Here is a 72,089-nt window from a genome sequence, read left to right on the forward strand (position 1 = left end):
ATGTGTTGTTTCATGAAGAATATTTCTTGTAACTTGTTAAATCCATTGGTGAGAGAGAAAAGGAGAGACGAACAGACGTGACTCGCTGCTGCTTTAAGCAAGCGACCAAGCGTCCAGACGCAGACGGTGTGGTAAGCACTGGTTGCCATGTTTGCTAATTATAAGCGACTATGGTCTTGATTTCCGTAAAGTTGCTTGTATGTATTGATCGTTTCTGGCTGCTTTTTATTTGTTGTGATCTTTTAGATCGGTAATTGTCAAGTAGCTGATGTGGCGATGCTTATAGTTTTAAATTGCTTTTGTGGCCTAGATAATATCACTTTTTGGGGCTTATTTTCGTACACCTGGTTGCTTATTTCTCTCGCAAAGTCTGGCAACACGGATTTTCATTCCGTGACGGTTTAGTAGTGAAAACGATGTATTTTATGGCGATGCCAGCATTTTTGCTCATGTGAAAACACCCAAAAAACAAAACTCCCGGCAAGTTGAAAATGATTATGCTAATTATTTTGCAGGAAAAATTCCGGAACTGTAGTGAAAACATGCCTCTAGACATTCAATCGTTTGAGATTTACACTATTGTGTACTCTTACGTTTAAATAATAATTAATGGTGAATTTTGTTTTAATCTTTAGATAGTTGTCTTGCATGTTAAATTAAAAGGAGTTTACATGGAAGGCAAAAATGTACCCCTTGCACTTTTGCATCTCCACACACACGTGACGTGGTGCATTGGCACGTGTGCTAGACGCCTGATTATGGATCCCACTGGAGAAGATGGATGGAAACGGTAGTAGACCTGTTCGTTTTGGTAACAGGTAATCTCGCCGAAATGAAGGTCGCCGGAAAACGTGGAAGAGTCGCCGAGGAAGGCTCACCAATTTCGGTGGAATTCTCGCCTGCCTGATTTGGAATTGTCGCCGACAGCTTTTACATGTCGCCGACAGTGTCGCCGACGTTTTTGGAATAGTCGCCTATTTTTATACCATTATAGACAACAAGGTATAAAGGGAGTGAGTGAGTGAGTGAGTGAGTGAGTGAGGGGTATTCAAGTGAGTGTAGCCTACTTAGTCGCCTATATTTATACCATTATAGACAACAAGGTATAAAGGAAGGGAGTGAGTGAGTGAGTGAGTGAGTGAGTGAGTGAGTGAGTGAGTGAGTGAGGGGTATTCAAGTGAGTGTAGCCTACTTAGCATTTAAAACTCTGATGCCCAGTATTCAAGTGAGTGTTCATATGTCACCCATTCACACGTTACATAAGCTTATAACTGTAGCTGTAGGCCTACCTGTCTTCTGTTAAACATCCTGGCCCCTCAACTGTTGCTTTAAACACATGAGCTAAATTGCGGTTATGTTGGGATAGAGGAAATCAGAGACGCAGCAGCAGCCAGCCAGTGGTGTTGCCAGATTGTCATTTGCGAGAGAAACAAACGTATTGGATCTGCAGATTTAATAGCAGCACGTCTGACTGCACAGATCGCTTCGTTGGGATTAAAACCGCTCGTAGTCCTACCACAGTGGTGTGGTGGTAGGACGTGGCTTTGGAAATAAACGTCATGACACTTTACCTTTTTCTATGCAAACTATAAAGTCTTCAATCAATCCATTTCATCCTCCATGACACAAACGATGCCACTATGTGCTGAGTCGCGGCTCGCAACGACGTGGCTTTGGAAATAAACGTCATGACACTTTACCTTTTTCTATGCAAACTATAAAGTCTTCAATCAATCCATTTCATCCTCCATGACACAAACGATGCCACTATGTGCTGAGTCGCGGCTCGCAACGACGTGGCTTTGGAAATAAACGTCATGACACTTTACCTTTTTCTATGCAAACTATAAAGTCTTCAATCAATCCATTTCATCCTCCATGACACAAACGATGCCACTATGTGCTGAGTCGCGGCTCGCAACATGATGCCTGTCAGACAGTAAAATAAAACTGTGTAGATATAGGTCTAGTTTGATATAATTAGGCCTACATTTCTGTTGATGTTTCAACCAAGGGACGAGTTTGTGATTCCCCCATATCCATATAAAACACTCATGATAGCTGATACAACAGAAGTAAATTACATTTCACAGAAGATCTTTTTAATTTGCAAAAGATTTTAAGACAAGGGGTGTTATATTATAGCAATTGATGCAACAATGATGTGTGGAACACTAATGGAGAGACATGGCACTACGCGTCGTGCGTAATGCCATCCAGCCCATTTAATTGCGTTTTGCCATTGCCATATGGACAGAGAGATTTCTCTATACGGGGCCATGTAGAAGTAATCAAAGTCACTAGAGAGAGAGAGAGAGAGAGAGAGAGAGAGAGAGAGAGAGAGAGAGAGAGACAATGGGCACACATAAAAAATACTGTGCTTTTAGATCACTAATAGATGACATTAACAAACATACATAATCAATCCACTTAATAAGTCCTAGTTTATTTGAAAATAGCCGATCTACAAGCTGCCAACCAAAGCTCAGAGCTTTGAGAATCAGGAAATGTCAGTTTTGGGACAGGAGTCTGTAGAGCTGGTAGATCAGCCAACGTTTAAATATTTAGATTTAATAGGAACACTAGGCTACTATATATAGGCTACAGTCATTGGTCATGGAAGTGGGGCTTTCCAATGAATGAGGTGACGTTTTATTTTTTTAAATCGCTTCATAATTGACGAGCCATGTTCGAATGAAACTGGTGTCTTACTCTTACTTTGCTTCCTAAGCGCATATGGACAAAGCAGCAAAGTGGCATTTGACATCATATTGAAATGTGCACAGTCAAGTATCTGTTTCACCAAACAGAAAGATTAATAGCCCACTTTGAAATTCAAAGTAGGCCTAAATACAAAGTGCATTTTGTATGGACATTCAACAATCATAGGCCTATTAAGAAAACAATCCCAGGCCAGTATGAAATAGTATTAAATGAGAATAGGCGCATCACACTAATTGTAATATTAGGCCTACATCCCAGCCAATTATTGTAGGCTATTACAATAGGCCTATAATAGGCAATTTGTGTCGGAGATAAATCGCTGTCTGATATGACGGTAAAAAACAATTGAAACTCAGCCTGCAGCCCTGCACAGGACCTGCCAAACTAAACGGACGTGGGTACCCTTTTAATTGATTGACTGATCATTTACAGGCTACAGCTGATGGCTTTGATTACTTCTACATGGCCCCGTGTGAGAAATCTCTCTGTCCATATGGCAATGGCAAAACGCAATTAAATGGGCTGGATGGCATTACGCACGACGCGTAATGCGTGCCATGTCTCTCCATTAGTGTTCCACACATCATTGTTGCATCAATTGCTATAATATAACATTCCAATTCATAACTAAAATGTATAAGCTAGTCATATCTGTCAAATATTGTTTTAGTTCACTAATAAAAAGCTAGTATGAAAGCAACTTCGTTATATAAGGTTATGCGGACACACCCGTTGTCTTAAAATCTTTTGCAAGAAATATAGCCTAACCCCGACTGCAATAACATTCCATTATGGTCAGTATGCAGGCTGTTGTCTGTCAAATTATCTTTTATTTCAAGACAAAAGCTAGGCTATAGCTAGGCCTATAGTACAATGGGTCCAGTGTGTAGGCTATATGCCTCCTCTGTGCATCAGTTCACCGATCGACCGCTTGATTATGTAGGCCTATTATTATTTTCAGTCAAGCAAACACATCACAAGAAATTCCATAAATAAAAAAATATAATTATGAAGTAGTGAAAATATCCGACCATTTTAATTAAAAAGATCTTCTGTGAAATGTCATTTACTTCTGTTGTATCAGCTATCATGAGTGTTTTGGGGGAATCACAAATAAAATAAACTCGTCCCTTGGTTGAAACATCAACAGAAATGTAGGCCTAATTATATCAAACTATATCCACAAAGTTTTATTTTACTGTCTGACAGCATCATGTTGCGAGCCGCGACTCAGCACATAGTGGCACGTGCACACATTAGACATCAAAGGGGCTTGAGCCCCTGCCCTTTTATCCACTGGTAAAAAGTGCCCTCCGGCCGCACATTGGCACTCGCCATTACTGCTCTCCAGTCTAGACCATGAATGCGTTTTTTTTACTATGGTGAAAGAAATGCAAACGCCCTTTTCCGTGCCATATACCTGAATGCAGCTCCTGAACTTGAATGCAAGTATGTTGAAAGAATTGACCTCTTTTAGAAGTGTCAGCCCCTGCCTCTCTAACATTCTCTGCACGTCCCTGGCACACACTGACAGCTGCACGGAGTGCATGCACACTGTTTTCCTCGTGTCGTCTTGGTCGGAGGCGCGAGCATAGGCTCGGTTAAAGTAGTTTGTGTCATGGAGGATGAAATGGATTGATTGAAGACTTTATTAGAAGTTTGCATAGAAAAAGGTAAAGTTTCATGACGTTTATTTCCAAAGCCACGTACCACCGCACCACTATGGTAGGACTACGAGCGGTTTTAATCCCAACGAAGCGATCTGTGCATCCAATACGTTGTAGTCGTTGGTCAGAGACAAAGTTGCCAGCAGCCAGCTTGTACAGTTATAAAGCTTAGACCCTATAGTTTCTCTAAATAGCACAGGTACAAAACATGTAGTAGTATACTACTGTAACGTGTGAATGGGTGACATATGGGTAGGGTAGCCTACACTCGCTCCCTTTGTTGTCTATTTTGGGCATCAGAGTTTTAAATGCTAAGTAGGCTATAATGGTTTATAAATATATACCCCACTCACTCACTCACTCACTCCCTTTATACCTTTGTTGTCTATAATGGTTTATAAATATAGGCGACTATTCCAAACACGTCGGCGACCATTCTCGATGAGATTTCTCACTGCCTGGATGAGTTTTCTATAACGCCAGGCGACTATTCCAAACACGTCGGCGACACTTGTCGGCGACCATTCCGGGCGACCTTCATTTCGGCGACTCTACTGGTATTCGTTCGTTTTCACCAACGTCGGCAGGTTAGCTACTCACCAGCGTCGGCAGGTTAGCATTTCACCATCATCACCATGTTAGCATTCACCAGCGTTAGTTTTACTGAGGTTAAGGTTAGAGTTAGGGTTAGGGTTAGGGTTAGGGTTAGTATATTCAAAATATATAAAACAGTCAGATCTATGTGATACATTGATTTGTAGATCGGCCATTAAAGAGACTCTCTCGCTCTCTCTCTTATCAATTCAATTCAAAGGAGCTTTATTGGCATGAGAAAACACGTTTACTTTGCCAAAACAAGTGTCACAAATAAAAATAAAAACAGTTGAAAATGGGGAACATAATACAGTTTACAGTTTAGGCATTTAGCAGACGTTTTTAATCCAAACAACTTACAATAAGCAGGTAATATCACTATAATAAACAAGATAACATCTCAGAACATCAACAACAATATAACAAATGCATATGAATATCAATCTAAAAAACAATACAGCATTGTGTAAACAGAGCTATGTCGCATTGTGACATTTTATATATATTGGAACAAATAGCAGCATATTATATCACTGGCTTTCATATCATTATTATTACTATTATTATTATACTGTACTAACTGTAAACTGTATTTAACCGGTTATTACTACCATTAGGTGGCGGTATTTTCCCCATGTTTTTAAAACAGGAAGTTTTAGTAGAACAACCTCCACGTCGACATCATCACATCCGCCGGTAGCAAAGAGGGAGAGGTCCAGAACAGAACAACTTCTGCTGTGAGTGTTTACATTTATATATGTTTATATTTAAGTCATTATTTTGCTCTCTGTTGTATACGAAACAACCCGAGGCGACACTGTGCTTGGATAGGCTATAACTGAAACAACTAAAACAAATATACGCATAAATAATGTCTAGTGCCACTGAGAGAGTATCAGTGATGCAGTTTATGCTGACGTTCAACCTGAACCAACCATTGATGGGTGTTTTATTACTGCGATATAGACTACTATCATGTCATGTGTGTATAGAGTTTAGTTATATCCACACTGTTATGAGTTAGTTACTGTAATGTTATAAGAAGTGTGTGTACTGTCTTGAGCTGATGTGGCAGTGACCAAACCCAGTGGTGAGACTGGTGACCAACATTTTCCATTGCTATTTTCTACTGCCTGTAATTAACAGTATGCACGTCATTTTCTTAAGAAAGGGCCAATGGGTGTTGTCTAATGTTACACTAATACTACTAAGTTATATAATGATATAACTGTGTAATACACGTAATAGGCCTACTACTAAGTTATATAAATGATATAACTGTGTAATACACGTATCTTTAACATGAAACTGATGTAAAAAAAAAAAAAAAATGTATTTTTGTGGCGTCTACCGCAACCTATCAAACTGGAATTACAAGAATTGCCACTGTCAGAGTGTCAGTGTCTTGACCAAAAAGTAAGCTAATGGCTGCCTACTGCTCCTAATGGTTAGAGACTTAAACTCTTTGATCCTAGTCTTAATTGACTGGTGGTATCTATCTATATAATATATAGCCTATACAGTATACTGTATAGGTCTGCAGTCTTCTTCTTTTTTTTTTGCCTAGACACCAAAATCTATTAGCCGATATAACCAATCTACAACTTCATAACTTGAAGTTGTGCGACTAAATTCTTAGACTCATATTTGTTGGGGCTACGTACAAACATTCTCCATGTCATGTCTACAGGTGTTTAAATCTGCTAATTTAGCTGAATATTCACACCAGAGTAGGGATGCTAGGGATCAAGCAGAGGACACGTGTAAATTACTTACTAGCCATAAATATACTCAATATATTTGACCACCAACATTGGTGGCCTCATTAATATATATATTGTATAATACTTATCCATATATTGCTCTGTTTTTCTGTACTCCATATTGCACGGCACAGAGCAGCACATAATAGGCTACTGTAGATGACTTCTGGAGTTCCGAAAGGAGAGAACTGCCTTGTAGACATGGGCAGCAAGGCCGGAGACCTGTTCACCGCTGATGAGGCTAATCCTACTGGTGTAGGGGGAGCAGGAGTACTGGCAAAGTAAGCCTCCATTTTGTTTTGTTTCTCTCTGTCTATTGCACGTAAGAGTGGTTTGTTTTTACTAGTGGTATTGAGATGATAATGGTGTAGGTCTGTGTAGCTCACTGGTGCTGCTTAACTTGTAAGTTAACCTATTATAATAATAATTGGATCAGAGATTGAATTACCATTTCATTAGTTAGAGTATGGTTGTTGATCAAAAACACATCAGAGTGGTTTCTTGACCAATATGTTTGAGTCACGGGATCTTTGTGTGATGACAACATTTTGCTCATATATACACATGATATAAACAGTATGTACATTATTGTAAATGATGTTGACTAACATAACATTACACAATTGAATGGTGGATAACAATGAATTTACCATGTTTGCCCTGGCTTAGTTTCTGTGTGTCACCTCACAGGCTCCTTCCTAAAGGCTTCACAGCAGCCATGGCCAAGGAGTGGCTGGACAGACGGCGGAAGTCCATCCGTCCCTGGGCCAGCTTTGTGGACCAGCGCAAGTTCTCCAAACCCCGCAACTTTGGAGAGCTCTGCCAGAGGGTGGTGAGGAATGTGGACACCTTCAACAGCAACTATACCTTCATCTTCCTGGGTCTCATCCTCTATTGCATGTAAGGGCGACATGGAGCTGAATATTGGTTGAATACTGGTGAAAGATGGTGGAAGATAGATAAACCAGTGCCGACTCCGAGTTGAATGCATGTTGTGTACTTGTGTACAGTTTAGGCAGGAGAAATGCACTTGTGATGATGATGATGTGTAGGGCAGCAGGAAAAACATTTGTTTAATCATTTAAAAAGTACAAACCTTCCCACCTAGCCCTGGATGCAAGTTATTATCTGACTAATCTTGAGTTCCTAGAAGTTCCCTCCTGACCAATTTTAAAAATAAGAAAACAATTGTAAACAGCCACAATGTTCTCAGCAAAAAGAAAGGTGTAAACGACATCAAATAGCAGTACAACTAGAATGCAATAATGCATCACCATTAAAAATGTTAAAAGACTAATGCTAAAAGACAGATTATTGCAGTTGATTGAAGTTTGCTTACTCTCATCATATATTTGGTTTCCTTTTCCCCTCCTCAGTTCTTAGAGATAGAAAAGAATAGAATGCCTTTATTTGTCATTGTACACTGTACAATGAAACTTTGTGCAACTCCGCAGTGGTAAATACAATATAGACAAAACACACTGGCACTACACATAGACAAAATCTGAAAACTGTTTTTCATACAATTAACAAATAAACCACAAATGTGGCACAAAAAAGACGGATACATTTTTGCTTACTAGAACTAAACAAAAACTACTGAAATAATTCAGAAAGACTTTGAACTTTTTTGCCATATTAAAGATTGAACTGAACCTTGTCCATTGTCTCCCTCAGCATCAGCTCTCCAATGCTGCTCATTGCCTTGGCTGTGTATGTTGGTGCCTTCTACATTATCCACCTCAAGTCCTTGGAGTCCAAGCTGGTTGTTCTTGGTGAGTGAAGCTGCCATGGATGACGAATAACATTATAAACCTTTTGTTGAGATTGTGTATATTGTCGAAAAGTTCAGGCGTTCGAAGGAGCATGTACTGGGCTTAGGACAGACTGAGTCTACTTACATCTATATAACTTTGGCACTTGGGTGGTGGAGGATAGTACTGGTTGGTCTGTTCAGTGAAGAGGTGAACTGGGAGGAATAGCATGTACCTCTGCATGCCTTATGTCCCTCCGGGGAAACTCCTCACTGTCAGGTGAAAAGTAGTGGACTGGTGGTGTCACATGAGTCACCTGCTCTACCAGTAAGGGTCATTAATGAAAAGGGACCACAGTACAAGGGGACATGTGAATAAACAGAATGACTAAATTGTGATCAGCGCCATGTATATGAAACCACCAGCCAAACAGCTTGAATAACTCATTGGAGATTACAAACCTGCATGTGTCATATTACAGTATTGCACTACTTCAGACCATTACAAAAAGCTTAAACTGAACGGTCTTCATCACAGGATTATTCTCCATGACTAGATGCTGTGCAACATTCTCAGTGATATGTTTTATGTGTGTATCAGGTAAGGAGCTGACTGTGCCTCATCAAATGAGTTTGGCGGGGGGTATTTCTCTGCCTGTCTTCTGGTTGGCTGGAGCTGGAGCTGCACTCTTTTGGATTCTAGGTAAGAGGTTAGATGTACATCTGTTAATCGACCTTATGCATTCAATTGACTATTATCTTTAAATAAAATAATCGATTTTCAAAAATAGCAGATCTGCAAGCTCACAACTTGTTGCATTCCTACATAATGTGAGCGTGTAGATTATTTATTTTCGCTATTTATGTGGGACACTATACATCAAATAGGGCTTAAGTGGTTTTTCAGACTAATCAGTTTAGGTGCTTATAAAAGAAATCTATTTGAAATTCTTGGCGTTGAGATAGATTGCAGCCCTATAAGAGTAAGTATTCTTTAGGTTATTGCATGTATTTGTTTCTACTGTTATCAGGGTACTGTGGCTCTGAGTCTAGTCATTCAATCAGATCTGTTCCTTCCTCAGGAGCGACGTTGTTTGTGATTGGTTCTCATGCTGCGTTCCGTGAGCTGGAGAACACCTCAGACCTGGACGAGCTTCTGATGGAGCCTGTGTAGAAAATACCGGCTGAACTCTGACCCCGCAGGAGGATGACCTCGTAAGCACTGGTCTAAGATCAGGTCTTAAGTCAGACCCTACGATATACTAGTTCTAATACTGATGGGAGTAGGAGGGAACTGGTCAACGTGTACCCCATGTAGGGATGGGACCATATGAAGATTTAATTTCACGATTATTGTGACCAAAGAAATCGCGATTTACGATATTATCACCATAATCAAAATATCCCCAACATACGTTATCCTGGGGCGGAACATTTGCCAAAAAATAGTAGATCTACAAGCTCACAATGCATTACGAGCTTGTAGATCAGCTAATTTTTGGCAAAGAGATTTGGTAGAGAGTGAAAAAAAGACTGTATCAAGTACGTATATTATAAGTATGTTTTACCAATAGAGGGTTTAAATGGTATGCAGCTCGGCAAATAAAAGGTGAATTGATCCCAGTGCATGACGGAGGACGATTTCACGATAAATTAAATCTCCACCATACGATTATCGTGAGTGGTTTTTTATCACAATAAACGATAATATCGCTTATCGTCCCATCCCTAAACCCATGTGTTCCTCCTACCATAACTTATGATGCACCTGGCTGTCTTTATGATAGGTACTGTATGTCTATATTACATTACATTATATTAGATTAAATTGCGCCTTAATTAACCTTTTAGGGGGGGATTCAGTCATCATACCTAGACTGCATCCTGGTATTGTTTCTGAAATAGTTGTTACAGACTGCTTAGCCCATTTAGACTTTACTCTGGATGTTCATTATATTGTAATGCCAGTACCAACGCACAAATAATGTACCACATATTTACATAAGTACAATACAGCTTATGCCTTCTTCTTGTAAATGTCTCACCTTGGATCCCTCTCATTATTTGTGTCAAAAACGTGCACATGTTACCTGTGGTACCTTTTGGGCTGTTTATTATTATTATTATTTTTGCATTCAGTTCATGTATAAAAATAATGGTGAATAATATGCACACTGATCCTAATTGAAGACAGATCTAAAGAAAATCCCCTCACCTAATTTGTACATGTTTTTGCAATGACTAGTGCGCAAATAATGTATGAGAAATTCTGCAAGGTATATTTGAGTATGTTGCTGACTTTGCATATTAATCTGATAATCTTTTACCTTTTACATCTCATTGGCTTTATATTTTGCAATCTTACTATTATTATTTGTTTTCTTCTACTTTACAGTGAAACGTTTTGTATGTTAATAAAAAATGGGGAAGTGCAATAAACTCCTGACATCACATTATTTTGTCACTGCAGTACCTCGGCCACTGTGTTTGACCTCCAAGAGGTAGTTTGTGTTTTGTGGACTAAAACGATGCTTTTACTTTTGTTTGTGCAAGCGAGGCAGGCTACAGAGTGAACTCATGGGCCCTTAGCGTTTCTTTTTTTCCTCATTCTTCTGCCATAGTCTTGGAATAGGTCAGTTCCAACCCCTGGTGGCTCCTTCTCTTCTCCCTGTCTCCATCACACCAAACAGCGCAGTGCTCCACCGTCCCCCTCTTGTCCCCCTCTGGTCCCCCCCTCTCTTCACGTGACCCCCCGTGACCTCTGCTCTGTGACAGCACAGCTTGAGGACCCCATGCTCAGGTTGCCGTGGAGATGACCTTGTGAAAGGGGCCCCCTTCACGTACAATCACGCACACACAAACACTCACACATGCGGACACACTCGCGTACACACTGCGGCAAAGGCTAGCGATCGATATTCTATTATACGGAGGGTGGCGGAGTGGGAGAGAGAGAGAGAGAGAGGAGCACTGCAGTGAGCTCACTGTAGAGACACAGGGGAAATTAGAGAGAGGGTGTGTGTGTGTGTGTGTGTATGTGTGTGTGTGTGTGTGTGTGTGTGTGTGTGTCAGTATGACTGACAAAGACGGAGTCGGTGCACATGTATATGAAACTGTGTGTGCCTAGAAGACTAACAAACTGTGTGTGTGTGTGTGTGTGTGAGAGGGGAGGGAGAGTGCATTCATTTTAAGATTTTACAGTTATGACTATCAAAAAGTTGATCTTAAAGGGACATGCATGAATCTTTCACAGGTCACTGCAAGGTGAACCCCCCCTCACACACTCAGCCGTTATCGCTTGCATTATAGAATAGCATACAGCACTCCATATGGTGTCTTTCATCTGCTTGCTGTATTTATACTGTGCCGAAAATAGCCGATGCGTAAGCTCACAACGCATCGTGGACGGCACGAGTTGTGACCAGCTATTTCTGGCACGCAACACCGTCGTACGACAGATCATATATGTTAAGCCCTAGAGTTTCATTTAAAATAGATGACCCTTGAGGGACAGTGAAGCGGTGCAATTCATTGTAGTCCCATGAGATGAAAAGATATGAGGGGTTGCCTTGTCTGCCTTGGAATTGTAGGATTTCCTATTTTTGGATACATGATCTCTATTCATTTCCAAATGGTGTGTGATGTTTTAGATGTTTTCAGTCATTAACTTTATTTCAAATTTTCCCTATTAGGTGATTTATATTCGTGTACAGGAGTGTTCTGCATAAATTATAGAACCGTAATCTATACATTCATACATTATTTTGACCATATTGCATAAAGCCTGGTTTCATATGGATGCTTCTATCTATCTGTCTGTCTGTCTGTCTGTCTGTCTGTCTGTCTGTCGGTCCTTCCTACAGATTGGCCCTAGTGAGGTTTTCATAATCTCCCAGCCTTAGCTTTGCAGAAAAAATAATAGAACATTACCAAATTCTCTGCACTTACTATATAGTCCTTTCCTAGATTCTTGAGAGACTGTCCTGGCTTGTGTTGCATGTGTCCCCTTGCTAAAGGTTTGTCTGTCTTAATGTCAGAGGAGGCTGACACCTTTTTTTACTCAGCTGTTTTGGTGCATTATGCTGGGCTGTTGCCAACTCTTTCTCCACACTTTGTACACTGCTGCATCTGCTGCAGTGGACCCTCATATTTCTTCATGAACACTAGGTGGCGTCAGTCCTCAGATTTGGTGTCGTTTTGTGCAATCTCTGTTTTTCATTAAAGTTTGGTTCATAAGACAGTTTATAGATATTATGTTGTTTATATAGTCACCCAAAAGTGTAATGTAATCACATTGTGATGCCATTAAACAATTTATTTTAATAAATGTGTACGTGTATGAAAATGAAGTTGGCATTTTGTGGTAACCTATACTGATTACATTATGAACTTTGACGCTCATAATGTGATTTAACAGTTCATAAAGTATGGCTCAGATTGTTGAGAAACATTTTTCTATTTCATCTCTGCCAACTAAGGTGAAAAGCCGTGCGGAGGCGGAGATTATATTTTTTCCAGTCCGTCTTTCTGTCTGTCTGTCTGTGTCTGTATACAGAAAATCTCGGTCACAACTGCACCGATAAGCATGAAACTTTACACTCAGGCAAAGGAAAACTCTTTCTAGGGCTTTCTGTTGGAGGGCGGTGCAGTCCGTCCCATACCGGGAGGTAAAGGTAATACAACCTGACAGGATGCTCTCCATGGTATTGTAGAACAGTGGTTCTCAACCTGTGGGTCGGGACCCCCAGTGGGGTCCCCAAATTATTTTGGGGGGTCCCCAGATGTTTAGCTAAATGTTAACATTGTTTTCTCACTCAACAGTAAACAGACCAACATACAGTATATGTGTATACATGGTATCTGCAAGTGACAATTTAAGGAATTTAAAGACTTTTTCAGTTTTAGTACCTCTGGTCCAACATATTGGTCAAATTGCCAAATATTAGAGTCAGAAATTGTGAAAATAGCAGATCTAACATGCTCACAACGCCTCGCGTTGCGACATATTGGTCAAATTGCCAAATATTAGAGTCAGAAATTGTGAAAATAGCAGATCTACATGCTCACAACGCCTCGCAAAATGGAACAGATCAAGTCAAACTAAATGTAATGCCAACTCCTACAATTCCAAGTGTTTGTGAAGGGTGGGGGTCCCCAGTTCAAATATGACTATTTTGGGGGTCACAGCCTGAAAAGGTTGAGGACCACTGTTGTAGAACAACCTGAGGATTACTTCTGGCGTCGTAGGCCAGGCCACTAATAAGGCCTCAGAGCAGATCATTTTGAGAGGCACAAAAAGGCCTTGCTCAGGGGCCATGAAATAACTGCCCTGTGTCATGCGATGCTTTTCGCTTGAAAATCTGTTATTCTCTGCAGGGGACACCTTCATGCAACCTAAGAGTAAATGAGGCAGTAGTCATACTGTACGAAGACAGATAGAAGCAGACAGAGAGAGAGAGAGATGGAAACAGGAATAAATAGAGGCATTGCGTACAGCAAGGTTCCCCAATAGGCGGCCCGCGGGCCATTTGCGGCCCGCGGGGGGCTACTGTCTGGCCCACACCAACCCCCAGTAATAATGGTGGTATAAGAGCAGCAACAACACTAGTATATCGTCGTTGTCGGGTGGAAATCTCGTATCTCCAAATTTGTACGTTCTTTCGCAAAACAAGGCCGTCGCACAAAACTAGTGAAAACAGCAGATCTACAAGCACACAACGCCTCGTGTGCTTGTAGATCGGCTGTTTACACTAGTTTAAATCATTTTTAAAATGATAAATTAAAAACAAACGGTTTTGGACATACAAGATTTTCACCCGACAACAATGAAAACTGTCGCTGGAGCAGTGGGAACGCCACCGTCGCCCCCTGCAATGTTGTGGCCCTCGGCTTGGTACCCTAGACATAATTCGGCCCTTGGGGAAAACTAATTGGGGAACCCTGGCGTACATCAAGCGAGATCACAAGCTATTCATATAAGAAAGGTGACAACTGAGTTTGGAATGGGAACAGAGTTTTGAGTCATGTTCTCAGAGACAGTGCAGAGATAAAGACACGCAGACAGATCTGGTTTGTATTAAATGTTCTAGATGTTTTATTGGTGTTGGTTTCGTTTTTCTTTCACACACACATGTTCTACTAGTTGTCGTGTAACTGGAGGTTGTTGTTTATTGACTTCTTTTTTTCATTTCTTTAGTCTCTTCACTCTCAGCCCCTACAGCCATCCGAGTTAAAGTGACCCAGCCTGAGACTGCCGGCCCTTCGCTGGTCTCCCCAACACACACGTTCACACGGAATGCAAAACCTGGAACTGGAACCCTGGACACGTCAAACCTGGACCCGAAATAAAAGGGTCCGGATCCGGACCAGCATCCAGACTCCAGGGAAAACCCATCGTCATCCTCATCATCCTGGCCACACACCACAGCACAGCACACGGACTGACTGCATCCTGTCACACTAACACGCCCTGCAGGGGTGGGAGCCCAAGAGCCTTGGTCTGCTGTCTCATGTCTCATGTTATAAACACAAGCTTAAAACCTGCTTTTGCGTCTACATATATATAGTGTATCTATATATATACATTGGCCTTGTTTCCTCTGAAAAAGTCAGTGAAAAGAAGAATTGAAACCAAACAAAAACAAAAACAAAACAAAAACAGAGAGAGAGAAAGAGAGAGAGAGGGGAAAAGGGAGCAAGACACTGCTGTTTTACTGATGTGATTTGGATGTTTCCTTTTTGTACCACAAAAGCCTCTCTTTCTCTCTTTCACTCTCTCTCGCTCTCTCGCTCTCTATCTCGTTTTTTGACACGTCTCTTCTTTTTTTAAATCATTTATTTATTGTTTCATTTAAATTCGGTATAGAATTATATAGTATTCCTAGAACACATGGACTGAGAGTCGTAATGTTTTTTTTTTTTCCCAACTTGGAGGAGGCGGCGGGGGTGTGTGTGGGGGGGGGGGGGGGTGTACCGTAATATTTTATAACAAGGACAATGGTTCACACAGTGCACACAAACAAGACAAGGAGGGGGGGTGTGGAGGGGAGGGGAGGGGAGGGGAGGGGAGGGGTGCGAGAGATAGAAGGGAGGAGAGTGAAGAGCTGGAGAGGAGAGGGGAGGCAGGATGGGACACCATGGGGTGTGCTTTGTTTTAATGCCTAAATGAGGTGGGGGGGGGCAGGAAGAAGAAGCAGCTCTCACAAACCCCCCCTCCCACCAGAGAGTAAATAAAAAAACAATTACATACAGAATAAAAGAGAAAGACAAGTAAACTCATTCAAACAGCCCCCTCCCACCCTCCCCCAACCCCTAGATATATATATATAAAAACAAAAATAACAACGTGGTCGATGGAGAGAGATAAATGTAAGGGGGGAGAGAAAGAGAGAGAGAGAGAGAGAGGCTGGCGGTGGCTGGAGTGACGTTGAGTGTGATAGGATCCCTTTTTCATGAATTTGTATATCTGTGTGTGTGTGTGCGTGTGTGTGCGCGCGCGCGTGTGTGTATGTGTGTATGCGTGTGTATGTGTGTGTGTGTGTGGTTGAAGGACAAGCCAAGGGTCGCCGGAAGGAAGAAAGGAAGGCAGGAGGGGGAACAGGGGAAGGAGGAGGAGAGATAAAGGGGGAGGAGCTAGGATGGCCCTTTTTTGCAGAGCATTGCCACTCCCTTTGCACCATAGCTTCATTCAAATCTACATACAAGAATATGCAGCTGCCGTTTTGGTAAAGATATATCATTTTATGTACACAGCAGTGAGAGGACACATGCAAAGAGTATCATAGAGAGGGGGGAGGGGGGGGAGGAGAGACGTGGCAGGGGGGGGACGGGGGGGGGACGAGTCGATGTACGAAAGTGGTAAAGGTGCTTTTGCTGTTTTGTTTTATTAATCTTTGGGGCAGTCATGATGAAAATTGCTAGGAAGCAGTTGTCGTCTTTGGGAGGGGGCGGGGTATCTGGAGGAGGCGTGTCCTGTCGGGGACGGAGAGTCGAGGGCATTGGAGGTGGGCGGGGCTTAGGGGAGGGTGAAATAAGTGGAAGATGTAGGGGTTTGAGTAAAGAAGCTTCTCCTTCGATCAATAGTATGTCTCCCTTTCCACCCAACCTGTGGCAGGAGAGAGAGAGAGAGAAAGAAGCAAATGGTTAATTCATCTGGAATTGAATCTATAGTGTTGTTTAAGATTCAGACTTTTTTGTTTGAACTGAAAACATTGACATTCTAAAGCAGGGGTCTTCCAACGTTTTCAGGCCAAGGACCCCTTAGTTGAGAGACAGATGAAGGAGGGACCCCCACAACCTTTACATAGATTCCATATAGTTTCATTGTTTGACAGCACAATCGAGCTTGTAAATCCGCTATTTTTGGCTAAAGTTCTCAGAATATGGACCCCAAAAAAAGCTAGTAGTTAAAGAAAAAAGGTTTCTATCACAAAAAGATTTGGAGGACCCCCTGTAGTAACTCTGAGGACCCCCTAGGGGTCCTGGACCCCCTGTTGAAGACCCCTGTTCTAAAGCTTTCCACTTTGATGAAGTATGTCTGTGTCTGAAATGTATGTCATCCCAGCCTATAATGTAACTAACCTCCACTAACTGAAAAAAGCATCCACATATGTGAAACAAATTGAAGCTATGCTTGAAAAGTCACTTGAATAAAATGTGCATGAAAGAGAGAAAAGAAGGTCATACCTCCAGGGTTCCGGCGAATAAGCAGTTTTCGAATTTCATCATAAACAAAGATCAAGAAACTGTAGGGCAATGCACATAACCACCAGGTAGGCCTGTAGACATGAAGAGAGACAGAGGCAGCATTAGACACTGTGAAAGGTCTGCATTAGGGGAGCAACAGTTAATCAAATTAATAGATTTAATCGAAATTACCAATCCAGAGAAAATTATAAAAAATAGGGATACTCCTGCTAGAATTAGAAGTGTTGGCCGGTGTGATCTGATCCTATTCAGATATTCCAGCCTTGTAGAGAATCACCTGCCCACTGGTGTGATCACAGAGGCTTATCTATTATCTATGTGCATTCAAATAATTAAAAACTCACTTTAGTGGGAACATCCTGAGCGCTATATCCATGCCTGGAGTGTAGGACAGGAAGGCAGCCAGAGCCGTCTCCTCAAACAGGCCAAAGATCAAAATCTTGTTCCTGATGGACACAGAAGAACACAAACAGTCAGACACTCCATAGGAGGACATGAAGACAGAGATGACAAACAACTTAAAAATGATATAGTTAGCTGTCTGGGGTCTGCTCCTTTCTCCCTCATCATCAAAACCCTTTGAAGAAAATAGCTGATCTACAAACTCTCAAGGTTGTAGATCTTGTAGATCTGCTATCTTTACAGATTGTTTGCCAGAGAATAGGGATGCTAGGGCATGGTTTGTGTGGTTAAAGGAATACTCCACTGTGAAATGTGTGCAATTTGTTCAGCCAATTTGTGATATTTATAGTTTAGAAGAGATTGACACAAAAATATATTGATTATATGCAATACCGGCTGAAATAAACACTATTCTTATTATTATTCTACTGTGTTGAGGTCATTGCTCTTAGTGGCAGAGGGGAAAATGACTCTAATTGTTGCTGTCAACGTAACTACATCACCATGTGGCTCTTTCAATTTGCTTCTTCTGCAATACAGAGAGCACTGATGGACTTAATAGCACCATGTAACAATGTTTACTCCTGGTGAGAAAGACACAGAGATAAGCTTGAAAAACAGCGGTGTTCCTTAAAGCTACAACCCGGAACGTCATAAAATGCTATTTGAACCTGTATGGTAGATTGGGTTAATATAATATAACTAGCACATGTAGACCCTGGTATCGGGTAGGCCACCTAATGGTTGACAAGTAGTAGACCAGGGTTTGAAACCTGGCGACGACATGAAAGCTACGGATTGCGGTTTCCAATGTGAAACTCAACACAGTGCAACAGGTGTGCTTGGACTCACTTCATGCCCTGCTGGAAGACAGAGTTACGCCTGGTCTTACAGATGATGAGATCGGCCCACTGGACCACCACGATGCTTACGAAGAACGCTGTGTGGCAGGTGAACTCTACGATCTTTCTCTGTTCATATGTCTGGAGGGCACAGGGAGGCGAGGGAAAAAAAAGGATAAATAACAATACAAATATACAGCATACAGTCTGTATTCTGTACAGATGTCTGTGCAATTCAACAGCAAAACCCAGAGAGGATCATGTAACTAAAATGCAATGGTCCAGCTTTACATTCTCACTTCTCAGGCTTAATATGAACACTCGGGACTCTACTGTGTCTGCTATGCACAAAGACAAACATTGTCATCATTGTCTACGGAAAAGTGTTTCTGTACACATTTGTAAATGGAGGCATATACTTGATAGCTGCGTTACGGTGCGTTGCGGTACGGTACACAATACACATACCCATTGCTGTCCATAGCTGTCTTCTAGGTCGTTGCAGGTGCGATCGTCCCAATCCAGCCTGATGCCTACTAGAATTGATGGCAGGAAGCCATTTTCTGCCAAGATCACAAAGTACGCAAAGAAGCCTCCCAGAGCCTGGATCATACCTGGACACCAACACACACACATACACACACACACACACACACACACACACACACACACACACACACACACAAAGTTTGACATTGTACACGAACCATTTAATTGTAATGTAAATTGCCCAGTTATGGCTTTTCATTTATGTATTGCAATGCTATTCCTCATCATATGTGAAATGTGTAATGTGTATAATGTTTTTTCATCATGCCTATGCAATATCTACTCTACTAGTACACTGCATGAGTGGTTATGTTAATTGTTGTGTAGTTGCACCACTGTCTCTACGTCAAATAACGAGTTTCTGATCGTCATTGTGACTCTGACTAGCTGTGTCTTCAGTTCAGTCCACTCACCAATCTGTCCATAGGCGATGCTGATCAGCCTCTCGTTCACCAGTTTGTCCCTGGCTGGGTTCCTGGGCTGACGCTTCATGATGTCGCTCTCAGCTGCCTCATAGGCCAGAGAGATGGCTGGTACCTGGAGGAAGCAGGAAGAATTAACATCTCATTCTAGTCTTGTATGACATGATAGAAGGGCAATGTAGAGGAATGGGATCTTTTAGCATTATCATTTTAACTGACGTCTGGTAATCATCCATTCTTGTATAAAAAAACATTTGTGCAAAATCACGGTACACAACACAAAAAGCATGAATCACCAAAATGTATCCACCTCTGTAAAAAGAACTTTACAGACTCTTTGATATCCCTCAATCCCTCATATTCCTGTGTTTTGATTGATGTTAGTGTATGTATAGTTTGTTTCTAAGGTCTATGAATTGTTGTTCTATTACTACTATTGTTTTGTACACTATGTAAACTGTGGGCCTGTAAAGCCCTCTGGGACTGTAGCAGCAATTATTGAATTGTAGGTACTGCATTGTAGATGCTGCACGAGTGGTTGTCTCACCATGTCAGTTCCCAGGTCAATACAGAGGATGGTGATGGTGCCCAGGGGCAGGGGGATGTTGATCATGATGAAGAACAGGAAGGGGGTGATCTCTGGGATATTACTGGTCAGGGTGTAGGCGATGGACTTCTTCAGGTTGTCAAAGATCAGGCGACCTGCAGACAGAAGAGAACACAAATCACAAATCGGCTCTGCTATTCCACTCTCTGGTTTTATTCTAAAGCCTCATCTTGCCTCATGTCCACCTATGAGTCTTTGTCTGAACCTTGCACTTGCCAATATTGGTTGCTAATTATGACTAATAGTGATCTACGAACAAGTTATTCTCCCGTCGCACAATATGATTACATACTGTACATCTGTCCATGCAGAAAACAAACCTCTCTCATCAACTTCATCCCCTTAAATCATCCATTTCCCCAAACCACTGCAATCCATTTAGTCCTTTGCCTGTTCTCTCTCTCTCTTTATTTCTCTCTCTCCGTGTTTCTGTGCTCACCCTCTTCCACTCCTGTGACAATAGAGGCAAAGTTGTCATCGAGCAGGATCATGTCAGCAGCCTGTTTGGACACATCAGAGCCAGAGATTCCCATGGCTACACCGATGTCAGCCTTCTTCAGGGCAGGAGAGTCATTCACACCATCACCTGTCACAGCTACGATAGCACCCTGAGGGAAGAAAGATACACAGAGAGAGAGAGAGAGAGAGGGGGGGATAAGGGAGGGGAGTCAGTGTGACAAAGAGTTTGTCTGTCTCTGCCTTGATCTTATCAGTGGGAGCCAAGCAGGTGGACTCCCTTTTTCTTTTAATTTAGCTGGTCCTAAATGGTGTAAAAGTAAATAATCAGAAGTAAATAATCTATAAAAATAATCATGGATGTTGCTTATACTGTAAGATGCATGCCATCAAAGCATGCACTGAAATGTAGGAAACGGTGGGTACCATTCGCTGGCAGCCCTCTACGATGATGAGCTTCTGCTGTGGGGAAGTCCTGGCGAACACGATCTCTGTGTGGTTCCTCAGGATGTCGTCCATCTGATCCTGAGACAGCTCCTTCAGGTCGGTACCGTGGATCACACACGCCTTGGCGTCCCTGCACGCAGAAAGAATGGACAAGTGGTGAGACTGACTGTCCCATGATACCATACAGTATGTGTGTACAGTATGTGTTACTATACTTGTGATGGGGTGTGTGTGTGAGTGCGTGGGTGCGTGCCACTAACCTGGGGTTGACCTGGCTGACAGGAATGTTGAGACGAGCAGCGATGTCCTCCACTGTCTCGTTGCCCTCGGAGATGATGCCCACCCCTTTGGCAATGGCCTTGGCTGTGATTGGATGATCACCAGTGACCATGATTACCTAAAACAAAGAAGAAGTCAAAGACATGGCTTGGATTTGGGTTTCTTAACAGAGTCTCCAACCTCTGTCATAGCAATACGTTTGCACTTGCAGCCATTTAACGGACAACAGCCGTTACTGCTCTTGTCAATTACTAGCACAATCGAATCAAATCGAATCAAATCAAACTAGAAATACTGTTCTTACGAAACAGTGTGGGCTCGCATGTAACACCATGTATGGGCACAGATCTACCCTTTGGCTGCACCTCATTGGATATACCTCATTGCACCTCATTTGTACTGTCGAGGAGAACTTTACTGATAGATGTCTTATGTCATTTTGAGGAGAACTTAACTGATAGATCTTACGTCATTTTGAGGAGAACTTCATAGATAAATAATGAAGATAACATTCTATCTTACCTTGATACCAGCAGATCGGCATTTGCCCACAGCGTCTGGCACGGCAGCACGGGGAGGGTCGATCATGGACATGAGGCCAATGAAGCACAAGTTCTCTGTTGTGAAGTTGACGTCGTCCGTGTCGAAGGCGAAGCCCTTGGGGTATTGGTCCTCTGGCATCATCAGGTGGCAGAAGCCTGCAGGGAAACAGGTTGTGAAGAGAGGTCTGAGTTACAGCCTCCGTCTGATTCAAGATGCCCACGTTTATAGGATCGTCGCACACAAGTGTCGCACACTGGGCACTAGCAGTATCTCCTTAGCAGGAATTAGCTTCTGAGAAGCTTCGCTGAAACCGAGCCGAGCTCATGGAAACAAATCCAGAACCCGTGAAATGTGTTTCACGGCACGGCATGGTTCGCTTAATTCTTGTAGTAAAAACGAGATATGTCAATCTATCTCTCTCTCTCTCTCTCTCTCTCTCTCTCTCTCTCTCTCTCTCTCTCTCTCACCATCCATTACCACTGATTCATTCCTCAGCCCTCCTCACCCAGGACTCTCTCTCCCAGTCCTCCCAGTTCCATGTATGCGCTCTGGAAGGCCTCCTTCAGCTCCTCGTCCATGGGTTGCTCCTTGCCCTGCATCAAGATGGTGGAGCAGCGGTCCAGGATCCTCTCTGGCGCCCCCTTCATCACCAGCAGGTAGCGGTTGTCGTTGGTGTCCTCTGTCTCGTGGACGGAGAGCTGCAGGCGGGGACCAAGCGGGAGAGGAAGTTAGATGTTGTACCATGTGACAAAAATAGTCGATTTACAAGCTCACGACATTCACGATCATGTCAATGTCATCTTACAATAAATGCGAGAAGTCTCTGCGTGCGTGTGTGTGTGTATGTATGTATGTATGTATGTAATCCGCGTATCTCGAGAACCGTTCGTCCCACCGGCTTCAGATTCGGCATGTGCGTTTTACGACTTGTGATTTTTGCAAGTCGACTCGTTGAGTTGAAGTTGACTTTATCGTTTTATGAATGGGGGACAAAACCCGAAAATTACTTAACTCTGGACATAGAATAATAGAATAATAATCCTAAATCCTATTTAATCAAAGGGCTGTAGCTGCTGCAGGGAGGTCATTAATTAATGGCTGAAAACTCCCTGTGCTTCATTCCATTGAAAAAACACAGTTGGAAAAGGAGATCATTCGGTCCTTGACAATAAGCAATCCTACTGTTTGAAAGCTGTACACTTTTTTTTTTTTTTTTTTACTTTTTTTTCTTCTTTTTTAGAACTTTCTACTTGTCAACTTTTTTGTTAATGCTTAGTGCAGTGGTTCACAAACCTATTTGGTTACAGTGCCCTCTTTCTGAAGCCAAGTACTGAAGCCTTCCCCTGACTACAGCATTTTGCTTATATAAAATGTACATCAAAAGTCCAGTTCCAATGCCAATATGTTCAAAATAAAACAGTATAATGCAAATAAACATCAGTAACAGTTGTACTAGTCAACGTATTGATGTAATTTGGTTTAACAATTTACAGATTATCAGGTTCACACAAATACTGTCAATGTTTTGCAGTACCTCCACGTACCCCTAGGGGAACACGTACCCCCATTTGATGAACACTGCCCTGGTGTGTGTGTGTCTGTGTGTGTGTGTGTGTGTGCGTGTGCGTGCGTGTGCGTATGCCAATATTTATGTAAAATATATATTTTGAAAAGCATGGTGGGGCCCCTTTAACCAATTCATTGGGTAGAATTGACCCAGGGCTGTAATACTTTACCCAGCAATTGGATTAAATATGTAACCCATCTTGTTGGGTTAAAATTAGCAACCCATTTTGTTGGGTCAAATTAACTACCGCTGGGTCGGTCCACTATCGATCCAGGCGTTGGGTTAAAAAATAACTCAAGTTGGGTTGTTTTTAACCTAGCATGTTGTGACTGACCTGGTACTTATTGGTGGAGTTGAAGGACTGACCTGGTACTTATTGGTGGAGTTGAAGGACTGACCTGGTACTTATTGGTGGAGTTGAAGGACTGACCTGGTACTTATTGGTGGAGTTGAAGGACTGACCTGGTACTTATTGGTGGAGTTGAAGGACTGACCTGGTACTTATTGGTGGAGTTGAAGGACTGACCTGGTACTTATTGGTGGAGTTGAAGGGGATCTCAGCGACCTTCTTGTTCCTTTCTCTCATGGCCCTGACGTTGCCACAGCACAACTCCACGCACTTGAGCAGGGCCGTCTCCGAGGCGTCGCCGGCCACCTCCCTCTTCAGCACGGGCAGGCCGTCCTGGCCGCCCTTGAACTGAGCCCGGTTGCACAGGCCAGCGATGCGGGCCAGGGCGACCCACGTGTTCGACGTCTTGTCGAAGGAGGCGCCTATAGACACAAGAAGAGGAAGACCAACAACGTCAGCAGGGCTGCAACTATGTAGACTATTTTCTAATCTAATACACTCTCAATACGCTCTCTCAATCAACTTATTTCTCTGTTCCGTTATCAGCTGTCAAGTGTGTCTTATTATAGTCTCTTACAGTATATGTCCTTTTTTCTTCTCTTTTTTACACCGGTAAACCTGTGATGTGACAATAAAGTTATTGCAAACACTATCCGAAAATCATTGGTCGTTGAACTGAACTGAACTGAACTGAAATGGACTAGTGATCTCTTTCAGTAACTTCGAGATGATACTTTGTACATTTTTAAATTAAACAAAATCCATATTTGTTACAATATTTCACTGGTATATCTTTCACAACAACCACTCCACATTCAATTTTTTGGACAAATTCTCTAAACACTATTAAACACAATTTAATTTGAATGTGCCCTGCCCCTAACACTAACACCAAAATGATGTAGGCACCAGAAATTAAAAGTATTTAGTGTTAGTGTCTCTCAACAGGGCAGTACAGCCCTCCAGGGGGGCGTACAGAGAAGTGGGGCGCTGGGAGCGATATTTTTTTAATGGGGTCACTGAGATGCTTGTGGGCTGGAGGGGGGGAATAGCAGATCTAAAAGCGGATCTAGATCACAATGTGTCTGCATGTTTTGCACAGCAGGGGAGGCTCAACCTTTTGAGCTCTAGCTCACCAGACTGGTCCTCGGTGGTGTCAGCCTCATGGATCTGGTTGTCGAACCACATGTGGGCCACGGTCATCCTGTTCTGGGTTAGGGTGCCCGTCTTGTCAGAGCAGATGGTGGAGGTGGAACCCAGGGTCTCCACGGCCTCTAGATTCTTCACCAGGCAGTTCTTCTTGGCCATACGCTTGGCAGTCAGGGTCAGACACACCTAGAGCACGGGAGAACACACACTCTGCATTTAGATAGCGTTAAATGTAGAGCACCACGGAATGGAATCACTTTGCTTGAACACATGGATGGATGCATACAATAAAGTCTTGCCCAAATATGGAGGGACTAGTCTGTAGGACGGTGGCTCTGAGATAATGGATTTACAAAATGTGAGGGGAAAAAAATCACAAAATGTAAACATTACGTTTTCGGCGTGGCCGTAAATGCCATTATGACACGGCGTGGCACTACAGGAGTCTAAATGTGTGTCCGGAGCTAATCTTCCAAAGGCTATACCGATGAGGGCCAAATCTATCTAGTACACTGCTATAGTAGGACACATGTTTTATACATTATAAAATATTTAACTTTAATTTTATAACGGAAGTGAATGGGTCTCTGATCGGGCTGAAACCTTGCCAAAATTGGGAGTCATGTCCTAGATGTCATAGATATGTCCGAGATCCACACTGGAGCCATGCCATTCCCAGTTCAATGTTTTTGTTATCTCTCATTCTGTCCTACTCACAGTGACAGTAGCCAGCAGCCCCTCGGGCACGTTGGCCACAATGATACCGATGAGGAAGATGCAGGCCTCCAGCCAGGTGTAGCCCAGGAACAGGGCCAGGATGAAGAAGGTGACACCCAGGAAGATGGCCACGCCCGTGATGATGTGGATGAAGTGCTCAATCTCCTTGGCGATGGGGGTCTTGCCGGACTCGAGGCCGGAGGTCAGGGTGGCGATGCGGCCCATCACGGTGCGGTCTCCGGTGCAGATGACAATGCCTCGTGCAGTGCCTGAGGGCATTGGAATGAGACAGGCAGGGAGTGGGAGGACTTTACTGACTGGTCTTTTTTCTCCTATTTTATAAGATAGTGGTTCTCAACCTTTTCAGGCCACGACCTCCAAAATAATCATATTTTAAGTGGGGACCCCCCACCCTGACAAGCACTAAGAGTTGATGCATTAGATCTTGTATAACAGGGTCCTATTGTGAAACTAGCAGGCGTTGTGAGCATGTAGATCGTCTATTTTCACATTTTCTGCCTCTAAAATTTGACAATTTGGCCAATGTTTAATTTGCCATTTTAGTGGTATTAAAAAGTCCTTCAATTGTCACTTTAGAAATGTGCTTATACCATCTATACACTTAAATGTTATGTTGGTTTGTTTACTATTGAGAGAGAAAACAATGTTGCACATTAAGTTAATCATCTGGGGACCCACCAAAATAATTTGGGGGCCCCTCTGGGGATTTAGAACCGCTGTTATAAGTGACCGTTCTTGTGTTTATTGACCAAATTCGCATGGTGACCATTTTGTTCATACTTCAAAATGGCTAGCAGTGTGTTCTCATGATGTATTCATTGCCACACATGAGTGACCTAACATTTAAAAAGAACTTTCTACAGACACTGCACACTTTAGTGGTTGCCATACCTTCCACACAGTTGGTAGAGAAGAAAGCGACGTTGCGGGTCTCCAGAGGGTTGTCATGGGTACAGTCAGGTGACCTGTTCTGGGGTTCTGATTCACCTGTCAACGAGGAGTTATCCACCTATTGGAACCAGGAAAAACAATATGCGTGAGAGTCAGGGTACTAACGTCAGTGTGTTTACATTTGTGTACATAAACTTAGCTGTTACTTATAAACTACCAACTAATAAATTATCATGTGAATCATAATGTGACAGTGTGTGTGTGTGTGTGTGTGTGTGTGTGTGTGTGTGTGTGTGTGTGTGTGTGTGCGTGTAGGCCCACCTTGCAGCCGTGAGCAGAGACCACCCTGATGTCAGCAGGGATCCTGTCTCCTCCCTTCACCTCTATCAGGTCTCCGCCCACAACCTCCTCTGCGTTAATCTGTACCTTCTCCCCCTCACGGATCACCAACGCTTGCTGCAGTGACACAAGGAGCGGTGGTCAGAAGTGCACCCGCGCACGCACACAAACACATATTTATCGAGTCTGCTTCTATTTATGTGAATGAAAATGAATAGGTTTTAGTCATTACCCCTTACGGGTCCATTTGGACACTCAGGGCCCTATCTTGCCTTATCCATCTTCCTAATTCTTTTTAGGACATTACCGTGCAGTAAACAAGTCTTATAGTTTTGTAGAACAGCAGACAGGATGCAAAACAGAATATGTCATAAAAGTGTGTGATAAAAAAATGAAAAGTATTAGGATGAATAATTATGGTGTGGTACAAACACGTTTATTGTGGAGATGGCAAGATGATACAAGCCAGAGCAGATATAACTGTGTTGACACGACAGATGCTCTCTCTTGAGAGTGTACAGTATGTGTTAGGTTACAAGCTCACAATCACAACACGTCACATCTGCAACGCATTGTGAGCTTGTACTGTCTTCTATTTTCGGCACGCAACAGAACATGAATAAGCCTTAATTTGAAGGCACAGCAACACAAAATGTTCATAATGAGAAGTGTATACCTGAGGCACCATGTTCTTGAAAGACTCCATGATTTTGGAGCTCTTGGCCTCCTGGAAGTATGAGAAGCACCCGGTGATGACGACGACAGCTGTGAGCACAATACCTAGATACAACTGCAGAGAGGGGAACAGACACACAGAGAGATACACCCAAAGTTAGTTTGAAAACATGACCGACGACAAAAGACCCATACTTAGATTACCTACTGGGAGAAATACGACAATGTGTGAACACAGCTGCAAGATTTGTGAACTGTTGCGATAAAAGAAGGTTTGCCAATGGAATACAACCACAGCAACTACGGATTACTAACGATTGGGATTCCTGCACCATCTGTACCAAGTTGCTACTATACCTTACTTACTATACTATTTAAATAATAATGTGTGTGTGTGTGTGTGTGTGTGTGTGTGTGTGTGTGTGTGTGTGTGTGTGTGTGTGTGTGTGTGCGTGCGTGCGTGCGTGCGTGTTTAAGGTGTCCTCTCACATTGTCTCCTGCAGGCTCGTCCTCAGTAGCAGCCTGGATGGCATAGGCCAAGAAGCAGAGGATGGCGCCGGTCCATAGCAGCATGGAGAAGCCACCAAACAGCTGGCGACAGAACTTGACCCACTCAGGGGTTGTGGGGGGAGGGGTGAGAGCGTTGGGGCCGTCCCTGATCAAATACTCTGCCGCCTTCGCCGCGGTCAGACCCTGGATGACAGGGGAGAGGAGCAGAGGAGACGGAACAGTTTGTAGTTAACATTTACTTCAAATTATATTGTTTCTGTCGGGCAGAAACACCCCTTTTTTACTTTTGGTGTTTTTCTGGGTAAATTAACACCATACTTGATCATACTGTACTAAAGCATCACACAAAAATATGAAAGTATTTTACTATTTTTGAATTTGAATCCCGAAAGAGACATCTGGGAGTGAATTGCACCAAATATGCCTCCAGACTTGGGAATTGAACCCTGGACATGCTATCAGGAACAAAGTACCTTAACTTAACATTTGTTGTGGTTGTGTTTAATTTAAATGTTCCAACATGGCCAGCTGCTGTACAGTTACCTTCATGATGATAGCACACAAACACCTAAATAAAACACAATCAATTGAGTTACCAGTCAAGATGTCTGTGAAAAGCACCCATTGCTATTGTACTGTGTAAGGAAGGAGTGTGACTGTGTGCAAGCATAATACCATCCATTAAAAGTATTATACTGCCATCTAGTGGCCAGTTACTGGAACAGTACAGGTATATATAGTACTCTAGTTCAGTGTTTCTCAATCTTTTTTCTGCCAGGGCACACTTTTCATAGCCAAAAGATCCCAGGGCACACCTAGATATGTGTGTGTGGCTATTTTCAAAATGTTGCCTCTTTCTTATATTATTTTACAATTTGGCCAATGTTTTACCAGTTTTTACATAGTTTGTTGATTACTTTTGATGCAGTAATGGTCGTTTTTATTTTCTTTCTTGAGGTATTAAAAGGGTTTTAAAAGTCCTTAAATTGTGACTTAACTGTCAAATTTCAAAGGGCATAACAAAGCATCTCAAAGGACACGCCAAAGGTCCTCGGCAGAGTGGTTGAGAAACACTCCTCTAGTTACACCACGTCATGGTGTTCCGTTCACTTATGTCCGTTATGCTAGAGTCTAGTATGACGGACATAAGTGAACGGAACATGACGTAACAGTTCAAATGAAACTCACCTGGACAATGTCAGTGTTGAATTTCCTGCATACTTCTTCTACAGACATCTTGTGTTCCGTCTAGAGGAAGAAGGAGACAGAGATGTTTAGTGTTCTCCATAGATCAGCAGTGCCAAACAGTTACTGTATACACACAAAGGAAATAGTACAAAAACCTAGTCAAGACTAGCTTAATTTAAGGATAAAAATGTTAGTTATTTTAGTTAGGAATCTAAAATAGTAACAGCATATCGTCGTTGTTGGGTGGAAACCTTGTATCTCCAAGTTTCAAATTTGTATTTTCTTTTGCAAAGTAAAGCCCTGCTTCATCATACAAGGCCGTCACACAAAGGTAGTGAAAACAGACGATCTACTTGTAGATCGGCTGTTTTCACTAGTTTAAATCATTTTTAAAATGATAAATGCCAAACGGTTTTGGACATACAAGGTTTTCACCCGACAACGACGATATATCCATGGACTATAGAGTTGAATTACACACTGTGTAATTCAAGGTTGACTACACGCATGCATATCACCTGAGGGGTGAGTGGCTGCCAGGCTCAAGGACACCTCGGCAGGAATGTGGGATCGAACTGACGACCCTCGGATTACAGGTCGCCCCTGTTACCACCTACAGTCATTCTTTTGTCCTGTAACGGGGAAGATCTTCCCTCTCTCTCCACCACATTTGGTGCCTGTTCACTTTCAACTGATATTCTGGATGAGAGCATTTCTTCAAAACACTGAAAACGGTTTGCTGTCAAATGCTTCTCATGCCAAAAAATAAATAAAATGTAGTTATTGAGAACATAGTGTGAATGGGCACTTTGTCATTACTGATTCATGATCAATTAAGAGCCATTACAGAAAGAATCATCTGTAATAGTTAACTAAAATATGATTATTATTATTGTTGCGTGTGTGTGTGTGTGTGTGTGTGTGTGTGTGTGTGTGTGTGTGTGTTATTATATAAATCAATGTATATATATATATATATATATATATATATATATATATATATATATATATATATATCAATAGTATAAGTAGTATTGATATAGTAGTAGCAATTGTAACAATAGTGGTGGTAGAAGTATAGTGTTGAAGTTGCATCAGCAGCATTAGTAGTATAATAGCTGTACTATGCATATAGCAGATTACATTGAAAGTGAACTGGCACCAAACCCATCTTCCAGCACCAATAGGAAATAGAAAAGACAATGCTGTACTTACAATGGGCACTTCCTTCTTCAGCTCGTCCATGTCCTTCCCCTTCTTCTGCTTCTTTGGGGATCGGTCTTTGTCCTGTGTGGTGGCAACGCGGTAACTGTCTGACCGCCCATACTATAGACATACACACATGTTTGACAAATGCCTGGGGACTAGGGGACTAGGGATCCTCACTGCTCATGGGACATGAACATTAAGCCTTTCGTTCCAAAATGTTGCTTTCCTTTAATGGGAAACACCTGCCAACCACCAGTACTGTAGTTCAGTGGTTCTCAAAGTGGATTTCAGCGACTCTCTAGGCTCCTTTAGGGAAAGGAGCCTAGATTTGTACACTGTCAGAGTTAAGGGGAGACCTTCAAATATCAAAGTTTGAGAACCACTGCTGTAGTTCAAAATCTGATGTTCTATGTTCAAATGCATAACAAAATTGGTTGTTTTAAAGATGTATCACACTAAGCTAACATGTGCTTTACATTCTTACCAGCTACGATTACGCATAATGGTACATGTAAGCAAATATATAATTTTCCAATCAGCGCATGCATATATATACTATTTTGGAACGAAACACTTAACATGTCTGCTCTTTGAACTTATTTGGATGGCTTCATTGTCTTGCTGCTATTTGTCCTTTTCATCACATTAGAGAAGAAGTCTTTGAACTTTATACAAATAACTGTCCTTGACAGATTTCTTAAATAATCTTGTTCCCATCTGAAGTGACCTGCTGGGAGTGACTTAGAAAAAGGGTTAAAGAAAGGCATTGCATTTAATGCACAGGTGCAAATGAATGCCATACAATCATTGATGAGCATAATGGAAAATCAATTATTAGCCCCGGTCTCATAGTGACTCAACCATCTGTGCTCAGTGCTGTCTGTCTAAACTCTATTTGATCTATAGTTGAATAAAATGATTCTCTCGCTCTGATGTTCACAACACACAGACCGACGGACACATCAAAACCTGATCAAAACCTGTCACAACGTATCATGTCTTTCACATCAGCCATGTATGCTGCCAACATAAAGGACCAGAGAGAGTGAGAGAGAGAGAGAGAGAGAGAGAGATACACTGAGAGTATTGAGTCATCAAAGACTTGTAATTAGATTCTAGTCTGTTCTATTCCACTAAAGCAGATCCATCCATCAGTGAGACTTTGATGTGGAGAGAGTGTATGCAATTAGGGGCTTAAAACAGATACATAGAGCACATGTACAGGCTAACACTGTGTTAGTTATTTGTGTACGCGTGTTAGTAACACACGTACACAAATATATGCATGCATTCAGACTTCTATACTGTATGATACACACGCACGCACGCACGCACGCACGCACGCACGCGCACACACACACACACACACAGGCAGTCCCTTGCTGCCTATCTCTCCCTGACTCCTTCTCCCTAAAGACTATCGATAAAGGCAGACGAAGCCCAAACAAAATCTTCAAAATATCGAATAACTGCTCTCGTCAGAAAACTAGAAAGAGAGTGTGTCTATAAATACGCCCCTGAGATTCTCCAGCACTGCACATTCTAACTTCTCTGTCTCTGTGACTGTAACTCTACCTCTATCTCCGTGTCCGGACAGAAAGCAGCCTGAGCTCCTGCTTCCCGATCAATACAAAAGTCCTCTGTGATCAGAGGTCAGAGTTGACAAAAGAGAGGAGCCACAGTGTCTCCCATCAGGGAGACCCTGTAGTGACGGCGGTCCCAGTGGACGGGCCCTTCGTTGACACGGGCTGGTCATCGAGGAAATTGGCCCATGTGCTGGATCAATGCGCTTGATAGATATAATATATTATAATGGATGTTTGGAGTGCAAGGGGTTAAGGGTGCACTGGAGCCATAATTGATGACAGCCATACCAGCATGGTCCACATGACACAGAGGGCATGTATTTTGTCACCAGAACAGACACAAATGTGAATGTCAATGGCCATACAAGTGATTATCAATAACCACGGTATGTGTGATAATTTAGGGATTAGTGGGGTTAGCGTGTGACAGGGAGTCAAAGGTCCGGGGCAAAGGTTAAGATTGCATTGAGGACTGGAAGAAGTATTCATTTGCAGCAGAAAACACCTGTTAAAACAACACCACCCTCTAGTGGTAAAATCAAGTCATGATATGTTTTACATGACCCACATGTTAAGTCCTGAATTTTGTTTGCTTTTCTCATTAATTTTCTCTCTAATAACAAGAGTTATTATGACCCTTAACTGAACCCTATTTCCTTCTGTTGTTAAATCAGTATGTTTACTCAACTCGTTTGAGGACAATGATAAAGTGATCTAATGTAGGTTCTTTTGTTCCTAAAAAGTCCCAGCCCCACTAATCTACAGTATGTATGCATCCAGATGGCAGGCAGTTGATAGGATTAAACAGCTCCTAGGCCAGGCTGTTAGCACACGCACCAACACAGTGAACACACCAAAACACACACACTCCAACCTAACTTGGCACACACTTCCTTCAGTTGACAATCAACGTGTCACTGCTTATACCACTGAAAGGTAGAACTGTGAGTCTGCGCTGCTTGTGAAATTGCGATGTCTGACTCTGGAATTTGGCCGCCAATAAAAAAAACTGACTGATCTTACTGGATGCTTTTCAGGTGCAGACATGTGGGCCGCTTAGGAAGCAAAGCCATCAATGAAAGACAAAGACAAGCCTCTTCACACACATTGGGATCCAATACGTGGGTGATAGTAAATAGGAGCAGACGCTGTGTGTTAAAAGTATAAAAGGTGCACACTGCGACAAGACCAGACAGGCAAGGCTGGCTAAAGGCAGAACAGAGGTGATAATAACCAAACCATACAATGGAAAAGTACTGCTTACCAGGCCCTGGCTATGAGTGCCTGCGTGCGTTTGTGTTTGTGTGTGCGTGTGTGTGCGTGTGTGTGTACATCTCATTCTCAGTGTGTGTGCACCTTTTTGCAGGAGTCGGTGTGTCTTTCTGCAAGTTACGTCCCCACCTATTGTACAGGTTTGATTGAGTCATTGAATGACGTCTCTATATCTCTAGCCTAACTGTGGAGAATACACAATGCGGGTACATAATCAGATCCTAATCGCAGGCTAATCAAACACTGTATTCTACAGTGGTGGGAAAAGTACTCACACTTCTTACTTAGGTAAAAGTATCAATACTGCAATGTAGTAATACTCTGTTACAAGTAAAAGTCTGGAATTCTACATTTAATTGAGTAAAAGTACATAAGTATTGGTAATTAAAGTGTACTTAAAGTAACAAAAGTAAAAGCACTCATTATGCAGAATGTCCCATTTCACGTTTTCAAATGTATCAAAAAGTATTTTGAAAATAGCAGATCTTGCGACGCATTGCGAGCTTGTAGATCGGCTATTTTCAAATGGCCGAAATGTACCTAGGACTGAAGCGGTTAATGTATGTTTTGTATAATAATAATCAAATCAAATTATTATATAAAATGTACTTAGTTACTTTACACCAGTGCTATTCTAACAGAGGGCAGAGTGGCATGTGGGCTGGCCTGGTGTAAGGTTACTGCCGGGGTCAACACGCATCTAGACAGGCATTGTTAACACACCTGCGTACATATGGAACATCAAATATCCTTGTTGTTGTTGCCGTGTGGAAACCTTGTATGTCCAAAACTGTTCATTTGTATTTATCATTTTGAAAAAAAGATTTAAAATAGTGAAAATACCTGATCTACAAGCACACAACGCCTCGCATCGCGAGGCGCTGTGTGCATGTAGATCTGCTATTTTCACGAGTTTTATGCGGCACATTGCGACTTGTCTTGTATGATGAAGCGGGGCTTTACTTTATAAAAAAACGAATTTGAAACTTGGAGATACGAGGTTTCTGCCTTTATGTACACACTGATGAACACGGAGATGCACAAACACAACACTTTTTACTTCTTTTTCCTGGCACTGACACACAACCAACACACACATCTTTCGACTAAAGTACACCGCCGTATGTTGTTTTACCGGATTCCCAAGAGTTCTATAGATGTTTGTTGGGCCTCCTCACCATTTTCACGCTACACTAAAATATCTTCCCCAAATGTTAGCCCCAGCATAGGGATGCTAGTGGTTACATTTAGAGATGGGAACCTCACGATACGATACATATCACGATACTTGGGTCACGATACGATTGTATCACAATATATTGCGATGCGATACACATTGTGATATTTTGCAATATTCAACAGAATTTTTTTTTTTTTTGTAAAGCTGAAAATCCAACTTGCCATGTACCACCTGGGTAGTCTAATAATATGCATGTACATTACATTATATTGATAACACAATGGGCAAATTGAGTCAAAACTTCTATTTCATTAAAACTTTCCATTTTATGCACGGGAACAGAGTTTTTTGCTCCAAAAGTATTGCGATACTACAGCCTGAAGTATCGATACAGTATTGGGAAATAAAATACAGCGATATACTGCCATATCGATTATATTGCCCATCCATAGTTACATTCTTTATTCTTTTTGTCATTTTTGTAACATGTCTTTTCCCCCCATTTCTGTCAAGCACGACAAATGAATGGCAAGTATAGGACGTTGGGGATAAATGCCACCAACGTTGCCAAATAATGGGAGGCTTGGTGAGAAGTAGAGACGGACGGAAATGGAGGGAGGGAGAGAGAGACAAAGACATAATGAGACAGATGGAAAGAGAGAGCACAGCGTGGGGTGAGAGGGAAGGATAGATGGAGGGAGAGAGAGACGGAGAGGTGGAGATAAAGAGAGGAGGTGTTGTCACTCCTCTGTCACACTTCTAATTAGATATTGACCAGTCACTGTTTGACCCAATGTGACCCCACTCTAATAGATTGCACTGTAACCACATTTAGGGTGGTTGTCCTACGCGCATGTGTGTGTGTGTGTGTGTGTGTGTGTGTGTGTGTGTGTGTGTGTGTGTGTGTGTGTGTGTGTGTGTGTGTGTGTGTGTGTGTGTGTGAGTGTGTGTGTGTGTGTGTGTGTGCGCGCGTGCGTGTGAGTGTCATGTGTCTGTGAATGTTTCCTCTTACACTGACATATTACACTCTCTGAGAGCCCTGCGTCAATCCTTAAGTGTGTGTGTGTGTGTGTGTGTGTGTGTGTGTGTGTGTGTGTGTGTGTGTGTGTGTGTGTGTGCAAGTGCGCGCATGCGTTGGTAATCAAGTAAGCTCCTCCCACCGATAAAGGAGGAGGCGGTAGGCCTACTCACTGTTTAAAATGTCTACGGTATGTGAAGAATGGACATGCTTTATGTAAGAGAGAGAGTGAGTGAGTGACTGATTGTGTGTGTGCGTGTGCGTGTGTGCCCGATACTGGCTCTCATTTGTTAATGACGAGATAGCATCTCCTTACCCGTCTAGTACACACACACACACACACACACACACACACACACACACACACACACACACACACACACACACACACACACACACACACACACACACACACACACACACACACACACACACATACACACACACACACACACACACTCTGCCTGCCTCACCATCAAGACATGTCGTGATGGCAGTGAGATTGTAGATCTGCTATTTTTGTCATATATTAAACATACGGTCATGTGTCCCCTCTCCGCTCCAAGCCGAGGGAAACACAGTCAGGAGTCTGGAATTACACCCGCTATGTCTGTCACACACACACACACAGACACAGACAGACTGACTGACTGACAGACTGACTGGACACTGTGCCTTCCTCTCGGTGATTGACACGCCCAGAACCTGGAGACATGTTAAGCGTCACCAGCTGTAGGGTCAGTGTGGGTCCATGTGGAGGATTTGACCACTTAAACCCTGCACTTGGTTGCCCTGAGTCTCTCAGGGCTCTGTTCTTCGCTCTACACCAAACATCTTTGCTGAAAACAGCCTGATTGCCATGCTCACCAAGCCCTGTTTAGTGAGCTTGTCCATCGGCTATTTTCCGCAAAGGTTTCCCTCAGAATACGGACGCTGGGAGCCTGGGATTGAAGTGGTTAATGTGTGTGAATAACATAATGCAGGGGTTCTCAAGCCTTTTTAGGCTGTGACCCCCAAAATAAACATATTTGCACTGGGGACCCCCACAAGCACTTGGAATTGTAGGTATTACATTTAATGTGACTCGGTTCCACAGATAAATATTGTGAAAATAGACGATCTACATGCTCACAACGCCTCGCACTGCGAGGCATTGTGAGCATGTAGATCGGCTATTTTCACAATGTTCACCACCTGCTTACTTAATATTTGACAGTTTGGCCAGTTTGGTATTAAAACGGTCTTGAAAGTAATAATGTCATCACTCGTACCCACGGACGTAGAGACTACATTACTAATTCAATTTCCCTGCCAGGCTAAATAAAACTTCTCTTCTCTGGATCGTAAAACCGCTATGAGAAATGAAATGAGAGTGAACATACAGTCTTTTCAGATTCTGTTAGTCTGTCTGGAGCAGCCAAGTAACTCTTAGCAATTTGTCCCCTGACAGCTGATAAGTGTGTTTGGAGGTCAGGTAACCATGGCAACTGGTATATTCCCATCTGCATGGCGACGGATGCTCACTGTCAGTGTGGCCTGGTGCTGGAGTCTCTGATCTGATCTGATCTGGGAACAGCAATAATTGATGTGCGTGTAAGGAGACACTGTTGTTAGTCACTGCTGTGTGTGTGTGTGTGTGTGTGTGTGTGTGTGTGTGTGTGTGTGTGTGTGTGTGTGTGTGTGTGTGTGTGTGTGTGTGTGTGTGTGTGTGTGTGTGTGTGTGTTAAGGAGCAGAGAGTTCCTCATATCGGGGCCACATAAGGCTCTCATCAGTTGAGCAGAGGTGAGTCATTGTGTTGGCTTCAGTCTGTCTGCGCAACATCTACACGCATTGCGACAGGGAGGGAGAGGGAGAGAGAGAGAGAGAGAGAGAGAGAGTGGTGGGGGAGAGACTGGGACAAAAACATTAGTGAGAGACAGAGACAAAGGGAGACAGGCAGGGAAGGTGTCGAGTAAAAGATAAGAGACAAATCAAATTAATGTTTTGAAGAGATACATTAATTCCTCTTCCCCCAATGTTAGAGCCTCTCAAACCTTGCCTGTATTTAAATCACGTTTTCAATGATTCAGAGTTGCTGTTTCTGTTAGGCAATGTGTCTATGTGTTGCACTCTCTGTGTATTCCCCCTTGTCTATTGTTTGTTGTTTTACTTTTTTATATCAAAATTAGCTAAAAATGTTTGATGATTTATTACATTGATTATTTCAATCACCGTTACATTAACTTAAAAGAGTAAAACAATTATTCTCCTTTCTTCTTAATACTGTAATCAAAAACACCAAAAGAACATCAGTTGATTTCTAATTCGTAAATTCAGCGTGATCTAAGCTGTACTTAGGCAATCACAGATTTCAGATTCCAAGGTCAATGTGATTTTAGTTTTCAACATAATGCTGAGATCAGCTTCAACCAACCAAGCAGAAATGGATTATTTTCTCTGCGAGCAATTAACATGATATTTGCTCTATATGGGTGAGATTGTGCCATACAGTACACAGTGGGGGTGCATGTGCCTCTTAGGAGCTGCACCAGCAGATCTGAGAACAACGTGTTAGGCACAACAGGCCTGGGCTTGCCCAGTGAACGGTAGTGGGCCTACAGTTTGTGGGCACGAGGAGTGGCATCTGCCCTGCCTCTCCCCTCTGATCACACGCACAGGGGAAACACCGAGCATCATGGGGTATGGTAGGAAGCACCCACACACACACACACACACACACACACACACACACACACACACACACACACACACACACACACACACACACAGATGCAGAAAGAGAGAAGTGAGAGCACTGTGGCTTAACTGAATCAGTTTCTTCACATATATTATGGAACTGCAACAAGGAAGTGGTTTTGGTTATGATGAAAATGTGTGCCCACCGCAATACACTTCCTTCACCTGCTGCTGTAGAGCTATAAGCACGCAGGGGGCTAGTTGTCCGGATTTAAAATGAAGTAAACACGGAACTGAAGGTTCCTATGATTCTTCTTCGTGTGTTTTATTTTTGGCAAGCTCAACACCACATTCTCCCAAGTATCCCTGCGGTTGCACCATGGTACCATTTCTACCAATGAACGTTGATATCTACAATGATGGCAGCACCCGTACAAGGGCCAAAAAAGCGTCATTTTCGCTATGTAAACACGCAGAGTCCCTGAACTCCATCTTTTCTCTGTGTTATTTCGCTTAGGTGGGCGTAGTTTTGAGTTTATGTTTAGCCATGTTTCTGTGAGGTTAGGTTAGGGTTAAGGGTAGGGTTAGGATTAGGCATAGTGTTTGTGAAGTAAGAGTTGGGCTTAAGGTTAGGATTAGGCATGGATTAGTTAGGTTAAACATTATTGTTTAGGTATATAACCACAGTAGAAACCACAAAGAAAGAGGGAGTGCCCAGAGTCAAAGCTACATATATGTATAGTACACACACAGTGTATGTGAGTCAATACTTCCACATACCTAATGGTCAAAGCACTTCCTATGAGTCACTGTCATGACATTTCCATATGACTAAGTGGACATGTGGTCACATTCTCAAATTTCCACAGTTCCAAGTCTTGATGGCATTTGACTTGAAGGACACAGTACATCATTGTACACTATGGTAATTCCATGTTCCTTTCAGTGCCATATGACCCACACTTAAAGAGTCAATTAAACCCAAGTCAGTGATCTGTAACTCGCAAAATGCAGAATTTAGAATAGATCCATAAATATTTTAATACGAGGTGCTGGACGCATTAGCGTGAATGGGCAGCCACATGCAGGTCTGTGTACTGTCTAATCTCTATGCAAGGGAGGGATTTACTTTGATTGTAATTCAGGCGGTTATGTCTGATCTATACTTGGTTGCACGCCGGTGTCTCGCACAGAAAGTAGCTTATCTACGACTGACAACATGCAATGCGTTATGAGCTTGTAGATCAGCTATTTCTGGTGCGAGCCACGATGCGCTGATTTATGCACAGCATTAAATCAGGATTCAATGTTTGCGGCATAGCTGGATGCACCAACATGTGCTGCTGGGCACCCAGTGTGTATCTGCCTATGCATGCTAACGTGCGTGTGCGTTTGCACGCACGGTGTGTGAGTCTGTGTGACCTTGGAAGGACATTGGGCCATCTGCTGTGTCCTGCAGCGTTCTGCAGGGGCTCTGGGTCCCAGAGGGGTCAGCCTGAACACCGGGGGACAAGGGTGCTGGGATTAGCTAGTCTGATTACTAGTCTGGATTAGCTCACCACACCTGTCCCTCTATCTCTCTTTATCGTTCTCTCTCTTTCCCTGTCCTTCTCTTACTCCCTGTTATGATATATTTAGCCTTGACACACATAACCTTCCGTTTGTACTGATTTAACTCTCATCTGCGAAAGCATATAAATATCGCCGTTGTCGGTTGGAAACCTTGTATGTCCAAAACCGTTTGTTTTGTATTTATCATTTTAAACTACTTTTGTGCAATGACCTGGTATGATGAAGCAGGGCTTTACTTTACGAAAAAAAATACAAATTTGAAACTTGGAGTGGAGATACAAGGTTTCTGCCCGACAGTGACAATATGCTTGTGACGCCATGGTTATCAGGACACTGTATGCCCAATGATACGAGACGCAACCGTTGAAGGACAACTAGTCTACATTGTAGAACATCGTGTTTTATTTTGTACATCTTAATATCATACTCTATTCCATTTTGTTCCTCTCTGTATCTGTTACAATTCATATCGTCTCGTCACGTAATGTGAACCATATCATGTATTCTCCATGTACTTAATAACCTTCAGAACTTAGTGTGATACTGCCTGGTGTGTGATCTTGTTCTCTGAGCTTTCGCCACTCAACTGAATCAACAATCACCACGCTTATATCAGAGGAAAACTCTCAAGACTGTCACCACGTCGAGGGTCTAATAAGTTTACACAACACTTCCTCTTTGTCTCTGTCTTCCTCGCTCTGTCTCACCAGTCGTCTCTGTTTGTCTGTCTCTCTAGCTTGTCTTTGACTCTCTCTCTCTCAGTGTTTCTCATGTGCTGTTCTTGTCTGTCTCTTTTACTGCCTGTCTCTTTCACCTCTCTTTCTGCATCTGTCTCTTTGTTACTCTCTCCATCTTTCTCACCTCTTATTCATTCACTCACTCGCTCGCTCGCTCTCTGTCTGTCTGTCTGTCTGTCTGTCTGTCTGTCTGTCTGTCTGTCTGTCTGTCTCTCCCCCCCCCCCCCCCCCCCCCTCTGTCTTACACACTAATCTTCAGTCAAAAAACTTAACACTGGTTAGTTATTGAAGTTATTGAATGGTGAAGTAACACAAGCCTCTTATAACTAATCAATGTCTTAATTCATGAATACGTAGGATAGGCATTCACAAGCTTTCAGCTTCAGCCTATTCCTTTTGATCACCTGTAACAATGATTATATGAATGTATGAACTGTATAAATGTATGAGATGATCAAATAAACTAAACTAAACTAAAAACTAAACCTATAGGTGAATGCACTGGCCGCCTGGACCATGGAAGGTAGGGTTCCATTTGAATCAGAATCACCTGTATTGTCACGTCACAGGTTTACAGGAGCGATTTTCGTTTGAAATTAGTTCTTGTGCAAGCTCCATCATTTCATTTGCTGGGGGGTTTGGGAGTAAATCTGTGCCTCTGCTTTTGATAACCTCTCCTCTGTTCATTAAGTTTTCTCGCCAGTGGGGATGTGTTTTGTCCCTGCCTGCTGAATTAAATAAATGCATTTCCTTGATTGTGTTATTACAGGGGGCAGTCAAGGCACGGTTCATGTCACTAATCTGGTCTAACCAGCCTTGAAACGAGACCTGTAAACACACTAACACAAACACACTGGTCTGATAGAAGAGTATCAATGGATGAAAAGAAAAACAGATTACAAAGAGAGGATTGACCGACAGTCCACGCACGTGCACGAAAACTGATATTGACAGAGGGATTATGTCTATGACTGTATTTTCATCCCGCAAAGAGCGAGTCACATTCCCTCCAAATAAAATAAATAAATCAATAGTTAAATAAATACAATACAATGAAATGAAATGAAAGGAACAACAGAAACTCTAAACTAAAATCTCATCTTATTAGAGTATTACCCGCCCACCCCTGACCCTCTCCCCCCTCTCTCTCTTTCTCTCTCTCTCTCTCTCTCTCTCTCCTGTTCTGCCCATCTGCCATACCTCCAGTCTCCTGGTCTGCTCATCCGACAGCTAAAATGAAGACAGAATGGCCGTGTGGTTGATGGCATGACAGTGTATGTATGCATACCAGCTGTGACTGTTTGTGTGTGTGTGTGTGTGTGTGTGTGTGTGTGTGTGTGTGTGTGTGTGTGTGTGTGTGTGTGTGTGTGTGTGTGTGTGTGTGTGTGTGCGTGCGTGCGAGCGTGCGTGCGTGCGTGCGTGCGCGTTTATGTCTTTAGGTGAACATCTTGCTGTTACATGAGAAGGCTTGAGTGCTTCTCTGCTGAACACACACACATGCAGTCATGCACACAGACACAGTACATGGCTATGAAACATTTTCATCAGAGGTACTGTATGTACTGCATGTAGGTGCAATTTAATATCCCACATCTCATCGTCCTTGTCAAACTAGATCCTGTATTTGTATATAGATTAAAGAATCTTCACTGCACAGTCACTGAGAAATGTTCCCTGGAAGTGTCTTGGCATGCTGTAGCAATGCTAATGGAAACAAATGGAACCATTTAGCCAGAAACGAATTTGTTTCTTTATTTGCTATCTCATACCATTGTTTCTATTAGCATTGCTACAACATGCTAAGCTTCCAGTGGACATTTCTCAGTAACCGTAGAGCTGATTTGAAAAGAGTACCTTGAGATGATGTGCAATATCACATCCAAAGATGAAAAACAGAGGCCCTCCTTTGTTTCCTCTACACCAAATCTCAACCTGATACATTGAATGTAGCTTGTAGATTTGCTATTTTTGCTGAATGTTCGCCCACACAGAATAGGAACGCTAGGGTTCATGTGGTTAACATGGTGCAAAACAGAACATCTATTCACTATGTTCCCATGAATACGATATTAATCTGCAGTCTGCACTCTGCACTATGTCAGCAAAACAGAGGACTGTTTCAATAAATGTTATAATGACGCCCAGGCATGTAACAAATCACACAGTTGATGAACTCATTGGGTGAAAGGGACCATTCATTGGACAGCAACATTGCGTGCTACAAATACAGACGTAGGTATACAACAGTGCCTTGTCAAAACGAAATTGCTTTGATTTGAATAAATAGCCATTGTCTATTGTGACTTCCCCTTGTGTTACTCCCAGTGCTTTGTTGTACTACCCACACAATCACAGACACACACAGACACACACAAACGGTCACAAACACACACTCACCCAGATCTCCCAGGACAACATTGTGAATTAGCCATGTCTTTGTAGTCAGGCAACCTAACCCTTCTGTGTCTCTCTCTCTCAACATGGGAGACCATCAGGCCTGTCCTCCTCACCACGGCTGACAAACTGCCGTCAGTACATCCAGGACTGTGCCTCGGCTAATCTCATTATACAGTAACAGTACAGTATGAAGGAGACGCGAATGACCTTTACATTTTATTACCCACACACTACACAAGAACAAATGTCGCGTTCCCTCGAGCCCACACCACCAAAGGCATTGCCCGTAGAGCAAACTTAGCGCGGATAATGTGAGCAGAAGAAAGCCTTTTTTGTACAAATGCATCTGATTTGATTTGGGGAAGAAGAGGAGAAAACAAGCATCCTCCTGGCCTTGAACACGACATTGTCTCCTCTGCAGTTAGCATGCATGCTAACTGCAGTGCTTTTTGCTGAGCCGGTGTAGCAACTAGCCGGGGCCTGTGTCCTTCAGCAGCAGTGCTCTGAGGACACCTTCCCCATTAATACCACTGAACGCCTATTGATTTGAGGGCCTGCTAGGCTTGAAGAGGACAACATAATGCAGGGGTCTTCAATGTTTTCAGGCCAAGGACCCCTTAACTGAGAGGGAGATAAAGCAGGGACCCCCTCTACATGCATACTGTATAAAATTGTGTTGCAGATTTTCATCGATTTCATGAAAGCACTGTCATCAGTCTATGTTGGATTTGTGTTAATGTGTTTTCTTTTCAGACATTTAACCACTTAAATCGCAGGTACTTAGTAAATTTGACCTTTTCACTCTTTACACCAAACCTATTTGCCAAAAATATCAGCTCTACAAGCTCTCAACGCCTCGCAGCTGATATTTTTGGCTAACGTTCTCCTCAGCATAGGGATAGGAGGGTTCAAGTTCTTCATTGAAAATAATCATCCTATCACACAAAGATTTGGTGGCCCCCCTGAAGTAACTCTGAGGACCCTCTAGGTATCCCGGACCCCCTGTTGAAGACTCTTGACATAATGTGTAGGAAGGTATTTTAGAGTGTGTGTGTGTGTGTGTGTGGGGGGGGGGGGGGGGGGGGGGTCATATCACCAGTGGTGTAAAGTAGTACATTTACTGTACTGTACTTGAGTACATTTTGAATTCCGGACATTTACTGGTAACAGAGTATTTCTACGCTGCAGACAGTATTGATACTTTTACTTAAGTCAAAAATGTGAGTACTTTTTCCACCACTGCGTATCCCTCGGATCCATTTTCCTTTTTTTTGACCCCTGTGGACTGAAAGCATCGCTGCCGGCCTTGCATGGTCAGTCAAGGGGCTTCCTTCCGGGCAGTGCCCGGTTGGTTGGGTACCTGGCATAAACGCTGCACTCCTATTGGTTCCGGCTGGAGTGTGCGGGACAGATTAGTCATGGGGCGGTGCAGCGCACCAGCTGTGTGTGTGTGTGTGTGTGTGTGTGTGTGTGCAGAACTCTGCACCAAAGGCAGAGGAGGGATGGGCTCTCTGCAGAGTCCCAGACAATATATGTCCCAAAGCTCCAAAACACACTGTCACCACTGGTTCAGCCAGACACCCCTACACAGCAAAATCATGAGTGTTCATTTTACCACTTAAAGTCTCTCCCCCAGGGGTCTGTACAGTAAACACCCTCCTTTTTCCCCCCTCTATACTGCATATCTTCACGAAAAATAGCCATTGTACACGCTTACAATGCATCGCAAATGCAACCCGTTGTGAGCTTGTATATTTTGCTGAATGTTCACCCCCTCAGAATGGTTCATGTGCTCTTGCAATAGAGGGTGCGAAAACTCAACCTTCATGGGTCACTCACAGTAACAACTATAGGCTTGCACTGCTGTTTCACGAACACCGTCCTCGATGCCAAAGGGCCTAGAGCTGCAGTGTGCAGTTAGGAACACTGTCCTGTACACAAAAGGTTGCAGCTTACAGCCCTAGCAAAGAGCCAAAGTGTGCCAGTGTCCTTGAGCTAAATCCTGCCGTGTCTGTTCCAACAACACCTACGCACAAGTCCTATCAACACCTGGCTTTAAATAATTACTGTGGTATATCTTCATTTCGCAACACGGTTTGGTGTAACGACACGGCTTAGTCACAGCACTCACTACCTATTAGCAGAGAGAGAGGTTATGCCCTCTACCATATACTGCTGTACCAGATTAACCACACCCTCTTTAGTCCTCAACACTATCGCCACCTTCATCCATCTCTCTACGGTGACACCTGCCTCCGCCTTAACCTTCAGCCTTCGCCCCCTCCCACAAATCCTCCCACAACGATACCCCCAGTCCCCACCTCCTCTCAGACTAAATGCCCCCACCTGCTCAGGAATGAAGCACCGTGACCCGCCCTCCCCCCGCCATGAACATACGTGCAATGTCCTACAACCACAGAGATGCCACCACCATCCCCCATCTTCCCTCTCTCCTCTACACCCCATCTGGCTCCGATATCCGTGGTAAACAATCCCGGGAAGCGCAGCAGGAGGGGGTATGGAGGTAACAAGAGCCTTGGTAAAGTGAGCCTCAGGTCATTATTCTGTAACAGGATACAGAGGCAGGCCGCTCCACCCCTCCTCCTCCTCCTCCTCCTCCTCCTCCTCCTCCTCCGCCTTTACACTGCACCCTTGCCTCCAAATATGTCTCTCTGTCTCCTTCTCTACACCTGCAGTCTATTCACTGCTTTTCACCCTCTGTTTCTCTCTCTCTCTCCACATCGACAGTGGCGCCCCCCCCCCTATCTCTGTCACGTGTCTGAAGGTGAAACACAGCGGTCGTCCCGTGCTTGTTGCGGCTCTCCATCATCGACCCGCGACTCTACCTCTCTCTCTCTCTTTCCTCTTTTGCGTGTCCTCCCCCCTACCTTCTTCCCTATGCTAGGCTACTGCACCAGCACAAGTTGTCCAAGTGCAGAGGGGGGGAGAGAGAGAAATGAGACAGACAGACAGACAGACAGACAGACAGACAGACAGACAGACAGACAGACAGACAGACAGCACTAAAGCACTATAGCTGCTAGTTGCATCTCTCTCTTGCATCCCAACTTAAGACTCTCTGCCTTGGCACCGTCCTCTACTGGTCCTTTGCCTCCCCCCAGTTCATTAGCTTGCGTGCCTCCATGTTGCCAGCCTATCACCACTCTTCACAGGGAATTTCCACATGAAATGCCCCACCCCCCTTTTGACGCAGAAGCCGCGATGCATCCTGCGGCCTCTCTGTGAAAGAACAGCTGGTTCTGATGTTCTGCCATGCACATCAAGAACGCAGCAGCAGCGACAGCGCGTCATGCGTGGCGCGCCACACCACAGCACACCAGTACATGGGGTTGCAATAGAAGATAATTTTCTGATCATAACTGTGAATCGAGGGTTTTATTCAAGTATTTTCAGAACCATCCTCTCTCTCTCTCTCTCTCTCTCTCTCTCTCTCTCTCTCTCTCTCTCTCTCTCGTTGGCTCACACTCGCGTTCTTCTCTACTTGACCCGACTTCTCCACAGCAGCACATCATGCACATCATGCGTAAGCACTTTTCTGCATTCTGTTTGACGCAGTGCCTCTACTGCTGATACTGCCTGCTGGATTCTCTACTGTCCAGAAGGATGATGAACACCGACTGTCGGCTAACTCGGCTTCATTTCCTTTGCCCAGAATTAAGGCTACATAAAACACACACAGCGTCTCAAATGTCCTCGCTTTATCACTGACACCGTCTCGAAGGGCTTCAGTTCCGCCCAGTCAGCAAGCAGCACCGCATAGGGAATCAATCTGCACATTCTGCAGTGTCATGAAATCACATCAATTCATCCCGCAGAGCAGAACCGGCCGTCGCAGACTTAAAAGAACTACAACTCCCGTCTCCCGTCCGCAGGATGGTGATGGGGCGAGCATTGCGCAATAGCCCACCCTGCTGCTGTCAGGCGCAACATCTGCATCTCGGAATTTTCCAGACATGCAGCAGTAGGCCTACAGTGCCGAATTTCACCGGGTGGCGTTCATTTGCAAGGGAAATGTGCTGTAAAGCCTCTCAACTGTGCGACACATGGATGACAGCTTTTTATCGGCTCGATTTGGTTGGCCAAATTTCAGGTGCGCACCTTGGTATAGTAGCCTATAGCCCGACCCCGACGTAGCTTATTATTACTTTTCTTTAATATGCCGCTCGTGTGTGTGTGTGTGTGTGTGTGTGTGTGTGTGTGTGTGTGTGTGTGTGTGTGTGTGTGTGTGTGTGTGTGTGCGCGCGCGCGCCGTGTGCGTGTGTGTGTTCACTGCCAGCGATTACCAAGTCTCCTGTTATGTCACAAATTAAAGGGGAAATAAGCTGGTGAAGCGCTTATTCCTGGTAACCGCATTATGACGCATGGGTCATCGTGGTCGTTGCGTGCTGAGACACCCCCCCCCCCCTCCCCCTCCCTCCTGCCCGCTTCCATACTCTCCATGAGGCTCACTGCCGGCATCACCACCACCACCACCACCATCATCATCATCATCATTCATCACAGCTGCTGTCCGTGCCTTGCAGGCTCTGCCAACTGCTCTCACGAGAAGTAGCCTACACGTTTTATTATGTGTGTAATGTAACATTCCTCCTTAATTGAGCTCAATAAAGATCATTTATAAACAGGAAATAACACCACAAACACTGAACTAGATGAAGATGTCTCTCTCTCTCTCTCTCTCTCTCTCTCTCTCTCTCTCTCTCTCTCTCTCTCTCCCCATCTCTCTCTCTCTGACACAGAGCTTTCTAGAATAAACCGATTAGGCCCCGCAAATACCTGCCACGTTGTGCCGGTAGATAACGAGGCCAAGAAAGACACACATCTTTATCGCTGACATCCCCTTGAACCACAAACTCTAGGTTAGCTAATACTTTTCTTTACTCCTATGACTTTCAGCATCAGCTATCCTGACAAAATAAGAAATGCCTCTGAGATGATGACTGACATCAGATCTAGAGGACACAGGCCCTATAACCTTCAGTTGAAGAACATAACGTTTAGAGTGCTTTTAGTCTATAAATGTGTCGCACACAGGACAGGATGTGTCTGCAGTATGACATGAGAGTTTCGTCACACAGCAGTTTGTCGCAGAGTCGATGAGACCGGGGCTAGAACAGAATTCCGCATTAGACTCAATGTCACTCCTTCATTCACCAGCTAGGACTCTTCTCCGGGAAGAGATGAGACATGATCAGTCCATTGTCCTTCATTCAGTGATTAATGCTGCTATTCTGTCACTTCAGCTGGGTTTAACAACGCAGTTTAAACAAAAAAGAAAAGTTGGAATCGTCAGTCTTACCCCCATGTTGGCGGTTGGTGTGTGATCTCCTCTCAGGTGATGCAAAGCTTGAGAAGCGTCAGCCCCTCAGGTTGATATTATAGCAAAACGTCTCCCCTTTCAAAAAAGACGCGACAAAACAGATTATGTTCTTTTTGTGCAGTGTGTTGCCTAGTAACGTGAGTCAGTCAAGTCAAAACGAGCCGCTACAAGACAAGACCAGACCGCCAGGCAACTTTATATCCTACCTCTAAAAGCGAAGACAAAAGGAGGGTTCCTTTCTTTCTTCCTTCCTTTTGGGTTGGGGAGAAAAAATTAAAACCGGCTGTCTCTCTCTCAAACCTTATGAAAAAAGGTCCGGCTCACAATCTTTTAACTGAAATGTTGCGGTCTCAAGCGGAGCATCACGCCAGGATGCTGCGGGTCCTTCTCGTGCTCTCTGCTTAGTGTAGGGAGAGAGACGGGCCGAACTGAGGAGCCGCACTGCTACCTTTTTTATTAGGGATTTTGATGCCCCTCCGCGGCTCTGCCGCAGGCCGCAGTACTCACTCTGTGGGAGCGATCACTCCGCCTGTGGAAGGAGGTCCGGCCCCGCTAGCGCGTCGTGATGGTGTAAAAAGTAACTAAGTACATTTGAGGAATTTGTACTTCACTTGAGTATTTCCAGTTTCCAACACTTCTACTCTGCTACATCTCGGATCCAAATATTGTGCTTTTTTTTTAGCCTGCTACTTTTGAAAGGATTTAGTAGGCTACTAGTTACTTGTATAGATGTGGACTATTAGGCCTATTATTTATTACAAAACGTAGGCTATACATATCATCTTCAAACCTAGGCCAGTAGGCCTATGTACATTTTGGCCATTTGAAAATAGACGATCTACATCTACAAGCTCATTGTGAGCTTGTAGATTTTCTAAAAATATTTGCACACATTTGAAAACTTGAAATGACACTTTCTGCATAATGAGTAGGACTACTTTTATTTTATTTTAGTACATTTTGATAACAATAAGCCTACTTTTTTCTCCCCACAGTTTTGTTTATTTGAGATTCAGGGAATACAGTAGCCTACATTAAACCATAACTTGTTCGCATATTGAGAGAAACATCCACTAAAAAGAAAAATGTAATAGGCCTACTTTTGCACATTTACTTGAGTACATTTTAAATTCCGGGATTTTATTTGCAACGGAGTAGCCTATGTATATTTGCAGTATTGATACTTTTACTTATAGGCTCTAAATATTAAATGTGAGTACTTTTTCCCACCGCTGGTTCGTGAGTGGCGAGACGCCCCGCCCCGTTCAGGCTGAGCGGAACGGGGGGGACACGGACGTTCCGCGTATAGCCAATCACAAGTCCGAGCGTCTCGCCGGCGATGAGCTCAGCGACCAACCGCCGACGGCTATTCCCTCCAGCGGGCCAATAGGAAGGCAGCGCTGCCCCTCCTGTCATACTGCAGAACTCCAAGGCTTGCGGGCCAGCGGCAGCACATACACGCGCGCCTCTAGGCTGAAATGTTTGTGTTAAATGGACGCATAAGGTTAGATCCTAGCTGTCGCCTGTCGTGATTGTGTGTGTGTTTCTTTGATGTGATGCATCCGTGTTCATCTACACGACAGTGTATTTTTGTGCGTTTGTGTTGCATGTGATGGTATGAGCAATATCATATAGTCCTCCTGTCATCATCAGCATGTTTAACGCCGGTGCACTTCCATATCACCACCTCAATGATGCTTTAATAATAGGCCTGGACACGGAGCATTTGGCACACGTGCGTGCGTGTGTGTACACTTATGTTTCTGTGTGTGTGTGTGTGTGTGTGTGTGTGTGTGTGTGTGTGTGTGTGTGTGTGTGTGTGTGTGTGTGTGTGTGTGTGTGTGTGTGTGTGTGTGTGTTCACACCACGCACATGGATATAGACAGACAGACAGAAAGGCCTAGACTGAGACCCAGACATGAGGCATAACTGGATTGAATGCTGTGTCACTCACCTCTAATAGTCTGTTCACTTTTATTTTCCTCCCACTAAATTAACACAGTATATGGTTGTGTCCATACAGTGGGTAGGTCTACATAGGCTTTTGAAAATCGAGACTCGAACCAGTCTGATACACTTACTATAAATAGCCTATAGGTAGTTTGATTGATTGATTGAAGAATTTATTAGAAGTTTGCAATAGAAAAAAGTACAGTTTCATGACAGTACAAATCACTGGTACAAGGTCAACTAAAAGGAGATCCTAGAAAGCCGAGGCTTATTTCCACAGGAACCACACTTTAAGTATCTCATATAACATTGAAAGACAGACGGATAGAACATAGTACTTTATCTAGGATAATATCAGTTTCAAAAGCATAACATCAAATACAAAAGGCAGAATACAAAGAAAAGGGGGGGGGGAGCATGGGGGCTTAGTCTATTTACAAGTCACGGGTAGCTGCTGTCTGAAGGTGACTTTTCATACCAATTTTGAAGGAGGCTAGGGATTTGCTCTCCTTTAGGGCTTGTGGAAGGGCGTTCCACATGTTGATGGTATAGCAGGAGAACGAGTTAGCGCCTTGTTTAGTGTTAAATCTACGCTGATGATGATTAGTGGAGCTGCCTCTGGTGTTATGATCGTGAACATCCTTGACCTTTAAGAAGTAGTTTTACAGTGAGCAGCAGTCAACGTGAGCGGTCGCATTTTTTTTTAATCTTTTACACTGCTCACTGTAAAACAGATATGGACTGAAATGGGTGGATGCACTGCAAGTACATAAGGGGACGATATCTCTTTGTAGGTAACAGTATTTCCACCCAAATAGGCTACAGATCGTTTATCAACGAGACTAGAGTCGTATGTATATTATTCATTATTTATCTTTATTTATCAGCCCTGTGCATTTATCCCATCCTAACTACTAGGAGCTAGACCTGTGTTACCAGACAATCAAAGATGTCTGCCTACAGTACCAATAGGCTATGTCTGGAGACATCACATCTAAATGCATGGTAGTTAGTTACTAGAACAGTGTCGAGAATGGCAGCTAACAAACCTACACCCACTGCTTTGATAACCAATCGTCCAATCCTGTCTCTAGCCCAATATGAAGGGCCATCCATCTTTGCATTGTTTTTTCAATGCAGTTAGTTTTTTAAAATCTCTGAATTGTTTCCCCACAGTTTTAGCAACTACAATGAATTTACACGTTCACCAGATCTGAGATGTAGGCCTATTGGTAGGCTGAGATCTCTGGCAAAGTGAGACTAATTAATAATGAATTGCATTTTTATAGCGCTTTTCCAAGTGCTCAAAGCGCTTTACAATGGTTCATTCATTCATACATTGGGAGGTGAAGCGGTGAACAGTTGACGCCAGCGTCCTCACTTCCCACATTCACACACCAATGGTGGCAAGCTGACACCGACCGACTCATTGGAGGCAATGTGGTAATTAGGGGCAGTGGACAACCAGTGAGCAGCAGCTTCAGCTCCAAGGCCAGTGCCTTGCTCAATTAGCCTCATAAACCAGACTTAATCAGAAGGCAGGAGGAGTCTAGTTTACTAGGCTATGCTCAAGGGCCCTGGCAGCAGTATTCATCCACCTAATTAGTAGGGCAGGAGAGAGGCACCAGCACCTGAACGACTTTTTTTTAAACCTATTTTTTAGGACCCTTATGGTGTCTAGTTATGATTTCTTCCCCCCCCCCCCCCCCCCCCCAGGAGGAAGATCTTTTTCCAAAAAAGTGTACAGAAATTAGGTTTTTATGTGGCCACACCCACCAGTTCATTAAGTATGCCTGGTTGTCATGGTGGGTGGTAACCCATCTGAAGTTAGCCACACCCACAGTTTTGGGTGAATCTTAAAGGGGGAGGGGATGATTATATGATGTCACTCTATCTGTGTTTTTGGATCGGCACTTTTGACCCACAAGGTGGCAGCCTTGAGGAAGAAACCCAAAATACAAAGGGAATACATAATTGCTCCTAACAACCACACCAGGGTCTAATGAAATACGGTCAACCTCATAGACACATGAAAACCAGAAAAAGTACAAAACTATGGCACCACCTCTTAAAAAAAATGGTTTTGAAAAAATGTCGTTCGGGTGCTGGTGTAGCCTCTCTCCTGCCCTACTAAATGTCTTTGGGTGTGAGAGGAGAGCAGTGCACCAGGAGGAAACCCACATGAACATGTAAACCCCACACAGAAAGAACCCAGTTGGGATCGAACACAGGGCCATCTTGCTGGGAGGCAACAGTGTTAACTACTGAGCCACTAAACCCCTATGTCATATAGGGTATATTTTGCCAGACTATATTGATCTGCTAACATCAGAATGATGGGATTTAGGTTGAAAATAAGAAATGTGTTTCATTTAAGCACTGACTGAATGGAAGGAATAGGCCAACAACACATGTATTGATGAATGCATGCATCTAGCAAAGTGATATTTTAGGCTGGACATGCTTAACCTTCATCTGTTTGTACTGATTAGGCCCTATTCATCTGTTTATCTGTTTATTTATCTGTGAATGCATATTGATATCCTTGTGATGCCATGGTCACTTCTCTATCAGGACACTGCATGCCCAATGATACAAAGAGGCAACAGTCGAAGGACAACTAATCTACAATGTAGAACATTATGTTTTATTGCGTACTTATTCATATCATAAAACAAAGATTGATAGTGGCTTTGACAGTCACAGAAGGAGAGAGAGAAAGACAAAGGGAGAGAGAAGCCATTGTCTCAATTCCCAACTACTGCTAAAAGTGTCAGGAATTACAGAAAGGCTATATGTCCAGTCGACTGGACTTCCTGTAGTCCTGCCTACATTCCTGTACTTCTCGATAGATTTTCTCTGCAGTAGTTCCTGTCCAGCCTACATTGATAGGCAAACAGATTTGATTAAAGAATCAGTTGAAATTGATAAACTCACTGTTCAATTATGAGGGCCAGAAGTGGCCTAAAGTTTAGAGCGGGTTTGTTAACGGAAGGTTCGATCCCCTTGATCGGCAGGAAAGATCTGTCTGAGGAAGTGAACACTTAGTACTCGCTCAACTCCATCCGTTGAAGTGTCCTTGAGCAAAGGCACAGAACCCCCAACCACTCCAGTGGAGCTGCTCAGTGACCAACAAGACTGTGGTTGTACTGGGCAGCCCCCAGGTGTGAATGTGTGTAGCTGTGTGAGTGACGCAGGGTGTTGCTTAAAATGAACATTCATCCTCAGCAAACCTAATCGGAAATAAATAAAGGATTAGCCACTTAAACCCACTTGATTTCATATAAGATTAACAAAATAGCAGATCTACAAGCTCACAAAGCATCACAAATCTGCAATTTTCACTGAAGAGATTTGGGGGAAAAGGAGGCGGCCTAGTATATACAGTACTGTACCTCTGGGGTACACGGATAAATGAAGGATATAGGGTTTGAGTGGTTAAAAACAGAAAGACAGGGAGTACAATGGCAAAGAGAGAGAGAGAGAGAGAGAGAGAGAGAGAGAGAGAGAGAGAGAGAGAGAGAGAGAGAGAGAGAGAGAGAAGTATAGGAGGACATAGGAGTCAGTGGATAGCAGGAGAGACAGATGGCCTACATACAGCACAAGAGAACTGCCTTTTACGAAGCTTTACACACTGAGCAGTAGAGGATGCAGCAGTACACAGTAAAATCCTCAATTTACAGATGAATTAACTTGCACACAACACATATGAATACACACACACACACACACACACACACACACACACACACACACGTACACACACACCCACGCCCATTCACATGCACAAAGCCATGCATATACCCACATGTGCACATACCGTATAGTACTGTACACACGCTCACACCATACACATGCAGTCTGCCTCCATGGGCTTATATTTGCAAGGGAAATCTCAGAATGGTGCATGCTGGCCTGGCCCTCTGGGAGATTTCCTCTCGGCGCTGTTGCCTCCTGCATGCGCTGAGCGACCACGCAACGTCACAGCAGGGTCTGACAGGACCCGACCACATGCACACCCTGAGCCCTGTCAGATGTTTTATCAAAGTGACTGTGAGAACAGTGGAATCAATCATGTCAAGTCCATCAGATACAAGCTCTCCACACGTGGATGTTTTCCACGGCCACAGACCAAATAGAGTAACATACGAAATCAGCTATCCCAAAGGAAACAAGGGCATTTTCAATTGGTAGAACACTATTTATACTAATGCAGCGGCAAATGAATAGTACAGTACACTATGTACAGAATGACTCACTGCAAGACCATGCAGCATCAGTGCTGAGCGGATGTATTCTCTGCTATTATGGTCTTGTTACAGAACCACTTTAATACAGGAAGTAATTACTACAATAAGAGAAGAGTGACTCACTGCTGATGTTGAAACCGAACATGGCCCAATTAGGAGACCTTATTTTAGCATTTATCTTAGAACTCATGCAATAGCCAGTGTTTAGGGGTTTACCCCGCACGGCACACAGCAAGGATTATTCAGATTTCACTACAGCTGTGGCTGATTGAAAACCTCACAATACGTTGCGATGCGACGCATTGCACGCTTGCAGTAGATCTGCTATTTACAAAATACTTTCAAATTACTGCATAATGAGTACTTTTACTTTTGGTACTTTAAGTAGGCCTACAGTACATTTTCATGCCAATACTTTTGTACTTTTACTCAAGTAAATTTTGAATTACAGACTTTTACTTGTAAGGGCACGGTCACACCGGCCAAATAGTCTACTTATGAGAGTGTATTCCGCCAATGCATTTCAATGGGAATGGCATGGATTTATGGTCTTGCGCAGCTTTCAGCATGCCGCGCAGCCCTTGCGTTTATATGCTTGAAGCCCTGTGTTTCCCCTCTGTCCAAACGGATGAGTTGAAGGCGGACTGTCCCAAGACTCAGGAAGTGACAAGTGGTTGTAGCTACGTGTGTCATTGGTTATTGGGACAATCCGCTGGCTGCAGAAAACTGTCGGCTGAGCACAAAAAGGGTTTTTCAGTCGCCAGCCATACTTTGGTGTGACTGTGCCCAAACATTTGAGTACCTTTTCCACTACTGGTAATTGAAAACGACTAACATGGGGAAAGAGTCATATGGGATTGTCTTAAAAACGCTCTGGAACTTATTGCATCACCCCAGGTGGCAGACCCCACCCATGTGGAACATGAATAATAGGTTTGAGCTCGCCAAGGGATCATGGATATGTTCCCTCGACCCTATGTTCCCTCAGACACACTGAGGTTAGGGTCAGGGTTTGGGTTAGGTTTAGGCATAGTGGTTAACATTCACCAGTGTCGGCAGTTTAGCTACTCACCAGCATTGGCAGGTTAGCATTTCACCAGGTTAACATTCACCTGCATCGCTGAGGGAACATAGGGCTAAGGGAACTCGAGCATGTACGTATGTTGATTTGAATGAATGAAGCACTGACTGGGCTATAGCCTATCCAAAGATGTACGCTGACATCAGTGGGTATGGACTGTGTAGTCTGTGGCAGTCTGTGTACCCCTGGGTTTCTTCCAGTGGTGGAAGAACAACTCAGATGTCTACTAAAGCAGTAAAAACCTACCGGTATTTGAATTTAATTGAATACTTCAATTGACCGTGTGAAATGTGTGTTTATATTTTTAACGTACTGGATCAATACTGGCTGGGTCAGGTGTGTGGCTATCATCATTATTGTTTGAGTATAATGGATATAACTTCTATTACATGTATTGTACCATTATGTACTGTATATCAGTGTCTCTATGATGCAGGTACAGTATACACTGTATGGAGGCAACTTGATTCTGGTTGGCACACAATGTTGCTGCTACCCGTGAGGGTGCCTTTGTCACAGCTCATGCTGCGAATAAAGTTTTTCTATCTGGCTCCAAACAAAATGGCCGCCAGCAGTACCCTTCCTTAACCTCTGCCATACATCCATGTTTATCACTCTGTTCACCTTCTCTCTTTTGCTCTCTCTCTCTCTCTCTCTCTCTCTCTCTCGCTCTCTCTCTCTCTCTCTGTCTCTTTCCTATCTTCTCTCTCTCCCCCCTCTCTCTTGTTCCCATCCTCCTCTCTCTCTCTCGCCTTCTCATTCTCTCTGCCCTGCAGTGGAAGAAGGAGAAAGGGGAGGGGGGAAAGTCCCCCCATTTCTCGGTCTCCATAGCAACAGCAGTCAGGTGACCTTGTCCGTTACTGCTGAGTCAGAGAAGTTGAGGGATGGGCGAGAGAGAGAGAGAGAGAGAGAGAGAGAGAGAGAGAGAGAGAGAGGAGAGGGCGAGGTGAGAGGGAGAATAGAAGGGGAGCGAGAGAGAGATGGAGATGGAGAGAGTGACACTGAGACAGAGGAGAGTGTGAGAGAAAGATGAAGGGACGGAGACACACACAGGTAGACAGATAGATAGATAGATAGACAGAGAGATACACACTGGTACAGAGATAGAGGGAGAGAGGCTCTGATGTAGACAATGCTGTGTCATTCTATTTCTCCCATGGAGCCAATTTGTGGGCCTTGAAGTGTGTCAGCGACAGCCAGGCTTGGATATAGAGCACAATATTCAGCCAAGAATGACTGAGGGCCATGTGTGTGTGTATGTGTGTGTGTGTGTGTGTGTGTGTGTGTGTGTGTGTGTGTGTGTGTGTATGTGTATGTGTATGTGTATGTGTGTGTGTGTGTGTGTGTGTGTGTGTGTGTGTGTGTGTGTGTGTGTGTGTGTGTGTGTGTGGACTGTGGACTGTTGAGTCAAAGCATTCGGACATTGCACTGTAGCATATGTTGATGATTTAGTGTCATGCAGTATGGGTGCTAGGGTCAAGAGTCAAGACACTATTTGCATGCGTGCGTGCGTGCGTGCACGTTCATGTGTGTGTACTTTATGTGTGATGGGTGACACATGCATGGCCGTGTGTGTGTGTGTGTGTGTGTGTGTGTGTGTGTGTGTGTGTGTGTGTGTGTGTGTGTGTGTGTGTGTGTGTGCCCATGTGCCCATGTGTCCGTGACATATCTGTTTCCATGTGTGTGTATCCTGATGTGTCATTGTGTATTTATTTGTCACTGCACACACTGTGCATGTGTGAAGGTGATCCTCGTTAATCCGGTTTTAGAAATGTCTGACATAATCTGTGTTCCACTCACAGCACCCAGAACAGGAGGAAGGAAGAGAGAGAGAGAGGGGGAGAGAGAAAGAGAGAGAGAGAGAGGGGGAGAGAGACAGAGACAGAGAGAGAGAGAGAGAGAGGGGGAGAGAGACAGACACAGAGAGAGAGAATAGGAGAGCTAGAGGGAAGGAGAGAGACAGAGAGAGGGGGGAGAGAGGGAGAAAGAATAGAAGAGCTGTATGGTATCCCCAATCGGGCTCAGCCCTATTGGCACGAGAGGTGGGTGTCGGTTAGGGATGGGACGATAAGCAATATTATTGTTTATCGTGATAAAAACACTCACGATAATCATATCGTGGAGATTTCATTTATCGTGATATCGTCCTCCGTCATGCACTGGGAGCAATTCACCTTTTATTTGCCGAGCTGCATATCCGGTACAACTTATACCCATCTATAATTGGTAAAAGGTACTTGTAATATACGTACTTGATACAGTCTTTTTTCACTCTATCAAATGTCTTCGCCAAAAAATAGCCGATCTACAAGCTCACAACCCCTGAGCTTGTAGATCAGCTATTTTTTGGCAAATGTTCCGCTCCCAGGATCATTTCTTTTGTCACAATAATTGTGATATTAATGTTCATATCGTCCCATCCCTAGTGTCGGTCTGTGGAGGGGGAGCCTCAGGTTCGATCCCAGCTCACCGCAAATGATATGGGGAGGAAAGTGACTAACCAAATAGGGAGAACGCTGAGATCAGTGCGGGAGGCTCTGTCACCATTGATGGGAAAGGATGTTGATGAACAGGGTGACAGAGATGAAGGAGAGAGAGAGTAGAGAGAGAGAGAGAGAGAGAGAGAGAGAGAGAGATAAAGCAGCAAGCGTCAGGGAAAACATTCCTCAGGGAACAGCGTGTGGAAAGAGTGACATTAGACCATTGTTTAGGGATCAGTTACCATGGAATAACTAAGGACTGATGGTGGAGGACAAGAGGGTTTAGACTTTAGAGGATAGGAGATGACCCTGGTAGTGAAAACAACCTTCTTATGCTCTCAGAGTTAAATTAAGACACTAAATATCATTGTGTAGGACCACAATATATTGTGTAGATTTGTCACGGTGCTAAGTATAATGATCCTTCCTTGTGTGCCTGTAGCATTGGCCTGTAAAATAAGAAATGATGGCTAATATAGAACATGTTTACACTTAACAGAATGAATCAATAACAGCAGCATACAGTATGTATAAAATATGAAAATGAGACGAATAAGATTAGGGCAGCAGAAAAGTTATAATGAAAGTACAGTAAAGAAGGGATCTTTTTCTTATATTTATTCCAATAGAATCTATTGTCTTGTGTATATTGCATTGTTGTTGTTGTTAGCACAGTCTTGCAACATTACGTTGCATGGACCTGTATGAGTGAGTGACAAATAAACCCTCTTAATTCTTGATTCTTGAAAGGAAGGGGGAGTTGTGCATCCAAAGAGATGCAAAAAACCCTAACATACTGTATACGCCCTTGAAAGACCAGATGCAGAGGGTAGATAGAAGACTATCTAACTAGAACTAGGGAGACAGAGACAGAGAGAGGGCGAGAGAGAGAAAGAGCAGTGAAGAGCAGCTGTTAGTAAGACAGCGAGAGGCAGATAAGAGGGACTGTGGGGGGTGGAGAGGGGTTGTACTCAGGAAGAGTCAAGGGGAGAGATCCAAAGTGCCGATCCGATTAATCAGCCAAAGCCTCACGGTGGAGGTACATCCTGAGCTCTTCTCCGGGCATGCATATGCACTCGTGCACGCGCACGCAGGCGCACGCACACACACGCACTCACTCACACACACACACACACACGCACACACACACACGCGCACGCACACACACACACACACGCATGCACACAAACACGCACGGTCGCACGCTGTATCTCAGTGACTCATTGAGACAGGTGCAATAATTTACTCCCGCAGACCGACCCACGCTCCATTACATAATGACTTTCAACACCAATATGTTTTCAAATGTTCTTCTCTGTTCTCTTCTTTTTGATTGTATTCTATTCTATTCCATTATATAATTTGTCCCAAATATTGTACCCAATTTCCTTCTAACACTTACACTACATCCAGGGGTGTCGCACCAAATTCTGGGCCCTGGGTACGGATTCAATGCGGGCCCCCATGAATGTTCTTCATAGTGAGACTGGGAACGCATTATTTTGTGCTTTAACAATTGAAAAATAGCAGATATACAAGCTCACAGCGTGGCACGAGTGCCTCCCTGCGAGCTTGTAGATCTGCTATTTTTGAAAAATCTTTAAATATTTGAATATTTCAAATCCTTCCAAGGTTTTTTTTTGAAAAACCTATGTTTCCATGTCAGTGGTGCTCAAACATTTTCATGTGAAGGACCCCCAAAATGATATGTATTTGGCCACAGACCCCCATCTCAAAATATTTAGTTCCAGGGACCCCACAGAAACAAAATTTGAGTTACAAATGTTCACGTAAAAAACACCTATATTCAAAGATTTGCACACATTTTCACGACATTTCAAAAATAGCAGATAGATCTACAAGCTCACAGCGTGGCACTCGGTGCTGCGCTGTGAGCTTGTATATCTTCTATTTTTCAATAGCTAAAGTATAAAATAATTAGGGCCCCTCCACCTTGGGCCCTAGTAACTCAGTCCCACTTTTACCCCCCCTTGTGACACCCCTGATTTTACCCAATTTCTGTCTAACAGTTCCCCTACACCCTCCTCTACTTTTCTTCTTTCCCTCCTTCTCCTCCTCCTCCTCCACCTCCACCTCTCCCTCCTCTTCCTCTGGCCTCTAGCCGTCCCTCTGGCACCTTCACTGCAGCAAAAGAGAAACTCTGCTCTTCCCTCTCTTTCTACATCCTACACCTTTTTATTGGAACGTTGCTCCACTCCTCGTCATCATCACCTGCAGTACAAAATACAGCTTACTGTACCTGTGCTGAGTCATGGCTACCGTGTGTAGTGTGTGTGTGTGTGTGTGTGTGTGTGTGTGTGTGTGTGTGTGTGTGTGTGTGCACAAGTAATATTGGGAGCACATTGTTAAGTTCACCCCTTTCTTGTACAGTTACATGCAGCTATAGGCGAGCTGGCTAGTACTATGTATATGTTGATGTTTTGTCATTTTTGTCATCCACTGTGTGCAATACACATTTATATCATGAATATTAATGATGTGGCTGTGGAGACTGGAGTAGTGACAGAAAGGCATGATCAGTCAATGCAAGGGGCTTTAGGTGAAATATAAATAGATCTTTATAAGTGTTGTGGAATTCTGAATCAATCAGTAAATTGATGAATCAATAGGAGTCGCGACGATATTCTAGGTGGTGATGGTTATGCATTAATGTACATGATATCGTGAGGAGAAGTACAACAGCACTCGGGTCGGTGGTACAGTAGTTCTGCCAACAAGCACAGGGATCAATCAGACAATAGTTATACTAGCTGCTTCAAGGACAAGCTGAACCATAACAAGACAGGCTGGAACCAAAACAATTGCTACCAGGTCTTGCGGAGACCTTCTTGGCTCCTACAAGCTACCAAATATCATGTCATATCATAATGTATACTATAAGTAGGCCTAATGGTAAAATATTGTTATATGTTATGTTATAATGTATAATAATTATTTTGCAATAAGGCAAACAAAACTGCTAAAAGGCAAAATAAATTAGAACTGTCCCCAAATTGAACGCTGCTGTGACCCACATGATGAACTTAAAACCACCGTAAGACATTAAGTAAGTAAATTGGTCGGAGTGGCTTATTGTTGGTTTCAGCCAAGCAACAAGAGCGTCTATCCCCTTTACAATGCGCTAAACCTCTGGGAGATGGATTGCTGAGGTGGAGTGCTGCGCCTGACAGTCTTCTTACGCAAGCCATGCTATACTTGTAGCCAGGTATGGAACCCAAGACCTTACAATTCAAAGGCGAGCGCTCTACCCACTGCAGCTACCCGTGCACAAAAGCAAATTACCCTAAAAGTCCAGTAAATAGCTAGCTTAAATATCTAAAAACATTACCTATAAGCACACAATTTCTTTTTTGTTTCTTCTTGTTTTAGATTTTATGTGATAAAATTCTGGAAATGACAGAAATCATTTATTGCCAGTATGTTTGTACATAAAGACGAATTTGTCTCAGTGTGGTTGGTGCATTACACTGAAAGCAACAGTATAGAAATGATTTGCTAGAAATATAAAGATACGCTAAAATAAAATAAAAAAACTGCTTACAGTGTGCATCTAAAAATATGCCTTTTTGCCATTAAGCCTCTTATCCAGGGATTAAGCATGGTTGTTCGTGTAATGCTTGGTAATTCTTTAATTTCCAAATAGCTGAAATGCAACATGCTGCCAACAGCTTGTCTGAAAATACTGTATGTCCACATTAGGAAAGAAATTAAGCGTGGCGTTCATCACTCATGAGTCATGATATCAAAAATATAGACAACCATGGGGCCTACGGTTGGTGCAGGCATAAAGTTCCTGCCCAACACCGTGGAGACACTTGTGTCCTCCACAGTGCCTCAGGCTGGTTTTTGCAGTTGGCAAACATAACTACTGTTGTGATGGTCCCTGAATACAGCCCTGTGACACCTTGTTCTGACACTAGTTTGGATGTGTGTAGCATGGAACTGTTAATTCGATATTTTTAGTTACCCCCTAGTTTGGTTGAATGTGCATGTTCACACTCTCATTGGCTGTGGGACGTTCCATGTGGGACGTTTATAAAGAGAGGTGAATACTTCCTAGGTTAGTTGTTAACAGGTACTCAAGCTTACTGCATCCCCGTTCTCAGAGATGGGCAGTATTTGAAATACATGTATTTGAAACACAAATTTGAAATACATTTTTGTATTTTTTAATACGTATTTCAAATACTTTTTTTGTATTTCAAAATACAAAAAACGTATTTCAAATTCGTATTTCAAATACGTGTATTTCAAATACTGCCCATCTCTGCCCGTTCTGTGCCCGAGCTAGAGTGCCTTGTGATAATTGTGTATGATCAAGCGATTACAGAAGACACTGATGCCCCTTTTCCACTGGGGTTGAATCGGTTAAGTTATTTTATCCCGCCTAACATTGAACCAGTTCATAGTGTTAGCTCAGAAAATGAATTGGTTCAGAACCCTAAAAGTTGGTTCGGAACTGGAACCAAAAAATGGCCGCTGGTTCTGTGAAAGTACAGAGGTTCCAAGAATCTAGGACAGAACTAGTTCTAGAACCAAAGTTCTTTTGGTGGAAAATGGGCCTGTATGTTGTGAAGTCCGTGTTTACTAACCTCAGTGCAGTTACAAAAGTCTGCTAAACTGTCCTTGTTGTGCACATCATTACTGCACTCCTCTACACCCAGAAGCATGGCTCTAATTCCAAGCATGCTGAGCCTTGTGATTGGCTGAGATTTTACAAGATTTTACAACAAATGCATTACTTCTTAAATGACTTGAAAAGAAGGCAGGCGCACCAAAAGCAGCCTCATGAGGTGACCAAGGCGAGTAGCCGCTGGCGGAATAGGTTAACACGTAAATCAACACAAACTCTCCCTGCGCTCATCTCAGCCAAACAACAACGATGGCGGAGGGGATTTTAGCTCAACTGGGTTGAATGATAATTGGGGTCAGAGGGCTGTCTGTCACTGCACTATAGTGACAGACAGACAGAACTGGGAGGGATTGTGTGTTCCTCTGCGTTGCGTTATAGGCACTCCCAGTGAAACTCCTCGTATCGCTGTCAGGCGAAAAGCAGAAAAGGAGGTTTGATGACTTCATGTATTGGAGGAGACAGGTGGTTTTCTACACTCAAGACCAGATAGTAGTGGTCAGCAGTGACAGGAACTACATGGGGGGATTGGGAAATAGCACCTAAATTGGGAGAAAAGATGAAGAAATGATCATAGCAGGTGATCCCCTGTCATTTACCGTCCCACTGCAGTCCTGTCAAAGCCTGACTGGAACGCATTATTACTTTAACCATTATTTTATGCTTTAACTATTTAGCTTGTAGATCTGCTATTTTTGAGTATTTTGACCTGATTCCATAAATGTCTTCTAAATCCTTCTAAGGTCTTTGAAAAACGTACGTTTCTATGTCCGCGGTGCTCAAACCTTTTCATGTCAAGGACCCCCAAAATGATAGGTATTTGGCCGCGGACCCCCATCTCAAAATATTTAGTTCCAGGGACCCCCAAAAGCAAATGTGAGTTACAATTGTTCGCTTTAAAAATACATATATTCAAAGATTTGCACCAAATGTCATGTTTTAAAAAATAGGCGCTATGGGCTTGTAGATCTGCTATTTTTCAATAGTTAAAGCATAAAATAATGGTTGAGTGGTTCCAGGTCTTTTAAGCAGTGACAACACCCCCTACCTGCCTGCTAACACGCTGTCAGGGATCCTGGAGCTGCTCCATGGGCAGTTCAGTTCTACTGACTTTGTAAACACAGCGCAGTGACGGCTCCCTGGGGGACTTGACAACGACATGGCCACAGTTACCACTTCATAAGAATAGAAGAATATGGCCCCACGCCTTCGGGACGAGTTTGTCACAGTACATTTGCACATACGTGAAATTTATTCTCTGCATTTTACCCATCCTATAACAACTAGGAGCAGTGAGCAGCCATATACGGCGCTCGGGGAGCAATTATGGGTTAAGGTCTTGCTCAGGGACACATTGACACATTGCTGCCTGACCGGGAATCGAACCGGGGACAACCAGGGGAACTGGTTCCCCAGGCAGGCTCCCTAACCACTCAGCTATGGTCACCCGAACAGCTATGGTCACCCGAATAACTGGCGAATGCACAAAGAAACAAAGCTCTTTAAAAGAACACTGAAGCTATTTTAATAGCTTCTGCTGCTATTAAACACAAGCAAGCAAAATGGGGTAGAGAGAGAGAGAGAGCAGTGAGCACAGCCTAAGCTGTGCAAACACATAAAAATAGATCCATACCTTCTACGTGTTAATTGTGTTTTATCTGACAGAAACACCAGAATATCCTGCAATAAAACTCTTTTAGACAAGAAGAAAGATCATCTGTGGGTCCAAAATGTCAGTGTTTAATTATTTTATCAACAAAGAGCAGACCCTGCAGGTTCTATATCTTGCTGTCATCACTGGTTAGAGCCTTGGTTCTCTGGTTGCAGGCCCTGCAGAGGTGTTGATAAAAAAGGGGGAAATAAATAATACTTTGGCACAGCTAATGTATTCCACTTTGTACTTATACTGTGATTACTTTGTTCTTAATTTAGACCACTGGCTCTCAACATGGGGTCTGAGGACCCCCACGGGTTCCTTGCAGGTGTTGTAACTCTGAGAGTGTACAGATGGTTATTGCGACCAAAGGTCATCATCACGCTCTGACATCACTGTGATGTCAGGGGAACCACACTAACTAAGAATATATGGAGATCCCTGATGTCATCAATATTAAGCCCATATCTAACAGCACTTCAAAGCTACAGCATAATGCTCAAATATTAAATTTAATCCTTATGGCTGAAGCTAGACCTAATGATATTGTCCTGGGCTTAAATTGGATTTAAGACCTCTTGTGGCAGTTCCCCAACAACCCCCGCTGTCTCACATCATTACATTTACTATATAAAGTTCAAGTTGTGGCAGACGGGTGGGTCTGTCTGGACACGTCTGACTGACGTCAGTCAAAATGGATATGTGATATCCCGCATATTGGCTGGAAATGCCTGATATCAGCACAATTCGTCAAATACGGCCAAACATGGACTGGACAAGTGGACATGCTCGATGTTAGTGCTAATTGCCGTCATTGTGTGAGACATCTAGGCTCGGTCAGCGAGAGAGAAAGAGAAAGAGATGAAAGGAGGGAGGGGGGACGAGATGGAGAGCATGATCCTTGAGAGTAAGGGGGGAAGGGGGGGAGGGAGAGAGAGAGAGAGAGAGAGGGGGGGGAGAGATGAAGGGATGGGGAGAGCTGGAGGAGAAGACGGAGAGAGAGATGGAGAGGAGGGAGTTGGGGAGAAGGGAGAGAGAGGGAGAGGGGGCTATTTCACCCAAAGAATAACTCGGCCAAATGCTGGATATTGAAACCTGGATAAGTTGATGGACGTGTCATGAAGTGACACGTTGTCAGTGCAATAAGCCCAGAATGCTGGACAAGCTCACACTGTGCGTGTGAGGTACCACATTTTCTGCTCGTTATGTAATAAGAGGGAAATGTAACACTCCATGTTGCAGCGCTAATGACACAGACAGCCAGCATGAGGGAACAAATGGTACTTCATCCTGTTAATCAGCAGATTTTAAAATGTTTTTTTATTCTTTTTTCAACAGAGTTGGAGAGTTTAGTTGAATGCTTTTATGTAATCTCCTTTAAGCTTTTCGCATTTGTTGAATAATTGAATTATGTTTTATTGCAGATACGAACATCCCTTAACTCTATACAGCATATTTAGCTCAGTTTGTTTACTGCAACGGCAATCTTGCTGACTGTCATGCTCTGGCAGCTTGCAAGCCTTGTGGCCGCCCGCTGCGGTTCAGGTCTGCTGAGTTCGTAGTGTGTCACATTCACTTTAATATACAGCACCAGGGAAGGGCTTGCTCGGCTCCATAAAGCATGGCTCGAGACTGCACTTTACACGCATGTGTGTGTGTGTGTGTGTGTGTGTGTGTGTGTGTGTGTGTGTGTGTGTGTGTGCACACTGAAGGTTTCGCTGACAAGCACCTTTTGTCACCCAATGATATGTGGCCTGTCATGTACTGTACAGTACAGCAGGAGCCTTTCGTCTTATTTGATTGACAATATTGTGTGTGTGTGTGTGTGTGTGTGTGTGTGTGTGTGTGTGTGTGTGTGTGCGCGCGAGAGAGAGCGTGCATGCATACGTGTAACTATGCGCTTGTGCGGGCATGTGCACGTGACACACTCTCTTACAGGTGAGTAGGAAATGCAGTGACCATTTAGTGCTTCCTTGTCTTATTCGCTACAGCATGCTCAGTACTGAGCCAGTTCATTTATGTGTGTGTGTGTGTGTGTGTGTGTGTGCGTGCGTGCGTGCGTGCGTGCGTGCGTGCGTTCGAGCGTGTGTGCGTGTGTGTGTCCGGTACAGTAAGCAGCCCCAGGAGTGATGGAGTGACTGTGTCGTGGTTAGCAGTGCAGGCAACGGGCCACACACTCAGCGGGAGAACCGGCCCTTTAAGACCTATCAGCCAATCAGGGAGGGGGATGCTGTGAGCAGGGTGTCCTTGGAAACGACCTTGCGGGGGGGCTGAGGGATGGAGAGAGAGGGTAAAGACAGAAGAGAGCAGAAAATAGAAGGAGAGAGCCAGGACCCAGAGTGGAGAGAGAGAGGATTCCTTCATTATACTTAACTCACCACTACCAAATACGTTATGTTTAGTTATGTTTCTACTTAGTTGTTAGTTGTTTTTGATTGATTGAATACTTTGTTAGTGTTAAATGCAAACAGCACAGAGGTACAGTGAGGCTAAAAGGATAGCACAAAAATGTCCTGAGGTCTTGTTTCCATTGTGGTCTTATTTATTCAATTCATCAACAATGCATATTAATACAAATACAAATAGCTATATGAGGAGGAAAGGGGAAAAGGGGAGGAGATACAGTAGGACGAAATAAGAATCACTGTGTTGTGATCATGTGCCGGCACATGCTAAATACACTGACCGTACAGGTCACGGGACAGAGGCACAGAGGGACACATACTTAAGCTGGCCGCACATAACCCGACAATCGGGGCATTTAATTACCCTCCCGACAATCGGGCTGCCTGCGTCTGAAACGGGCCCGATTATCTGCTAATGTACAGTAAGGCCAGCTTTAGACATTACATACCGATAGACAGAGATAGATTTATTAATACATTCATTTGTCTGTAAAGTAATTAGTTAACCCATTTAGGCCTGACCTAGATTTTCTGAATAAAAATATAATTATAAAAAATGTCCAAAACAAATATGTTGCTACATACTGTACCATGTATTGTACACACAGCAGTGACGGCTCCAGAGAATTGTGACTGGGGGGGGGGGGCTATGAGGGGGCTGGCTTTTTTAGAGCTGGGGCTGAATGAATTTAGTCAATAAACAATAATAAATAATACTAATATGACAAACAAGATTCTCTCGCTTAGGGTATTGATAACTGAACAGACCAGATCATTGGCAGTTTCCAGCTCCAAATCTGTGGACTGTAGGTGATCGGACAGGGTTTTTGGGCTGAAGATGCTTTCAAGCATAAAAAGTATGATTTTATTGTATGGTTTACATAGAAGTCAGTCAATTGTCTTTCACATATTCATATATATTTTATTTATTTATTCCTTAAATATGTTTTCATCACAATTGGGTTTGTGGGGAGGGGGGGGCTTAGGGGGGCAAAGCCTTCACCAGGGGGAGACATCAGTGATATCTTGACCTGCGTAATAATCACATGCACATTGTTAGCTTCTTTTAAAGCACAACAGAGACTGAGCCCCAAATGGATATCGATGATGACCTTGCAGTACTGCAGTACAAACACAGATAAAGAAAGAAAGAATGCTATGGATTCACAACGTTAACATTCTTAACGACAAGAGATATTTGAACATATTTACCAGCGATAAGTATAGGAGGATACTAACCTTTTCTCTCCCCGATCATTAATTCATATTTGATTGTTTGATCCCTTTTTTTTTACTTTTCACAATGTACGTAAGAACACGCCAAACCACATCTCATTTAACGCCCATGGGTGAGCACAAAAACATTTGGAAATTATACCATCTGGGTGCCGGGTGTGAAAATGACATCAGCGTCGGTTGGAAACTAGCGGTGACAGCTGCGTTCCGTATTTTGTGCCACAGTTGCAAGATAGAGCCAAAGGTCTGTGTCGTGCTCTGTCCTGTTGAACTAATCATACAGACCTTGTGATTCCACTATCTCTCAGTAGTTTACTACAGTGGTTCTCAACCTGTGGGTTGATCCCCAGGGGGGGTCCCCAAATTATTTTTGGGGGCCCCCAGATGATTAGCCTAACGTGCAACATTGTTTTCTCACTCAACAGTAAACAAACCAACATAAAGTTTAAGTGTATCTGCACATTTCTAAAGTGACAATTTGAGGACTTTTTAACTCATTTCTAGCCGATCCCGAGTATACTCGTGAAAAATACTCAAGTATTTAGAGTGCCGATCCCGAGTATACTCGCAAAAAATACTGTATATAGAGTAACGCTGGCGTTCTTACCCTATAAACCGGCGGAAGGTCTGGGCACGATCGGCCTCGCCGATTCATCATCATCACGGATCCACGTGCACAAAATAGTAATCCCATAACATGGAGGCCGACGGCCAATCTCATCTTTAATGTCCATTATCTCCAAACAACACTTTTAAAGCCAAGGATGGCATTAGATTCTCGCTACAAAAACATAATAACAAAGGCATCGATCGGCCATTTTAGGATCGGCATGGGATGACGACCGCTCCCGTTGAATGACGTCATGACGTCAACCCGGAAGTGTTTACGCAATGGACTTCTGGCCTTCTGGCACGCTAGACATTTAACCCGTTCATGTCTGGAGCACTAAATGGGTTAATACCTCTAAAAGGACAAATTAAACATCGTTCAAATTGTCAAATATTAGAGGCAGAAATTGTGAATATAGCCGATCTACATGCTCACAACACCTTCAATAGAACCATGTTATACAAAATGTAATGCCTCAACTCTTAGTGCTCGTCAGGGTGGGGGGTCCCCAGTTAAAATATGATTCTTTTGGGGGTCACGGCCTGAAAATGTTGACAACCCCTGGTTTACTCTATAGATGAGTGGCATGCGTGTCATCCCTCTGAGTGACAGCAGTGTCACCAGCCTTGACAGCATTATGCCCAGCGAGGAATATAACCTGTACCATATCTGACTCTGTGTGTGCCCAGGCCCAGTGTGAAGCTACACACAACGTAGTGTCTATGTCAGCAGCAGTGCTGCAGCCCAGACCAGATGCGCTGCTTTGTGCCTGCCCCCATTCTGTTCCAAATGATAGAGTGTGTGTGTGTGTGTGTGTGTGTGTGTGTGTGTGTGTGTGTGTGTGTGTGTGTGTGGGTGGGTGGGTGTGTGGGTGGATGTGCGCGCGTGTGTGTGTGAATGCAGACAGAGAAAGTGATGTGTGCAACATAAGTGCATGCATGTCTGAGCAGGTCTGTGTACACAGTTTGCAGGTGTGTTTGTGCATAATATGCATACAGTATGCTTGTGTGTGAGTGTGTGAGTGAGTGTGTGTGTGTGTGTGTGTGTGTGTGTGTGTGTGTGTGTGTGTGTGCGCGCGCCTCGCACGCGTGCATGCGCCTCGCACGCGTGCATGCGCGCCTCTGCGTGTACGTAGCGACACAGACTTAATAGCCTCATCTATCAGAATCATGTGTGAACCTATTTGCGTCAGCAGGTCTGTTATAAACATGCCTATAGGAGTCTAATGCGCTATCCATTGTGCCACAGTGTCTGTTGATTGGATGAGCATCAGATACGGCTACATGTACACAAAGTCTTTTGACTAGTAGTTATTTTTTCGTGTGCGTGCGTGGCGTGTGACTTACTGCTGCTACCACTGCCGTACCCAATGAGTCAGTGTGATGTAGAGCTAGGCGAGCTGGCGCTAGGCTAGCTAGGCAACCTCAGCACCAGGCTCATTATCACTGCACCCAGCCACCTCACTTCACAAAGGACCCCACCCCACCTGAAAACACTCTCACACACACAGGGATCTTGAATAGAAATCTGGAATCTTGAACAAACAGGTGCACACCCTCAATATACAATTAATGTTTGGGAGAACCTTCCTTATACTTAACTAACCCTCAACATTATCTGCCTTAATCCTGACCACATGAACCTTAGCGTCCCTAATCTGTGGCGAACATTCAGCGAATAGATTTGGTGTAGACATGAAAAAAGGAGGGGCCCCTGAGGGACTCTGGTCAGTGAAATACATAAGGGTTTAAGTAGCCTTACATGTACTGCAACTCTAAAGCTGGGCACTGCAGTTGGAAATTGTAATTGTAGCACCTCTAAGTAAGTAATAAGGCCAGTACAGTAAGGCCAGTAAGTAAGGCCAGTACAACATTGTCTCTTTCCAGGGATCATCTGATCTTCTGAGCCTTATCAGGATAGTAATACAACAGCTGATATAGGGGCGGGATTGCTGAATGGTTAGGGAGCCCGCCTGGGGAACCAGAGCCCCTGGTTGTCCCAGGTTCGATTCCAGGCCAGGGTAGCAATGTCGATGTGTGTCCCTGAGCAAGACTCTTAACCCCTAATTGCTCACACGCTCCATGTGGGCAGCGAATCAGCTGGGTTGGGCTGAAAATACAGTATTTCTCTTGCGGGAGGAAATAGTTATCTATTATTATATTAGCTCACACACCACAAACACTCAGGTAGCCACGCATGCACACACGTCACACACACACACCCACCTTAAAGGAAGGTGAGCAACTGGAGGGCGGCCTGTACCTATATACATTTGCTACCACTGTCACTTGGGAATGTGTGCTGTGTGTGTAGGCACAGCGTGTGTGCGTGCATACGCTCACAAAAAGGCTGCGTCTGTACACGCGCACGTGTACGACTGTTCCCAGCGTCCTCTCCCTCTCCTCTGAGACTCGTCCTTGTGGATGTCTGTCCAGGGCCCGTTCCATTGCAGCGCTCCTGTTGTGACAGAATGAGGCTGCTGCGCTGCACTGGCTGCCGTCACACACGCATCAGTGTTCCCACTGCGGGCACAGATCAGTGTGACTGTTTAAAGTGTGTGTGTAGACTGTGAAGTGACTGTGCAATTAGTGTTCCACTGCCTCCATCCTCTTGGTTCCTGCTTGTCTAACCACTTGAGCCCATAGCATGCCTATTCTGGGGCGGCAGAGGCTCAGGGGTAGAGAAACCGCCGTTAGAACACAGAGGGTTCCCGAAGGGTTCCCAGTTCGATCCCGGGCTCCCCCAGAGTGTCGAAGAGTCCTTGAGCAAGAACCCCTAGTTGCTCCTGGTGAGCAGGTTGGTGCCTTGCATGGTTTCCTCCGCCATCGGTGTATGAATGTGTGTGTGAATGGGTGAATGTAATAATCTCTGTAAAGCGCCTTGGATAAAGGCGCTATATAAATGCACCATTTACCATTTACCATTCTGGGACTAACATTCCACAATAATAGCAGATCTCCAAGCTCACAATGCGTTGCAGTGGGCGAAGATATTCAGTGTGGAGTGAAAACAGGAGGGGATCTAGTATAGAGCCCTTGGGAATCCGGTCAACTAAGTATAGGGCGCACCGAAAATATGCTTGTAAATCTATTTTTGGCACGGGATACTGCACCATAGTACACACAGGTTATAAATCAGACTTCTATCTCCATTCAACATCTGAGTAGATATGGATACTGTAGTACGCTCACCTACAGCAGGGGTTCTCAACCTTTTCTGGATCAGCGCCCACTTGCAAATGTCCAAAGCGAATGCATTTTCAGAGCATGTTTACCATTTAGGCATTTATCAGAATTTTTAATACATTTTTATGTGGCCACACCCACCTGTTCAATAAGTACAGGGGTGTATTGGTGTTTGTTTTTCCGTCAGGGCGGTCATTTAATGATGTCACATGCAAGCACACGCACGCACGCACGCACGCACTGTGAATGCAATTTCTAGAGGAATATGGATTAGACATTGCAAACAATAATGAGACAGACAACAACTCAGATTCTTGAAATATAATTAACATTAAAAATATCCGGATATATTGTGAGTGAAGCCAGCATGTGCCACAATGGGGCAAACATCAGACTGGCTCCCAGACTGAATGCAAACACAAAGTATTTATACATCAT

At 43.6% G+C, this 72,089-nt stretch overlaps 2 protein-coding genes across 4 annotated transcripts; one reads left to right on the forward strand and one right to left on the reverse strand.

Annotated features, from left to right (window-relative positions):
- The first annotated feature begins 5,680 nt into the window (after nucleotides 1-5,680).
- Nucleotides 5,681-10,921, forward strand: rabac1 (Rab acceptor 1 (prenylated)). 3 transcript variants are annotated; one of them, XM_080744924.1, is made up of 6 exons: nucleotides 5,681-5,722; nucleotides 6,883-7,029; nucleotides 7,418-7,648; nucleotides 8,426-8,523; nucleotides 9,103-9,204; nucleotides 9,584-10,921. In XM_080744924.1, the coding sequence occupies exons 2-6, from the start codon at nucleotides 6,908-6,910 to the stop codon at nucleotides 9,673-9,675; spliced, it is 645 nt and encodes a 214-aa protein (XP_080601050.1). In that variant the 5' UTR covers nucleotides 5,681-5,722; nucleotides 6,883-6,907; the 3' UTR covers nucleotides 9,676-10,921. The 3 variants fall into 3 exon arrangements, with proteins under 3 accessions (XP_080601050.1, XP_080601052.1, XP_080601051.1); XM_080744926.1 differs by having other exon boundaries at nucleotides 7,439-7,648; XM_080744925.1 differs by having other exon boundaries at nucleotides 5,684-5,722; nucleotides 6,888-7,029.
- Nucleotides 10,922-16,482: 5,561 nt separating this feature from the next.
- Nucleotides 16,483-48,438, reverse strand: atp1a3b (ATPase Na+/K+ transporting subunit alpha 3b). Its single transcript, XM_080745873.1, has 23 exons — nucleotides 48,356-48,438; nucleotides 48,129-48,224; nucleotides 30,376-30,447; nucleotides 29,161-29,220; nucleotides 27,952-28,155; nucleotides 27,464-27,577; nucleotides 26,770-26,904; nucleotides 26,449-26,566; nucleotides 25,537-25,805; nucleotides 24,807-25,005; nucleotides 23,848-24,092; nucleotides 22,260-22,452; nucleotides 21,734-21,909; nucleotides 21,193-21,329; nucleotides 20,912-21,062; nucleotides 20,469-20,637; nucleotides 19,970-20,124; nucleotides 19,414-19,537; nucleotides 18,920-19,065; nucleotides 18,462-18,592; nucleotides 17,552-17,653; nucleotides 17,187-17,278; nucleotides 16,483-16,605 (listed from the first exon to the last, which is right to left on the reverse strand). Exons 2-23 carry the CDS (start codon nucleotides 48,132-48,134, stop codon nucleotides 16,577-16,579), a joined length of 3,027 nt encoding a protein of 1,008 aa, XP_080601999.1. The 5' UTR covers nucleotides 48,135-48,224; nucleotides 48,356-48,438; the 3' UTR covers nucleotides 16,483-16,576.
- Nucleotides 48,439-72,089: the final 23,651 nt, after the last annotated feature.

This window comes from Nannobrachium achirus, assembly GCF_963921795.1.
Source record: "Nannobrachium achirus genome assembly, chromosome: 2".
Taxonomy (NCBI): Eukaryota; Metazoa; Chordata; class Actinopteri; order Myctophiformes; family Myctophidae; genus Nannobrachium; species Nannobrachium achirus.

What these genes read in the sequence shown, in the direction of transcription:
- atp1a3b (XM_080745873.1), bottom strand. An exon ending in TCAACACTGACATTGTCCAG is followed by an intron (nt 28,156 to 29,160) that starts GTGAGTTTCATT and finishes CCTGTCATCCAG; the next exon opens with GGTCTGACCGCGGCGAAGGC. An exon ending in TATTCGCCGGAACCCTGGAG is followed by an intron (nt 16,606 to 17,186) that starts GTATGACCTTCT and finishes CTCCTGCCACAG; the next exon opens with GTTGGGTGGAAAGGGAGACA.
- rabac1 (XM_080744924.1), top strand. Translation starts at nt 6,908, where the DNA reads ATGACTTCTGGAGTTCCGAAAGGAGAGAACTGCCTTGTAGACATGGGC. An exon ending in GGAGCAGGAGTACTGGCAAA is followed by an intron (nt 7,030 to 7,417) that starts GTAAGCCTCCAT and finishes GCCCTGGCTTAG; the next exon opens with TTTCTGTGTGTCACCTCACA. An exon ending in GGTCTCATCCTCTATTGCAT is followed by an intron (nt 7,649 to 8,425) that starts GTAAGGGCGACA and finishes TGTCTCCCTCAG; the next exon opens with CATCAGCTCTCCAATGCTGC.